Raw genomic sequence first — 70,793 nt, forward strand, 5'->3', positions numbered from 1 at the left:
ACTCGATGGTTTTAAAGGACTTTTCCAACCCCAATGATTCTGTGAGGCCCCGCTCAGTGCCTGTTACTTTGTGCACAAATAGCTTATTTCTCTGATTATAAAAGCTGACAACTTCTATTTAATAACAATTTATATTTAATTAGCATTTTGACATACGTATTTTTAAAACTCAGCAAGAAAGAGAAGAGGTGGCAGTGTGTGTGCACAGAGCTCAGGCTCCTGGCTCTCCCCAGCAGCCTGTCCTACTTTGCAAGGCAGCACATCCCACCCAGCAGAGTTCTCCAGACCCAGGGACGCCAGGCTCTGCCTGGCAGAAGCCTTCACCCCACACAACTGGGACTTTTCCCTGCCTGTTCCCTGCTCCCTGTGGGGAGCCAGGCTGCTGGGGCTCCTGTGCTCCCTGCACAGCCCCGAGGGCAGCAGGGTGCCCTTCCTGCTCCCCCTTGCTTTGCAGGAACAGCTGCATCACTTAATTTGTTTGTAGTCAAACAAATTCCTTGCTGAAGCTACATATAAGGAGCTTGCAGGCCTGGAGCTCTAAATAATCTCTCCAATCACTCTGCTTGGAATGATGCTGCTGTTGTTGCTAATAATAATTCAACCCAATTTATAGGACAATAACATTTATTTTAGAGCATGAGGGATTCCACATTATACAAACCCTTAAATTTATTTTTTGTTTCACTGGTCCATTTCTACAACAAATACATCAGATCTACTATATAATAAAATTATTTACATTTCCAAACAACATGGGGTTCATTTATAAACCCTCTGACTGCTATTCACATACAGTACTTAAACAACAGCACATTACATTATTATAATACCTAAAAATGACAACCCTGTATTCTAAATTGTTTATGAAAAGTGGAAACAAATAAATTTACAATTGTCTTCCCCTCCCCTTCCATTTCATACAAACACATTACCCTAATGTGCTAACCCTGACTTCACTTTGCAAATCCAGGGGGTTTTAGAAGAACCCAGTTTTTATATCTATTTATCTGTTTTATAGAAAAAAAAAAAAATCATTTATCGGGAACAGTATAATATTAAAATGACTTACTGTACAGAATTTTATTTAAAAAAGAAAAATCACAGCTCAAAATTGCTATTGGTAAATTCACACTCATTTACAAGTCTCATGTTTCCATGCAGTAATTTACTTGGATTTTCTTCTTTTTGACTGCATTGCACTGGCACTCGTTTCTGAAATCAAGAGAAGAAAAGAAGCATGGATATGCAGTCGGTAACCATTCCCCAGAGGGGCACAGATTGCCCTGTCATTTTTCCAAACTCACACCAGAGTGGGAACCTCTGGAGAGCAGCATTTCCCCAGCACTGGGACTGACTCCGGAGCAGCCGTGGCAGCCCTGGGCCGTCAGCTCAAGCTGCTCTCCAGACACCAGCAATGGGAGCTGGACATTTATGCAAACCTAACAGAACAGTCTTTGCAAGAAGAGCCTAATACGTGTAATATTTGTAATATTTGTAATATTTGTAGTATTTGTAATATTTGTAATGTCCCCCACGTGCCACAGGAGGAAGCACAGACCCAGGCTGTGCTGTGCAACCACTTGGGGAGGTGTTTTGGAGCCTGCCATGCCAGATAACAACCCAGTTGTCTGAGGTCTTAAAAAGTCATTAGAAAACAAGTCTCTGCAGTGAACACTGAGTCACAGGAACACAGCTGATGCAAAAAGACACAAATGTTAACACCTGCAGGGCCACTGCAACAGCAGATGACATGTTCAGTGCACTTACCAAGGCACTAAGTTTCCATTTCAAAAGAAAAAAATAGTAAGGACCAAGGGCATTTGCATCTCTAGATATTTTTTAAAATGTGATTTTAAACATTGGCAATGTCTCTTTGGCTCTTCATAATGTTTTCCAAAAACTATTGCAGCTGTGTATATTTTAAGAGTCAAAAGGGAAAAAAATTTCCAAGCCCATCTAAAATTAGAACAGCAGCAGTACAACTCCACAGCTGTTACATGTGGAATTAGAAAAAACAATCAACATTCCAAAACTTAACAAACTCAAAGCTACAGTAAATGCTAAAAGCAGCCCTTGCTGGAAAAGTACTCCAAAAAGGGAGAACACCAGTACAGTACCAATTTTCAGAAGTGAAACATCTCCAGAGGCTCAGCTCCAGCCTGGAGCCCTCCAAGCAGCAGGGCTGACTGAAGTAGCTTCAGCTCCAGCTGTTGCTGCCCTTGCTGCTGCTCAAGGCTCCGTGTTTGGGAGGGTTGGGCCAGCAGCACTCAGCCCCTGTCTCCATCCCTTGGGACCATCACCAGCATCCCCCCAAACCCTGCACCCATAATGCACACATGGACAGGGCTGACCCTCCCTGTGTGTTCTTCTCTCACAGTGACCCTGCTGCCTCCTCCTTTCCGAGGTTTAGCAACCAAGTTCCTGCTCCAGCTGGTCAAAATCTCCTTCTCTCTCCCTGCTGATTTTTTTCCCTAATAATGACTTTAAACAGCCTCTATCTCAAGAGATAACTCCTCCCAGCCCCCCACATTCCTTTTGCCATGGATTAGGGGGTTTCTCAGGACACAGATAACATGAGGACAGGAGCAACCAAACCAGAATAATCAAGCTCTGATTCACTAACAAAAATGTACAACAGAGCGGGCACAGGTGGCAAACCAGGTGTCACTTCTGCAGCCACCTCACCAGTGTGCAGCCTGTCCTCTGGCACACAGCACCTGGTTTGGCTCCTTCTCCACAGCTCAGGAGCAGCTCACAGGTACGGCAGCACAGCCAGGTGTCCCCTGCAAACTGCACCCAAGTGTCCAGCAAAGCCCTTGGACACCGTGGCAGCTTCAGATGCATCATTTAAAAACAAGGGTTTTATTTACAGAGGTAAATGAATTACACAGTCAGCACAAACCCCTGTGAAAGTTTTGGTATGATTTAAATTTGATGCACTTTCCCATTCCCACATTTTCAGAATTTGATGTGTCCCTGGTTGTCATCTTTAGGTTTACCCAGTACAGTGTGGGGGCAGGTCACACCCTCCTGATCCCCTCAAACACAGGCAGGGATTTTACACTGGCTTCACATTCTTTAAACCCTTTTTTCACAATCATGAAAGAGAATTTATTTTTACAATACAGACTCAGATTCTTCTGCACAGTCCTGCCACAAGAAGTAAATGTAATTAAGTTCAGCAGTCACAAAAGTGCAGAACATATAGGTCCCCTGTATAATCTTTGGGAGTCATTGCACAATGACATAAAGCTGGAATGCTTGTTTGAAACTCTGAAAACACAATATTCTTACCATCACACTTTAGTACCTCCAGTATGGAAATGGTGGCTGAATTCAACTTGACTTCCTTTTATAATCATTTTATATTAATATCTCTTTGTTCTGTATATTATCTTTAAAATAGTGGTCGAATGTTTTCTCTTGACGGTCTCTCTCTACTCTCTTGCATAACTTTGGTCCATCAGCATTTTTCTGACCCTTAAACACAAGAAGCTGACAGAATTAGCTTCAGCCTGGCACTGGGCCGTGCATATCACACAAATGCTGCATAACTGTTAAAGACTGTAACCTGGGTAGGAGTAAGGTACGTCAGCACCTGCTATTGCCATGGCTTAATAACTTCAGGAGTTCAGATGTTGTTGCGAAGCAGAGCTGAGGCTCTGTGCTAGCACACAGCACTCCCTGATGCTCCTGGCTGCCACTTCTGCAGCCTCTGGAGCGTGCCTGAACCATGGCATTTGACTTGGCAAGAGCTGACAGTGCACTTGGGAAGACTTAAGTCTTGTGTCTTTCAGGCTTCAGGAAAAGTAAAATGTCACTTTTTGATCTGAGTACGGTCCTTCCAACAGTAACACATTTCTGCCAAGAGAATTCAACTAGGCAAGGTGCTGAACACTACGGTGGTGAGTGCTGCAGAAAACAAGTTCCACAGATGTACCAAAGAGGAATTCATACAGGATTTACTGCCAGTGCAGACGTCGGGAAACGCTCCAACACCAACCTGTGGCTAAATCCTTGAAACTAGAGATAAAGCACCCAAGGTGCATGAGCTGCAAACCAGCGTTACGAGGCAGCTAACAGGACAAACACCTGGGGAAGCAGGTTAGGAGCTGCCCTCTCCCCAGGAAGGGTGGCTGTGCATGTTACCTTTAGCTGTGCCGGACGTGGACGCGGGTCGCGAGGATCTCTTGCGCTGCCCGTTTTCTACACTTTCCTGTGAAGCGGCAGAATCCTCTGTTCTTGAATTTCTTCTACTTGGAGTTTTAGACTTTTCACAATTCTCTTTTGTCTCATTACTAATAAAGTGGGACAAAATATTTCTGATGAAGTGTGAGAAGAATTATGTTTTTCTATGCAAGTCAGACAAGCTGGAGGATGGCCTGACACAGGTACCAGTTCCGGACTATTAGCACTGAAGATATGAAACGCTAGAGATACCAGAAGTTCTATCAGATGAAGAATGACCTGAGTAAGCCAGAGTATAGTCCATTTCTATCAAAAATTATCAGAGGATACAGAATTGAGAAGTCCTCAAAGAGAATATTTTCAACATTAGAAGACCAAGAAATTAGATGCATTATAAATTGTCTGCTCTGTTTTCCACAGGTGCCACCATTACTGAAGTCTAGGAAAAGCAAACAGGTTACATTAGAGACTGCTGCAGTATGGGGGTACAGAGTTGAAATTGCAGATGGACATCAGGAGGAATTAAGAACTCTTTGGGGAGTATGCCAACTTTTGGGTTTGCTAAAAAGACTTACTCCATTGATCCAAGTGATTTCTTCACATATTAAAAAAAAAAGGTTTTTTAAAACTTTCTTCAAGTTTTAAAGCTTGAAGTCAAAATCCTTTTTTTTTTTTTTTTAAACAGAAAGCTTTTTCTGCTATAAAATAATAATTTTAGGTACTGTGGAAATCTTTTTCTTGCCACTGAGACAATAAAGGGAGTGCCACATTTTGTAATTAAATTCTTCTTTTATTTTATCACTCTTAGCCCTGTAAACTCATCCTAAGCTTTGCGTGTTTTCTCCTTAATGCATTATTGCCAGACAATTTATAGTGACTAAGCAGTTTCAGAAGTTTAAACTAAACTTCTCTCTTGTGAATTCAAAGATAAGTAATTAACTAAATAAATTGTTCTGCTGCTAATGGAAAAGAAGAAAGCTCATTTCAGGCCCTTTGGGTGACAACTTGCAGGATTTCAGGAAAGTGAACACACAGCACAGGGTGACCTGTGTGTGACACAGGTCTCACTGCAGTGTCACCCTTCACACAAGTCCTGCTTTGAGGGGAAGGACTCAAACCACACAAACTTTAGGGTTAAGTAACAGACACCTGAAATAAAACAGTTTCTCAATGGGAGGAAGGACAAACATTCTCAAGGAAGGACACACAGCAAAGGATATATGGATTGTAGATTATCTCAGATACAAAATAAATACTGAAATCTATTTCCCCAAAAGGGAATATTATCTATAAACTGGATCCCCCAAACAGGTCTCAAAGTGGTGCTCTCCTATGGACCTGGGGCAGCTGAACCAGCAGTCACCCACCTCAGAGGACCCCCAGAGGGAAGCAAACAGGCATCAGCACCCAAAGTACAGGTCATTTTTACAGATTCTAGTGACTAAATCCAGAGCTGGGATTGTCTCATAGGAACCAGCACATCACTTCCCTCCTTTTATAGGAGGAAATTAAGTTACTTCAAGTGAAAATATTCTAGTGGTTTATGGGTTGCAAGGTTCCCCTAAGGCTTTAAAGGTTTTTAATAGCTTTAAATGAGAATAGGTTTAGATTAGATATTAGGTATGGGAACTGACAATGGTCAAATAAGAGATTTTTAGGCTTCAGGCATTAGCTTGAGCCTGTGTGAAACTAAGTCACACAACGTTCTTACTCTGACCTGGGAAATCATAAAGAGGAATCCAAACAATCTTTAGAGAAGGAAAACAACCTCTGCAGGTGTTTGTCACCTTGTTGTTTCCTTGCAAGAAAAGGTCAAGGGGTGGTGTTCCCAACTGTCCAGTGATGGTGATGTGTTGGTTTCATGACCAATGAGAGTTTTACCCTTTGGACCTTCTGGGACCTGTCTATAAAAGAAGATCTGGAAGAATAAAACTTGCTCTCTTGTGCAACCCATCTAGAGAGTCTGTGTTGTATTTTGCCATTCCTAATACAGTGCAACAATTAGGGAGAAATTGGCACAGGATACCCAGAGAAATTGTGGCTGCCCCATCCTTGGATGTGTCCAAGGCCAGACTGGACTGGGCTTGGAGCAAGCTGGGATAGTAGAATGTGACCCTGCCCATAGCAGGAGGTGAAATGAAGGTAAGTTTTAAGGTCCCTTCCCACCCAAACCATCTGTGATTCTATCAAGATATGTATACCATATGTCCTGTATGGTTCAACTCCAGGAGCCCAAAGCTGCCCACTGTATCAGCCATCACCAGACCCAGATTGCCTGCAAACTTTCCTTCCTTTCCAGTCTTGCTCAGAAGAGCATCAATCAGAAAAACCCTGAGAATGCCCTTGTGGTAATCTGATGTTCTGGGTGAGTCTGGAGATGGTCACACAAGGACACTTCATTTGGAGAATCTCCTCAGCTGCCAATGTCCCACCTTCAGCTTTTCAGAAAAATTCTATCCTGAGGAAAACTCACTGTGAAATTTCAGCCTGTCTTTGAAAGATACCAATCCAAATGAAGATAAATATGGTTAAATATTCCATTCAGAGCCATTCCTGATCTGAGGAAATGTACTGCATACCCTGCCTTACAAAGGAAGGCACTGCCTCATCTCCTGAGGAACCCAACAAGGGGCTGTCCCTCTTGCCCTGACCTAGGGGGTCTCTCCACCCATAAGGGCAGTGTCCAAAACCTGACTGGCTGTGCCAGCACCATTAGCCAAACCAAAATCCCTCCCAGGGGCTCTCACTACCAACTGAGAGAGAGCCTGGGGAGTTTAGAATCTTCCAAGTAGATCTTGGAAATTGTATTTTCATCTGACAGAATGCGGCCATTTGAAATATCTTTTAATTACTGAATAACTTAACCAGGACAACATGAAGTTTCTACCTGACCTTCTTATCAAGCTTTGGTGGAGTGTTAACAAGCTAATAGAGGAAAGCAATCCTCAACACAGAAGAACAAACTTTTGAAAGACTTCTTTTCAGAAAACAAAAATTCACACAACAGCTAAGCTGCAGGGTTTTGGGGGGTTAGTTTTGATTTGTTGTGCAACCATCAAGACCCTTCCAGGATATGAAACATCCAGGCCTGAAAGGATGAGAGGAAACATTGCTCAAGCACAGACTAAGGAAAAGGTTACCTTATATTCATTGCATTTCAGCAATGGTTTGGATCATTCAACTGGACTGATTTCTTAGCAGGAAAGAAAGGATATGGCCAAGAAAATGAAAATCAGTAGCAGAGGTTGAGCAATTAAGCAAAGAAAAAGGGACTTCCTCCCACGAAAGCTATATCTACTCTGAATCTATAAACTATCTCCTTACCTTTGACCAGCAACTACTGCAGCATTTGTCTCAAGTTCTACAAAAGAAAAAGATAATTTTAAAGTCTGCTGTAGAGGTACATACCTGCTGACAAGGCATGGCTAGCTTACATTTTTCTATCACATATTAGGTCTCAAGGATAAGCTTCTCTCAAAGCAAAGCAAGCCAAAATACCACATTGGCCAAGTGCTTGGTCTGATTACAGTCTTCAGGACACTGCAGTCAGCGAGGACAGGGAAAAATTAAAGCCCTGCAGAAAAAATCTGTAGAGAAACTCCCTGGCTACACTACACTCTTCTCCCTTTTTAAACTTCCATTTTAGACAGCTTATTTCTACTAAATGTTCTAGGTTTTATTAATTTTTAAACCTTAAAAGTACCCATCTTTTATTGTGCAGGTAAAAATTTGCCTTAACCCAACTGCCTCTCACGGCAATATCTTCTAATGACAAATTTCTGAAGCCAAATTGCACTTGCACAGAATTGGAAAATATCTCAGGGGAGATGATGCAAAGACCTGACCTGTTTTTTCTCTCTCTCAGTGATTTTGTACAAACAGGTCAGGTTTCCTTTGGAGTCTTCACCTCAGTAAAAAGCTCTCCTTTACAGCACATAAAATGTCAAGTCTTTTTACTGTCTGTCTTTTAATTCTCCCCATATGCACCATATCCTTTGTTGAGGGAAGAGCTATACCTAAACACAGGCCCTCTCCTGAGGAACTGGCAGAGATTTAGGGATTACCATTGCAATGCCATGGATGAACTCCCTGTGCTTTTGTCTCATTGTCCAGCCCAATTCCCCCATCAAGCTTGAGGCCAGTGGGACACAAACTGGGGTTTTGCCTTTGTAATTTAGCCCCCAAAGTTTGCTAGAGTGTGCACAATGAACAGAGGCATAAAAAAAAAAAAAGAGAACGGGTAACATCTGTCCTCCTAGGATGAATTTGCAGTGTTGGAACAGCAGCCTCTTCAGTGTAAATGGATATATTTCACATTGTCTGAGAAAAACAGATGTCTTGGGAACAAAGGAACAACAAACTAAGCAATCAAAGGAGTTACCTTTCTTCCCACCCAAAATTTAAACTGGGAGATTATCCAACAGCAAAAAATGGATTGCATCAGTGCTTCCCCCAGAAAGGAACCCCCACTACAGTCACAGCAGCACAGGGCAATGAGTCAGGTGTGAAAAAACAAGGGTATGACCACCTTTGTCTTAGTGGAAATTCAAAGAAAACAATTTCATACCATTTTTACTTTCTGAAAACCCTACTTCTAATCAGATTAGAGATGGAAATGGATGGATAGTATCACTTCCCATAAGTAAGCCCACATCTGTTTTCCCTACTCAGCCTGGAGTAGGGAAACTTCTAAGTTACTTTTTAAAACCCTCCCAGAACTGATGGTGAAACATCACGACAACAGATGGCAACATCATAAAGTCATCTGCCAGGGCTCCATCCTGAAACACTGCTGAGGGGGGCATTAAAAGTTGAACACAAAAATGGATTACAACTCTAAAACACACTCCCAGCATGGCATGAACATATTTCTATATTCAGAAGGGTACAATGAAAGAAACACCCCTCTTGTTAGCTCTGCATAGAACTTCCAAATTCAAATCCAGTGTATTGTTACAAATCCAGTCCCTCCAATTTATCACTATCTAAAACCTTCCTTTTTCATTTTTTTTATTTTTTACTTGACCCCATCCTGAATCTTCTACAAGGCTTTGAAGTCTTCCAAAGCACAGTGTAACTAGCAGAGAAAAACAATCCCAAAAGCACAAATAATAATAAAAAACCCTACCCAACCCCCAAAATACTCGGTGTATTAATGGCCACTGAATATGCATTCAAACAAATATATTTTCAGTTCCAAACATAAAGGATTTAGTTCACCTCTATTCTGCTTTTCCAAAGGAAGATTTACCTGTTCTTTGAACAGTACTTTCTGATGTTGCAACTGAACTTTTTTTCTGTGTTAAATGTTGAGAGGATGCTAGAATAAAAGTGGAGGGAAAAAACATTATTGTCAAAGGGAGTAGAGGAGTTCTTGTTATGTGATCAGGCTGGTACAAAATACTTTCCCAGCTGACTGATTGCCATTTACAGATGTAATGTTTTTAATCTACCCTTCACTTCCCTCCCACCACACACACCTCCCCCTTTTTAAAACAAACTTTGGCAAAACTATCCCAAGCAAGTTTTCTCAAACTAGAATGAGTGATGAAATGAAGTATCATAAACATTTTAAAAGGTAACAATTTTTTCAGCAGACTGTGATGTTAAAGGAAATCCTAAAATTTCAATAGTTTAGTCTCCTTTTTTTAATGTTCATTTCAACAGAGATTCTGGGGGAAAATAGTATATTTTTAATGAACCAATGCCCTCACTCTTTCAATTAAAATACACAATATGCTTCAGAGTTGCCTTTGAAGGCTTTTGGCAATAAGATGATGATTTGACCTTAGTTTGCCAAGTAAAAAAATCAGATGGAAAAATAATTTTTGTTGGGCTAATGCTTTCTCATCTTCTATGTGATAGTGAACTTAGAACAGGAAGACAAAAAGTTTAACATTCCTGCCTAAATAAAGACTATCACTTCCTAGAAAGCCAGAATTCCTTCTGTGAAGCTCAAAGGAAGCTTCCATTTTCCAGTGGCATACAGCTACAGCATCCAACAGCCATCGGGAAAGTCACACTGAAGCTGAAGTTTTCAGTTCCCCTGATTTCTGTGGATTTTATTATCCATGATTTTATCGTTTTGACAAGACCAAAGCAGAACACCAGTGTATCTACCAGTATAAAAGGGACCCTGAGTATTTGTCATTACTGATACATCCACTTTTCCTCCTTGCTTCCAACAGTTACATGAAGTCACCGAATCATATGTTCATGACAAACACCGCACTGAAGCAGTAAATGGAAAGTGAAATAAAACATTTGGAGCTCCAGTCTTGGCGAATACAAGGCTGTGTGTCAGTCAGCTGTTAGAAACAAGAGCAGCTCTCAGCCTCGGCTGCAGTGCCACGAAGAGCAGCTCCTGGCACACCCCGAGCCCCCCTCGTTCCCTCCGTGCCCCGCGCAGCCCCGCACTCACCTGCGCTCTGCAGCAGCTCCGGGGGTGCTGCGGGCTTCTCCTCGGCCCCGGCGCTGCCGCTGGGCTCGGGGCCCCCGCCGGGGCTGCCCGCGGGCTCCGGGGCTGCCGGGGGCGCTGCGGCCGGGGCCGCGCCGGGGCCGGGAGCGCTCGGGGGCGCGCCCGGGGACGCGCAGGACGGAGCGGCCGCCGCGGGGCTGAGGCTCGAGCTGCCGGGCCCAGAAGTGCTCTGTTTTGTAACACTGGGTGCTGAAGGCGTCCCGCTTTTGTTATCGAGTTCTGCTGGTGGTTGCTCTGTTCCCAAACTATTTGGGACCGATGTTTCTAGTCCCTGACCTTCTGTTTCTCCATCCAAAGCATACTGCTCTTCCCCTTTCTCCAGGGAGCCAGTGACCTTCTTGCACGCTTTAGTCAGCAGGAGCTGGCCAATCTTGTCTACCTTTCCCTTTCCCTTGCTGGATGAGACAGGGCTGCGTCTATTCCCAGATCCCGGGCTGCTTGTAAGCAGAGGGGAAACAACAGGTCCCGCCTGGGCTGCTGGTACAGGGCACTGCTCCCCCGACCCCGCTCCTTGGGAAGTCTCCTCGGGGCTGAAGTCCTTGGCTGGCTGAGCAGGAAGCTGTGAAGGAACACTGGAAGGAGTTGGGGTGGAAGAAGAGAGCTGGACAGGAGATGCCAAGGGATTCAGGACGAGTGATCTGCTGGTGGGAATACTGGACACAGAACTGGTGGATGAGGTGCTGGGAGGAGTGGGCCCAGAGGAAAACTTAATATTCTGTGGGATATGCAAAGGACCAACAACTGCGACCGACTGAGGCATCAGGCTCGAGTTAGAAGTCATGGGGGCTGCTGGAATGGTGCTGGACTGAGAGCCCTTCATCACTTGGATGATTGAGGATGAGTTTATAAACACAGGTGTGATGAACTGTGGCCGGGTGTTGGACTGAACTGCCGACTGTCCCTCCGAAACCACCACTTTGCTCCCCACGTTGGGCATGGTGACAACAGTGGACACTAACGCAGATTGCAAGTGGGATGGCAATGGAGCTGATGTATTAGCAGCAGATGTAATAGGGTTTGAAGTCACAAAAACTGTGATCTGGTTGGGGGGTAAAGGACCTGAAATTGAAGAAGAGCTAACAGACCTCTGCATTACTGGAGGAACACTCTGTGCCACGCTTGCATTTACTTCTCCCAGTTCCTGGTGCCCTGGATTTGGACAGGGCTCATTATTTTGAGGCAGGCTAAGTGAGTTAGATGGCTCCTTGCTCAAGGATGAATCCTGCAGTGGAGGAATGACAGCTATCTTCTTTAGCTCCTCACCAGTGGGGACTATTGGTGCCATTTCAAGACCAGTCAGGCCAGGGGGTTTAATGGTCACATTAGGAGCTCCAGAATTGTCAAGAAGTTGACTTAGAGAAGTTGGTGCCTCCCTCATAGCTGGAGATACCACGGCTTTACTTTCCTCCATGACTGGGAGCTTACTGCTGTCTAAGGCTTGTCCATCTTTTTTTGCCTGTTCCTCAGGAACCAGCACTTTCATTTCTGGAGTAAGGACACCTTTCAGTTCCATACTGGGCTGGTCCTTGCTACCTTGGACACCTTGTGCACTTTGACTCTCAGTATCTTGAGGCACACTAAGGCTCTCCTTATTGTCTTCAGGAATGCCAGTCACAGCAGGTACAGAAACTGCAGGATTCTGGTTACTTAGCATGGAGTTATTTTGAAAACTTGTGGTCACAGGTGTCGGCAAAGAAGAGGGACCAGCCATCATATTTCTCTGTAATTCCATGTTCTGCAAGAGAGATGGATTCTGCTGAGTTGTCAATGATAATTTAGCTGCTTTTGAATTCTGTCTGCCAGGGCTTGGTGTAGTTTTCCTACTGGATCCAGGACTGGACCTTCGACTATTGCTTGGGCTTGCTCTCTTTGTTCCTCCAGCGCTGGTTTGTTTGCCCGAATTCATGACCACACCTTCCAACTTGTGTGACTGTGAGGCAGTAAAACTGGACTGATTGTTAATTGTGAGATTTGATGGGGCTTGTCCAATGGCCTTTAAAGTAGTGGGATTCAGACCCTGCTGATCAAACCCTCTATTGAGATTAGGCCTGGGAGGTAAAGGGATATTGATCTGGGGAGGGAACAGACCAGCAATAGAAGCATTGAGCCTCTCTGGAGACAGGCTGATTTCTGAGGGTTCTGTGCTGGGTGGACGGTTGTTAGGAGTCTGAGGGTAATACGGCCTTGGGCTGGCTCTGTTGGGGGTTTTAGGCCTTGAAGTTTGTGATGGGGCAGCAACACTTGGAAAATGGTGTGTAAGAGCAGTAGACAGAGAACTAGACTGCTGCTGGGGACTTGCACCTTGGGCAGCTGAAAGTGGGGATGGTCCAGGCTTGGGTCCTGTCATCATTAACTGGTTCTGTGAAACTACTAAATGAGATGTCGGGTTATTCTGAGCTCCTGACGTCGGAGGGCCCTCAGCTCCACCTCCTTCTGGAAGAGAGGATACTGATGACACCTCTCTGAGGGGAGAGCTGGAAGGATTCTGTACGTTATCTGGATAAACCATTTTTCTTGCGTTATTTCCCAGAGGATTGCCTGGCAGGGCCATCCTCTGCTTGTCAGGAGATGGAGGCACTGGCCCAGGCCCCTGGAGGTTCACCATCACTGGCATGTTCCCGCTCTGCTGCATCGGCATCCGCTGGGCATCTGGGTTCAGGGGTCCCCTGGGGGGGTGAACCCCCTGGGGCACAGGCAGCCTGACTGATTTGGGATCCTGCTGCATCATCAGCATCATCATCATCTGCTGCTGCTGCTGTGGTGTCTGGGGGGGTGCCTGGCCTTGCTGTGGGGCTGCCTGGGGCTGCTGTGGGGGCTGGGGCTGCTGAGTGTGAGGCATGAGCTGAGGTGGCATCTGCTGAAGTGGCCTTTGCTCCACTGGCTGAGATGGATAACCTAAGGCAACAGGATGACAAGTGTTAAAGCCAACCAAAAATCAGAGGAAGAAGAATTTCTGTAACAAAAAGGATTGGATAGAAAGTACAGCCTGGAGCCTGTTTATCTTGGATGAGAGCCACAGTAACAAAACAGGCTTTACAAACAAAGCCAAAGATTTTACTTAATTCATAAAAATAGCTTTACTTAATGTATGACTTGCATGAGATTTAACTGGAGATCTCTTAGTGCACTGTATCAGCTGCTAACCCAGGTTCACACCACCTGACAAGTCTCTGCAACTGCCCATAGGCTTCCTTTCACTGACAAATGCAGAGTTGGACTTTCACTAATTATTACTCCTTAAAACTAAATTCAGAGTTTGACAGCCCCCAAGAGTCATGACCAGCACACCTGCCCCAGACCTGACATTTTCCTCAGTACAAAGTAAATCTGCCATGTGTTACTCAGCCAAAAACATGCTAAGAACCCCTGTGTGGTTTATAATATATATCCTATGGCAGACTTTCAATTTAATCTCCTCTACATGCAAAGGATCATTCCAACTACAACCACTTTTTCTTCTCAAAAATCAGCTATTGTCCAATGCTGAATTTTTAAGACATCAGTCTGTGCTACAGCTAGAAATACAACATTTTTATCAGTTATGTTACTGCTGAATAATGCTACAGTTCTCAGTATGATACATTTAGGATGATAAATGAGAATGGGGTCACCTCTTCATTTTGAGCAAAACCAAAGAAAACACTTAAAGAATGGTACCAATTGCTTACTAGGAGGAAAAAAGGTTTGAACTTGAATGTGTGATAGCATAAATAAAATAGAACTTTCACAAAGATCGTTAAAAGCTCTCCTATAGTTATTACATTCAGACAATCACAGAAAAATCCTACTACCTGGTGGCCTACTTGCAAAATCTGAGAGTTTAGGGCCTGACTTATCTAAATTCATTCCTTGGTCTCCAGACATTGACGACTGATCACTCTCCTCCAGGCCAGCTGGACGTGATTCTGAAGAACTGAAAGAAAAATAATCGCAATTAAGATCCAGCCCCTACATCAGTGTTTGATTTCTGCTTCTATAACTAAGTAGTCAAGTAGTTAATACCTAGCACTCTCCACAGCCCTAGAATAACCCACTGAAATGCCTCTGATGTAACCTGCCAGACTGGAACACACACTCCAGGTCTGTGTATAGTCACTGCCTTAAGTACTACTGTAAAGGAAACAAGTTGCCTGGAGCTCTGTTGATCTTAAAACATTTATTTCTACCATGAATCTGAGCTTTATAACTAAGAGAATGCCAATGGATATTTCAAATTATAGAGGTACATATATTCCAACTAAACTAAACAGGCTTTTCTATGACATCTGTATGGATAAGCAAATGCCATGGGTAAATGCATTTTTAATTTATTTTAATGGTAGAACATTTTCTTCCAGTACTGCACCCAGAAGTGGCTCACTCAGGGTATCCAAAACCTCTGATAACATCACAGCACAACTGCACTGACATGTCAGGCATTGCAGTCACCCTCCAGAGCACAGACCTGTGTAGTACTGGGACTCTGTAAGCGATCACATGCTGGGGTCTGGGTTGGAAGGACCTTAAAGTCCATCTCATTCCATCCCCTGCCAAGTGGCAGGGACACTTTCCACTCTCCCAGGCTGCTCCAAGCCCTGTCCAGCCTGCCCTTGGACATTTCCAGGGATCCAGGGGCAGCCACAGCTTCTCTGGGCACCCTGTGCCAGGGCCTCACCATCCTCACAGGGAAAAATTCCTTCCCAATATCCCAGCTAACCCTGCCCTCTGGCAGTGGGAAGCCATTCCTCCTTGTTCTGTCCCTCCATCCCTTTTCCAAAATCCCTCTCAAGCTCTCTCGGAGCCCCTTTAAGCCCTGGAAGGGGCTCTGAGGTCTCCCTGGAGCCTTCTCTTCTCCAGGTGAGCACCCCCAGCTCTCCCAGCCAGGCTCCAGAGCTGAGGGGCTCCAGCCCTTGGAGCATCTCTGTGGCCTCCTCTGGACTGTGTCCAAAGGAGGGTCCTTCTTGTGCCTCAGGGCTGGAGGCAGCTCTGCAGGTGGGGGTCTCACTTCAGTGGGCAGAGGGGCAGAATCCCCTTGAACCTCCTGCCCACTCTGGGGGATCAGCCCAGGACTCAGTGGGTTCTGGGCTGTGAGTGCACATTGCTGGGTCACATTCAGTTTTTCACCCACCAACACCCCCCCAAGTCCTTCTCCTGAGGAATCTGATGCTCCAGGAGACTCCCTAGGACAATTTAAAATTGTCCAGACTCAATGCCCAATACTTTGACTAAATCAAGAGAACTTTTGCAGACTTAGAAAAACTCCAAGTTTCTATAGTGAACAATATATATGGTCAGAGGATGTAAAACAAAGAGTGAAGAAGAGCAGAGCTAAACTGCTTATCACCTTCATGAATATATGAAGGTTATGGGAACTTCTATGTAAGAAAAGCTTTACGTTAAAATTAAAGACATCAAAAAAAGTACACTGCCAATAAAGAGAGGCAGAATCATGCAGAAATGCCATGGGCAAAAGTAACACTTTCAGCAAAATAAGAATTTGAAATACATAATGGTGGGGAGATTTATCCTACTTCAATTTACTTGAGAGTAACAGTTTCTGGCATCTGTACAGCTGACCCAAAGCTGTAGACACCCATGGAGACACCCTGACCTGTCCTAATGTTCTATCAGCTACCTAATCAACATTCAAAAAGCAGCATATGACTGGAAATCCCTGAATTTTTGTGGGTCAAAACTGGAGAGATCATACACCAAGAGAGAAGAAAGGTGAAAATAGGGCAAACAGAACTGTTCCTGCCACTGCTGCTGAGGGCAAGTACTGGCAAGGAAAGCACCTGGAGTGCAATGCTGTGTCTAATCCAGCACACCACCAATTTTTGTGATGTAGGTGGTGTAGGCTTACATGCCTCCACCAATAAATTTGATGAAAACTGGCATAATGCAGAGATATGCCCCAGAGCATTATATTAACAGCCACAAGTGAACAAAAATTCTGGCAGCAAGATAATCCAGAAGAGCTGCAGCCTTTGGTGCAGGTACCAGCCATGTGAACTGAAAGCAATCTCAGCTTTGTCAATTTTGCTATTTATTCACAATGGTGGGAGATTAAAAATGCTAGTTAAAGTTCAGCTCAAAGCTGATACACAGCATCACTGCACAGACAGCTTTAACCCAGAAAACAAACCTGGTGCACAGTGGATCCTTAGCAAACACCTCCTGCCAGAAGAGTCTGTGCAAATCTGGCAGAAAAGACCCAAGCTTTGTTGGCCAGCAAAAAGCAGCTATGGTAAGAAAGTCTGCTTCTATCATTGCTGGAAAATTTAAACATCAACTGAATCTCAAATGTGGCTGAAATTCACCAGGCATATTTAGCAACAAGCACTTGTGAAAAATAGCCAGAATATGAATAGCAAGATGTTTGTGTGAGGGACAAAATATTCCATATTTATTCTTCTTTTCTATTGCTCTAGTTGTAAAAAAATATATGAGTAAGTGCACACCAGGTACAGTCTGGATTGTCATCAGCAGTACCTCTGCTCTACCAGCTGCACTCTGAAGTACAACCTTCAGATACAAACCCCTCATCAGAGCAGAGAGAGAACTCCAGGAAAACCCAAACCAGCCAAACAAAAGAAGGTGGCAGCTGGGTCACAAGGAGAGCAAACCTCAAATGACAGGTGTGGCAGACCCAGTCCAGCCCAGGAGCAGCAGCTCTGGGGCACAGAGAGGCTCCTCCCCTGCTGCTGAGTGAGGGCACCCCCAGACCTGCACTGAAACCCTTCGAGTCTGCTTGGGGAAAGTCTCTTTGTCCTGCAGTGCTGTCACCACCTGCACTGGATGTGCAGCCTGAATGGCAGCACTGGCAATGACCTCCCACAGTGGATTATTTCTGCTCTCCCAGTGCACAGGATGTTCATGGTCCGTGCACAGGGGAACATTAAAGAACTTGTTTGTGCATGGATTTAATAGAATTAACCAAGCTGTTTTATCCACAATCCCATTTCATCTAGCATCTTGTTCTTTAGTTTACATCCCATTACCCACAGTCTTCAGGTTCAGCACACAGATGCAAACACTTTTAAACAACCCAAATGTCCTGGGTTTCATTCCAATGCAAAGTTGCTCAATTAAGCAAATCCTTGAAACTATTCTAGACTCAGCTGAACTAACTCTTTCAATAGCTCACTTACCCTATTTATGTTCCAACGTCACAGCAATCCATATTACTAATTGTACTTTTGTTATTATCTTATTATTTCTTAGAAATTATTTCTTTTTAGTGTCTTTATCAATTTAGCTGCATTTTTACACAAGGTTTGCTGCTCTGAATTCTAAAATTTCTGAGGAAGAATGACAGAGAGGAAGCTGAGATGAAAAGCATCCTATTTGCCCCTGATGCAAGAAAAAGTGATCCAAATCAGATTACATTCCTGCCAATTCCAAGGCAGGGAAATGCTGAGCTTGCCCAACTACGTGAGGGAAGCTGAGAGTGAGGGAGGCAGGAAGGTGTTACAGCCAGCTTTCACTGCAGTCTCCCTCTTTTTGCTGGAGAACAAACTCAGGAACTTTTGTAAGAACAGCTCCTTTCTCAGTGCTTCTGAAAGGATCAAATACTGATATAGTCCACATAGAACCAAAATGCTCATCCATATCAGAACAACATTCTGGTTCCTTTGTTAATTACACCAAAGTCAGATTCAAAGCCTTATTTAGGAGCTGGAATTGAGGTCATAGCTCATTAGAAAAGCTGTAATTCAGACTTCTTCTACTGTGAAAACTTTAATAAGCAAATAATCTTGTGAGGCTTTGCAAGCTCAGAGGAAGAGCTTTATAGACACATTTATTGATGTTCCCAGGCCACACTGAGGCTGGGTGCTCATCAGTAAGACCAATGAAAACAAAATCATAAGAGTTTTCTTTAATGATTAATGGATTATTTTTTCAGAAGGTGGTGCCAACTCATCTGCTCCCTCTGAATGCTGTCACTTCCACAGCAAGGCACTTGTCCATGAGATTATTAATTTCATCTTCACGAAGGAATCTTGACACTGCAGAATATGCAGGCTGGGGCTACACACAGAATAACCAAGGGAAAAGTTAAAATATTGAACAGATGCTGAGTACTTGATGCCATCTTTGCACTGAACTGAACATGTGTCCCTAGGAAAGGCAGCATAAACTTCAGGTTAAAAACATGATTATTCAAAAGGGCCAGACTGGTGGAATCAGAGCCACACCAGGAGTTTCATTTGCTATGAATGTATATGAATATATATTTGCTATGAATATATATGCTATTTTTGTTTCATTCTAAGAATTTAATTTTGACATTTGGATATTTCTGTGTTATAATTTTCTGTGCAATTTTTTTTTGTTTTTCCCTGATTGAAAACAATCCCCCAAAGTACCATCAGGTGGGTTCCTGTTAATGCCCCATGGGCTCATCTGCAGCATCAGGATAATTAAAGTATTTCTGCTGTCACCATTTGAGGTGAATTATGGCACAGCAGCAGCAGCTACCACCCTGTGCTGGGTGACAGTGAACTGTCAATGGCAAATGCTACAGGACAGCTGGCCAAGAAAGAACATGCTGGCCAAAGAAGGAAGAGATTCTGCAATCTTGTATTTTCACTAATAAGACACATTCATTCATTCATTCATTATCTTTCAATCTTTTCCATTGGCCTCTTCCCTCTCAAGAGCTGTGGGGTTTTTTTCCTTCCTAAACTCTGCTAGGCCAGGAGGACCAGCACTGCTTAGATTTGTTAATCTCATACCCAGAAAGTACCACATTCTTCCCTCTAAATTCTAGCTGCAGCTTCAACTAAGAGATAAGTCCAGCTGAATTCTAGGCAGAAATGTGTCAGGACATGCACATGATTCAGGAAACAATCCCCCAAAATCTGTCCTGCACATGTTATATAGAGGCTTCTAGTTCTTCTGAATGTACTCCCCACCCTTTGATTGTGGCTGTCAGACTGCTTAAAAAAGCCTCTTCCAAGGGCTATGGCACCATGGGCCACTTGCTAAACTTCCTTCACCCAGTAAAGGTAAGGAACAGTGCTGGTAGAATTTGGTTTATAACTGAGTTTGGATATTTGCATGTTAGTTTTAATCTTGAATAAACATTCCAATGACAGACTCTTGAGAGAAACTGCTACAACATGAATAAAATACAAGTCCTTTCTCACCCATTACTTGCTGATAAAATATTGACAAGATGCCTGTGGAGTTTCTTCATGCCCCTTATAAAAAACACTGTAATAGTAAACCTACGTTGTTTGTTCTAGCTGTTGATTATTTTTCTTCTTCCTTGGAGGCTTCTTCTTCTTTGGCTTGTTGGCATTCTGGTTATTCTGTTTGTTGTTCACACCAAAGTGCCCTGCTGAGATATCGCTCTGGAGTAGGTTAACCAAGAGCGGACTTGTGAGCGTCACATCTTTATTGACAGGAAACACAGGGTTCTGCCCACAGGAAACCTGATTCCCATTGGGAGTTCCACTAAACCCTGTACTGAAAGGCAGCCCATGGCCAGAGAAGTGACTTCCTGAAGCACTGCTGTTTCCTTGCATTCCTTGCATATGAGAAGGCACCATGTTTGGCTGCTGCACAGGAACCTCAGGTAACATCTGTGTCAAGTTCCCATCGTTGTTTGTTGTGGTTGCAGTATCCCCAAGTTGCTGAGAGATGTGAGGACCAGGTCCAGTGGGTCTTAAAACCTGCCCTTGAATTCCCATCACCTGAGAAGGATTCCCATTCACGGGGCCTTGCTGTGCCATCATCTGCCCAGTGAACTGCACCATGTTTCCTTGCATGTTTGGGGTTGGTCCTCTCATCAGTTGAGCTGGCCCCGTCATTACATTGGACTGGTTTTGAGTACTAAAAGGCTGCTTATTTCCTTGCATCTGAGTGGTCATCATCTGTTCCATCATTGAGTTCTGCTGTAGCAAGACCTGGCCCTGAGGTCCCATCATCTGATTGTGTGTGGACATCATCTGCTGTCCCTGCTGGGGAATCATCTGTTTGGGTGGGGTCATCCTCTGAGGAGAGGGACCAAGATTTTGGTTTTGAGGTGTCACCATCATTTGGCCTTGTGGCATGAGCTGAGTTCGAGAAAGTATCATCTGGTTTTGAGGGTTCAGTGATCCCTGAGCCTGAATGTTCACCATCTGCCCTTGAGAGGACACTATTTGCTGATGCATCCCCATAAGCTGGGACTGTGGTCCTTGCTGAGGCTGTCCCTGCATGTTGCCCATGTTAACCTGTGGCACCCCACTAGCACCAGCCTGCTGGTTGTTCATATTTCCATGAAGTCCCATTAGATTGGTCTGCATCATATTTGGTGGGCCATGTGCTGCTTGCATCTGAGTTTGAGGAGGTCCAGATCCTTGGCCACCTTAAGAAAATAAGAAGAAAATACCAGTAAGAAACCAATTGAAGTGGTGCAAGAGTTTTCACACCTTTAAATGTTGAGAACTCCAAAACTGCTTTCCTCCCTTTTCCAATAAACCGGTGTATCTCATATATTTGCAGTCCTGGGATGCAGAGTTTGATGCTACAGGTACATGTTAGTTGTCAAAACAGAATATTGTACATCTCAAAATAAACACCTGGACTGGTACTTCTCCTGTGTCCCACTGCAGATGACAGAACAGAAACTTAATTTCAGTTGCTCTCTGCACCTAAGTTTGAAAATCTTCCAAAATGTCACCTGACTCAGCAGAGTAATTCCTAACCAAAATGAGCTTCCCTGAGGTTACTTTATAGTGGGTTAAAGAATAAATGCACACAGAGTACTGATGAAGTTACATCATCAGGGTATCCAGAATCCAGGCAGAAGAGTAATAACTGAGTTGTTAAATGGAGGGAGACATTTGTGAATTAAAGATTTCATTTTCACACTTTAAGGAGACTTCTGAAATTTTTAAAGGAAGTAACAAATAGTCTTTTCAAAGCAGAACATTATTATTTTGCTATTCTGCTTCTAAGATAATTACACTTTTTTTTTTCTAGTCGAGAAGTTCCTTTTGTGTTGTATCTTTATTACCCCTTGCCTCCAAACTTCAATGCTGCCTTCCATTCAGTTTCTCAACAGCTGCTTCTGAAGCCCAGACCCACAGTCCTCATCAATAATAGCACGGTTTTGAGAAACATGAGCAACCTAATGCTTTTCTTTTCCCTATCCAGCACTACACCAGAGTGCTGCTGCAATCCCAGCCAGCAGCTCCCTGTTAATAGCAGGAGTTTTATGGTTTGGGACCCATGTGACACAGGAAAAGGCATCATGTGCTACAAATGGCAAATGGAAAAAGCTGAGGAACGCCCCACTGCAGTCAGACCTGTGTGCTGCACGTTCTGGCTGGTTTGCAGCTGTGGTGCTCCGCTGTTCCCTGGTGTTCCTGGAGCTGTGGAGGGCACCTGACCTTGCAGGAAGTTCTGGTTAGCCTGGCCTGCAGGGAACCCCGGGGGGAGCCGCTTGGGCATTCCTGAACATGAGAATTTTCTGATTAGTTAGTATGGAAAATTGGAAGAATAAAATAGACAAAATCTATAATTGGAGAATACCTTTGAGTCTGTGCTGTCACATGACAGGTTTAGGCAATTGTTTTTTGCCAATATACAAAATTCACTGACGACATTTATAGTTCTTACCTGTGCAATAATTCTAACAAATTACTATGACTAATTTTAAACATAATTTACATACAAAACTTACTACCCAGAGAAGGTGAAAAGTCCACATTTGGCCTTTTAGAAACCAGAAATTAAAAGTAATATGGTTTGCTGCTTTCTGCTCTACCGCATCTCTTAGCACAAGCCCTTAATTTATTTCATGTACACAAACAGAAATAACTGGCATTTTTGTTAGTGATGTTAGTGATATGCTCACCAGCTCTGACACACCAGGCACACACATTCCTTATCACTGCTGCTGTGTGCACACACTCAAAGGTTCTTTTCATCCCAGAGTGTTCTGAGGAACCCCACAGTTCAGTACATCCAGAGGTGCTGCTCATTCAAGTAACTCTGCTATTCCTGCTGCAAGAGCAAGGAATTCTTTGAGATCCTTATGTGACACAACACCCACACTTTGGCACATCCAAACATCACTGCTGCCTTGGGACAGAGAGAAAAGCCTCCTCTCTACCTGCCAACGTGAGCAGCAGCATGGATGGATTTCAGAGTATCCATTTCTTTTTAACTCACTGTCCACACAATGCCTCAGACTTTGAAGCAACCCTGCCCACCACTCCTTTTATTTTCCTGACCCAGTGCCAGAATGTGACTTCAATTCCTTCTGCAGTTACAGCTTTCTTGTACACCTAATTTTACTGCTTGTGCTAATTATCTGGTCTTAGGTTGTATAATATTTCAAGGTAATCAAGTCTATAGGCCAAACACCAAATATATCTGCAAATACAGAAACAGACTTATTGAAACACCACATCACTGGACTCCAGCTTTACTTTTGCTAAACTTTCAGGGAAGTTTTGCACATAGGAATGCTTGAACTGAGAAAAAGGAAAGTGTTAGCTTGGCCTATTCCAAATCTCATATAAATTCTGATTTGCTAAATTGGTTGTGTGAAATGCAAAGTGTTTGAATGCATTCATTTACACCAAACATTTAAATGTAAGGTAGCTTAAAAATGGAAAGATTTATAATGACAAATTAACATATAAATTGCAGCAAAGAATGAACATGCACAGAAGTCAGGCGAAGATCTCAGCAGTGGGAGCAACACAGCTTTGCTGAAAGCAAGGAATCCTATCTCTTAACATCACCTGAGGATCCTATCTTTTAACATCACAGCAGGACTGTTGATTTTATCAATAAAGTCTTCAATAAGACCAAATAACATATTTTGATAGTTTATTTCTGGTGTGACTTTTAACTCAAAAAAGTTGAGGATTGTTTGTAGTAGGTTTAGACCTGTAGTAGGTTTGTAGTAGGTCATGGCTAAGATTTCTGATGGGGACTGAAACTGATAGGGCTGATGAGGCAAAACTGTAGGGAAATGTGACTATAATAAATAATGAATAACTGCTTCCAGATGGAGACAAAATAAGACACACCAAGTATAGGGCACTGGCAGATCCCAAGAGAACCTTGAAAGACAGAAAATTCATCTGAATTCAAACGAGACCCATGGTACAAACAGTGAAAACAAGTTTGTTCACATCAGTAGACCAAGAAACAGGAATTTTTACAGTGTTTAGACAGATTTTGGATGTACAACATGGGAATGCAAAACACTAGAATGTACTTATGTGTGTGTAGGTGCACAAAGAATATGGACCATGTTTTTTAAGTACATAAAGAAATAATTCCAAAGGCTTAAGCAAGAACTGGCATATGGGACCTGAGAACAGCCATCTGAGAGGAAGATGAACAAATGAGTGACCAAAGAGAAGCATGAAAAATCTGCATGAAAATGCAAAGGGGTCAAGGAAAAAACCCACCAAGGACAAAAAAGAGATCCTGGGACTGACAAAAGTAATGCCTTCATTGTTACAGAAGAACTCTACGAGCAGTAGGGAAAAAAATCGAGTGCACTGGTCCAAAGAGAAAACTAAAGACAACACAGCCAAATGAGAAATTAAAACATCCCTTAACCTCTTAATTTTAGGATAGGAAGTACAGGAGCATGGCAACAATAGCTCTTTCCTCTTTATATGGGAAGAAACTGGTGACAAGAAGAAACATCCACAGCTTAGAAAGGAAGATGCAAAACAATGCCTCACTTCTGCAGTAGAAATTGTAAATGGTGATAGAGGAAGCTGAAGAGAGAAAAGAAGTGTTTTCATTACACTCTCACAAAAAATCCTCCCCTTTCCCCTCAGAAGGAATAACTCCAAACCTAAACAAAAATCTCCACACCAGCTTTTAGCATCCTAAGTTTGTTTAAAGGCAACAGAAGAGCTGTCAACAGGATGACTGGCAGAAATAAGGGCAATGTATGCAGAACTCCTCCCTGACCCTTCAGGCATCTGTGTGACACTGCAGGACAGAGACAGAGTAGAAACCAAGTGATGCTGATGCTCTTTCACTAATACCCACCTCATACTCTCTCTGTTCATTGATTCTGCCTCATAAAGGTTCTTTTCAGAACTAACAGCTACATTAGTTCTAGACACTTTATGTTTCTTCTCCTTTTAAAATAAAAGGTCTCAGTACTTCTTACCTCCTAAACCAGGGTGTAAACCTTGTGGACCTTGGTTTTGCTGCTGCATCACCATGAAGTTGGGGGGTACATTCCCCTGTTGCACCATAGGATTACGACTAGGAGAACTGACAGGCTGCTGGAATCCCTGGGGAAGAGTGCTACTCTGGGGAGGCCTTGGTCCCAGCTGCTGCTGCGTCTGGTTAACAGTTGGAGATGAGGCAGGAGAGCCCTGCTGGAAGGAGGAGGGAGAAGAAGCAGGAGACTTGTTGGTCAGGTGGGGTTGTTGTAGTGGTGTAGGAACCCGTGAGGGCCCTCCCTGAAGGCTTTTCATTTGAGGAGCAGTAAACTGGCCAGGATTGCTCATCTGGGGAAAGTTTGAGTGAGCCTGGGAAGCTTGCTGGCTTCCAAAAGGATATGGAGGTGGAGGATGAGTAGGAGTTTGTACTGTTGCTAGAGATGGTCTTGCTTGAAGCTGCTGCTGCATTTGTCCAGGCAAAGGGGCCTTTTTCCAACCCTGGTTTACTGTCAATGTACCCAGTGCTCCCTGGGTTGGAGGAGGCTGAAGTGCTCCAGAAGGAAGCTGGTTCCAGCCAGGGGGAACTGGAACCTGTGCTGGTGAAGAGAATGAAGGTCGAATACCCTGCTGTGGCTGCTGATGTGGCTGGGGAGGCCGATTCTGCAACTGCTGCTGTTGCTGTAGCTGCTGGAAGTTGGCTGAGTTCATCTGCCTGTTTACAGGAACTGACTGCATTGAATGGAGCTGGGGAGCTAAAGATCCAGATGGATGATTTTGTTGCTGTATATTTAGCCCAGATAAGAGTGGGTCCATTGCATCTGATAAAATAGCAAAGAAAAATAATTACAAAAAAACCCCAAAAAACCAACCAACCAACCAACCAAAAAAAAAAAAAAACCAAACAAAAAAAAACCCCAAAAAAACTCTACCAAAAGAAAACCCAAAACAAGCCCAAACCAAAACCAAAAAAACCCACAAATCTTACTGTAGACAAAACCCATCCCAAAACAACAAAGGCTAAATTGCTTGCTTGCATTTTTTTACTCTGCATAAAAATTCATATTCCAGAGAAGCCAGGTCTTACCCATTTATATCCTTTAAAATAAAGCACAACAGCCCCACAATGCTACAGACTGATGTGAGCCTTCTACACACTCAGAACTGCAGAATCACAGAGTATCTCAGCTGAAAGGAGCAGAGTCCAAATCCCTGCTCATGGCAGGATCACCTAAAATTCAACCACAGGACTAAGAGCATCATTCAGGCACTCCCTGAACTGTGTCAGGCTTGGTGCCATGACCACTTCCCTGGGAAACCTGTGAAGAATAAACCCTAAACATTCACACCCACCAGACCCCCAGTCCTTAACCTACCAGTCTATCTTACCCTTCCTGAAAAGAGGAGAGAGCACCAAAATATTCCTGCCTCTTTGAACTAATCCTTCTCTTACCTTCAGCTAAACATAAAGCTCAGTCATGACAGTTCAAGTGCAAAAATACCATTGCTATTTCTCAACACATTTAAACAAAATACCAAGCATGCTAGTGACTTATTAGGCACCCAAATAATTTGAAAAAAATTGACAGATTAAGGGGGAAGGGAGGTTTTCACAGAAAGTGTAGCTCCCAGAAAGGCAGTGAAAATGCCCCAGAACAATTCTGGAGTACCCTCATGAGTACATACTCAAGCCTGTGTGCTGAAGAATAAAAGTTTAAGAACATTTTCAGATCAGTATTATGACTAAATTTTACCACCTGGCTGTGAGGAAGGCCGAGGTGTTCGTGGCTGCAGCTCAGCACTAGCACCACTTGCCACCATAGAGGAGGCCACATTTCCACCCTGGGACATCATGACAGCTGCAGCATTGCTCATTCTTATTAAACCTTAAAAAATAAAAATAGAAATTATCAAGTCTTGCAGTTACATAGAGAAGAATTTTAGAATTTTTCTTTTAACAAGAAAAAGTATATTTGTCAGTAAAACATTTCTTTAGACTTCAAGAATTGTTTATCCAAAATAACCTGGGGACACATCTCTCTTTCTGAAAGCTCAGATTCCCTGGTATCAAACAAACAAGTTCAGGTCATGCTGCAGCTCTTTCTTTAACATCATTTTTTTAAAAAGAGTATAAAAGGAAACATTACTGAGTCATGAATTAAAGGGAGCCTGACCTACCACTGAAAGCACCAAGTGACAAGATTGTACCAAAGCCATACACGTAACTCAGGCTTTTGCAAAATCTGAAACTAGAAAGTAACTGAGGTGTTGCAAGAGATAAAAAAAATTCAATGTTTCACTTCCAGGGGCTGTAATTTTCGAAGATGATTGCTATGGTTGCCACGTTGGTTATATTGCTGTTATGTAGTTGACCTGCAGACAGGAAATGAAAGCTCTGACTGGCCCAGTGGAGAGTAGAGCCCTTCTTTAAATGTTTTAGACTTTGTTAAGGACAAAGATTTCACTACTGTCTAATAAGGTGTCTACAAAGCTGAAATGTTCTTTCCATTCCTTCTCCTCAACAGACACAAATGCATCTTAAATAAACTGACCAAAATGCTCCTGGTTTAATTGCTTTAAATCATATTTAATAAAATATTAGTTATTTATTTTGCCTTATGATTCAGGTACTTTAATAAATTAGATAGTAGATTTCTCTGTAAAAATTCTTCATCAGATTTGAGTTTTGTAGTTAAAAATTCTGTATGAATATAGAATGCTCTAAAATACAGTTAATAAACAACATCTTTCCACAAAAATTCCCTCTTTATGATCAGTTCTCAAAAGTTTACTAGAAAATAAGGAGAGAGTACAATCACAGTGTCCTGCCCATCCCATAATTCTAATGGACTTAATCTAAGTCAGTTTATTGTACACTGAATAAAGACTTATGCACATTTCCATAAAGGGAACCAAACAGAACACTGTGAAAATTTGTGCATATTTCAAAGTGAATTCACTACACTCAACTCATCAGCTTCTATAGACTGTATGGAAAAAGTCCCAAACAAAACAACTAACCAACAAAACCCCAAACCACCACACCCTGGAAATACCTGAAAGCAAACTGATTTGCCCTGCCAAAATCACTCCAATGTTTGTGGGACACAGTGCACCCAACAATTCATTTACATAACACAGGACACAGTTTGACAGCACGGAATAAGAGCAGACATTCATTTATATGGCATTTAGAATTCTGCAAACAATAGTTGCTGTAACCAGTGGAGTTTCATTAGCCCAGTAGTAAATTTTTGAGTGTCTGAAGCACCACAAAGAAGCCCTGAGGGGGTTTACCTTGCCCTCCCTGCATGGGGAATCCCGTGTCCATGCGCATGGCGGTGCTCGCTCCCAGGGGCCCGTTGATCCGAACATCCTGGCTCCTGCTCTGGGCTAAAGCCAAGTTGATAGCACCTTCCCCTAAAGCAAGGCACAGGTTGGGTGAACAGGAGAGACAGAAAAGCAGAACACAGACGTTTGCAAAAGGACACTTAAGAGATGCCAAGGAAGGAAGAACAGGCTTCACCTCCACTGTGCACTTTAGAAGGACACTTACACATCACATCACTCTTCTGGATTTCAGTTTTAAGAAGAACAAATTTCATGACAAGCATTATCTGCCCTTGATTTCATCCTGAGGGTGCTCCTGGACAATGTCCAGAACGGATATGGTAACTGTGGAATCCACTGAAAACTTGTCTTAAAGAAAGCCTCATATGAAACAACAGGGAAAGAAAATCAGCCAACTCTTTTGTAGTCAACACACAGAAAAAAAAATTCAGGAGGGTTTCTGGTGCCTGAAGCATTTCCAGCTTTCATTTTTATAATTAGTAAATTTTATTCTTGAAAGAATAAAAGTCTTGAGCTATCTTTTTCACTAAAGCCAAAGCAATAACTTACAAGTTTTGCAACGCTGAGTACACAAAATTGCTTTTTGAGACTAAGTAAATCTGAGTTTTGGAAGCAGATTCTGTGTGAAATACCTTCAATCTGAACTGAGAGAATGCCCAGGTCTCGGAGCTGTTGGTTGTTGTTCTGAGCCAGGATTCGCAGCCGCTCGGCAGCTTCCCGGGGGATGTTGAAGGTGACACGAACGCTGTTCCAAGGCTCTATCTTCTGCACTTTTAACTTGTTGGATTCTTACAAGAAAAGTAATCCAAGTTAATACAAAGGCAGTTTTTAAACATATCTGATGAAACAACTTGGTTAAAAAACTGAAAAATTAAACTGCATTTGGCTTTGAAAATTGCCAGTGCAATTTTTACAATTTGTACAGGTGTACAGCAACCAATGCTGCCAAATCACATCAGGGATTTTCCAAAAAATTAGCAGTAAAAAAACTACTCAAATGATAGCCAATGCAATAGACAACACTATCACTTGATAGTACTACTCAAAATTTGAAATATTCTGTGGAAAAACTACTTTGGAAGAAAATATCTAATAAAATAGATTTCATACACTTATAGATATTAGGTTTGGGTTGGAAGGGACCTTGAAGTCCATCTCATTCCACCTCCTGCCATGGCAGGGACACCTTCCACTGTCCCAGGCTGCTCCAAACCTCATCCAGCCTGGCCTTGGACACTGCCAGGGATCCAGGGGCAGCCACAGCTGCTCTGGGCACCCTGTGCCAGGGTCTTACCACCCTCACAGGGAAGAATTTCTTCCTAATACCCCATCTAAAATCTAGACTCCTTCATCTCAAGGCCATTGCTCCTTGCCCTGTCCCTCCATCCCTTGTCCAAAGTCCCTCTCCAGCTCTCCTGGAACCCCTTTAAGCACTGGAAAGGACTTTGGGGTCTTCCTGGAACCTTCTGTTCTCCAGGTGAGCTCTCCCAGCCTGGCTCCAGAGCAGAGGGGCTCCAGCCCTGTGATACAGTACATTTGTGAAACAGATGAATGTGGGGAAAAACTGACTACAGGAATGAAATGCATGAAATATTTGCTCTACAAATGCTTGTAACACAGTTTTATTTTTTTTTTTTACAAGACACCAATGCCAACAGACTCTTAGCAATATTTCATTGATTTCTACCTCATTACTTAATTTTCTGGGTATTTTAAATCCACTGCCAAAAAGCATCTCAAAGTCATGCAAAACATTTATTTGTAGGTCTTCTGAAAACCTGTCCTACAAATGAGTATTTCTATATAGATCAGTGGTTCTCAAAGTAACAGCAGGAAGGTTCAGCAGTTATGTTGGATATACATGTTGGATGATTATCCAAAGTGATACCTATCTAAATGATTGCTACAAAATACAGGATAGTTAAAATATATAGCTTTATTTATATACCTAAATATAATTTATATTATTTAAATATTTATATATATTATATATAATATATAAGTAAGTAAATATTACAGATATATTTATATATTATAACTATAACAATATAATATATTTGTATTAAAGAATTATATTATATATTATATATCATTATAATATAATATAATTATATATATTATGTATAACTATATATAATATATATTTCTATTATTTAAATATTTATATAATATATATTATTTAAATTTATGTTAAAAATATAGCTTTATAAATTTCCAGTTTCTATCTTTCTGTAAAGAAAAAGTTCCTCTCAAAACAGAAAGCATTGACCCAAATTTTCATCAGCCAGCTCCTCCACGGTAACCTCAGATTTACTAGACATTTGCTAACTTTTGGAGTATGAAAAACACGTTAGTTAAGAATGCCAACACTCATTCCTATTTAGGAAGCTCTTGTTCACCAAGCCCTTTTTGCTGCTATAATAATGGAATTATTAAACTCATTCTTGTTCTGACTATAAACCTGGTTTTGGCTGGAAACATGGCAGGAGGAATTTTAAAATCCCCTCTTGTGGAGGTTTGAACAATCCCATATTTTCTGTTATTATTGTTCCAATATCTTATGTAGAAAAATTGTATCGTCAGTTTCAGTGTTTCTATGTATTTGTACCCAAGTTCCTAATTTTTCAAACACTGCATCTGTTAGTAAATAACCCCATGTTATTTACTAACTCCATATTCAGGATTATCCTATTTTGCTCTGAATCAGTTTAAATAACTTCTCATATGGATAATTTTCAAATTAACTTGACATTGATTTTAAAAATTAGCTTTCTCAGCTGAGGTCTGAATCATATTTATTAATCCTGGCATTAGTATTTATAACAGACTGAGCATGCAGATGCCTCTATGTAACAAAGATGACTACATGCAGTTATAGACTGAATTTATTTCAAATCAAAACCCACTCTATCTGTGGTATTATACACAACCCTTCACACCAGTAATGGTCTGTTAGTTTACATCTCCTTCCAACTGTTTGTAAGATACAGCTCAAAACTGGTATTTCCTCATAGTGTTTTTGTCTTATCCCAGCTGTCCCAGCACAACAGCAAGAACCCAACAAACTGATGCCAGCTGACCACATGGACAAAATTGAAAGAAAGGACTAAAGTGACAAAAGAATTCAGTCTGGTTATTGAGAAGTAATGTGTGTTTGATACTGTTGAAGGAAACAATTAAGGCTACCATGATGCATACCTGAGCAGCCATCAGTAAGCAGGACAGGACCTTTTGCAACATGCTCAGACAGGGGACAGACAAATGTCTTTTTCCAGATCTAAACATGTTGGTAAGAGATGTCCCTAAAACCTGTTATCATTGACTTGCCCTGGAGCTGTTCCCAGAGCTGGGTGAGCATTCAGAGGTATGTCAGGGCACTACCCATTCCCCAACACAAATCAATCAATCAGTCAATTGATCAGTCAGGTAGGGTAGGTCAGAAAAGGGCAGTAATGTCACAGGTACTGGAAAGTGAACCCATTCTCAGATGAACTGCAGTAGTTTAAATTGGACAGTTTGGGCAGTAAAACACATCTCCTGTGTGAACAAGCCTGTTTTCACTTTTGTATACCACAGCCATGTATAACAGAGGGACATGAAAGAGAATAAAACCACGTAAAAAGTGAAAACAGAAGAGAAATGAATGAACTTGCTAAATAAATCAGTTTTAAACAACAAACAACTGCAGACACTTGTAGTCTGCATTTCTGAGAACAGCTCGCAAATTCACTAAGAATAACCCAAATAAATATCATTACAAACTAAGTAGCTCAAATGCAATATAATCTATATTTTGTGCAAAGTACCCTGACAATGTAAATAAGCATTTTAAGGAAAGTGACAAGAAGATTCATTACCCATGTGTAAAAGGCCAGGCACATTCTCCAGTATGGTATCCAGCTTCTGCTCAAAGTCTCTGTCACTTATATTTCCTTTAAAAGCTACAAAGATTGTGGAATCCCCAGGAGCAGTCTCCTGTTTCAGTTCATCTTCCTCCAGTCCTGAATCAAAATCCACCTCTAAGTCTTCCATAGCTGAGGAGTACAAGGAGGCATATGTATCCTTTAAGTTAGGTAGATCATCCAAAATCATTGTTTCCAACAATGGGAGCCTGTCAGATGTCAAGGTGATGCTTGGAAGGGAAAAAGAGAAATATAATACATACAATAATAATTGTGTAAGGACATTAACAGCTGCTTTCAATGGCACATTTGGTCATTGACAGAAAAACCTACCTGGTGACCCAGTGTTGGGCTCTGTGAGACCAACTGTGTGAGGCTGAAAATGGTGGCCATGGCAGTGTCCAAGCTGTTCCTCCACAAGGACAAACAGAAGGGGGTTCCTGGCAGAACTGTGCTGCACGTGACTTGAGAAGTATTCCAGTTGATCTAAAAGACAGCTAGAAAGGAAGGTAGAGGATAAAAAATCAGAGGGAAATTAATTATATTCATTTCTGTATCACAGAGGGGGAAAGCAAGCACCTGGTACCAATGCTGCAGTGCCTGTCAGGAGACTAAATCTCATAGCAACAGCTGAATTATAGTGATAGGAAGAACCACCAAATTTATTTTAGAGACTGCAGATGCAATAGGTCCAAAGCAGTAGGAAAGCCACAGCACATTTTTACCAGGAGAAATGTAGCATTTGACAAATATTTTACTCACACCCAGCAAAATCTCAGGCATACTATGCCTACTTTCCTAAAGTTTGTAAAGATTTCGGTGTTTTCAGCTTCTTATGCACATAACAACTTGAAATCTGCTCCCCCTGTCACAGCCCACAACTCTCACCATGCCCCCACATCACACTCAGATAAGAATGAATTCAGTAAGTCAAGTCCCACACCTGATGGATTTTGCTTAATAAAATGTCTAAACTTTACAACGAATTTTGACATTATGACATTAATCTAAGCTGTTGCAGAAGCAAATCTGTGATAAAATTATCCCTAAACTTACAGTGAATGCCACCAATGTTAAGATACACTGCTAAAAGATTCAAACCATCTGTAGAAACAGCCAAAAAAGGGATCTGTTTGACCACCATTGTCAAAATCAAATCCATTCACCAGCCAGGACTGTCAAGACCTCGTAACTCCAAAGCCGTGGGTACCTGGGACAACCTGCTCAGGTTTAGCTCAGGACAACACACCCTTGAACAGGATACAGATTAGGGTTTTGGCAGAGGTTCAAGTTCCCAACTCAAATTAAAACCACAACTTTCAGATTCAAGGTGAGTTGCAGACACTGGCCAGAAAGCAGCCTTTTCTAATTAACAAAAAAATCTAACAATGTTAGATAAGCACAGATTCAGCTCTACACTGTTTGCACACTCACACAAGGCTGCTGAAGGGACAATATTACAGAGGAAAAATCAGGGACTTGGAAGTCACAAACTCCCCTCAGCTTTTGGTCACATCTCTATACATACACTCACTATATTTACAAAATACTGGGTTTTTTCTCCCTTGGAACCCTACCCCACACCAGGCAATCCAACAGCACTAAGGAACAATCCCCTATTTTACATGGAATTACTCTCTCATCCTGCAGCACCAGCCTTCATCCTCAAATCTCAGATTAAAAACCAAGCTAATTTTGTCTCATAAGCTCTTCTGCAGTCCTGCATCAGAAAATAAGTTCAATGTTTCACAGGTATTGATCTATTTCCATAGTGCTTTCAAATACCTATTATTCCCATGGAAACTTTCAAGATGGGTAATAGAGAAATAAATTTCAAAAATTCATTACCAGGTGAACACAGAGATAATTAAATCTTTTTTCCTCCCCCTTTAGGATTTGTATCTAAATTACTGCTCTGAGTGTTTGGCACCTCCATTAAGGCAAACTCCTCCATTTCATGTCAAGTGCCCAGATAATGAGAATCACAAGATGTTTTAACTGATTTAACTGTGACAAGATGTTTTAACTGATTTTCACACAATTTCTTGGACAGGTAACTTCCTTACCCAAGCTGGCTTTACACTAACCAGGAGAGCAGTCCTTCTCCTTCTGCATTCCCACATCTTTCATTCCACACCCACTGACTCCAGGGAGAGAGGAGCTGAGAGTCCTACACAAATGGCCTTTTTAATGACCAAACACAGCCATTCTGTGCAAGGAATGAGGCAAGCATCCTGTGAAATATAAGCACTATATTTTGAGGAAAATGACATAGAAAATTATTTATCAGAAAAGTGTGAGTAATTTTTTTAGGGAGAGAAATCTCAGCTCAAAATACAGATGCCTACATGTTGAAAAGGTACACCTACTTGCAGGTGATGGGTTGTTGCACCTGAAGCGAGAAACATGAGTACATCTGACAATCCCTAACACCAAATAAATAAGAATTTACCTACAAGAACACAAACATTTCAAATCTTTTTTTTTTTGAATGGAGATGTCTGAAGGCTCCATCTTCCTTGTTTTAAGAGCAGAAGACCCCCAGATTCCTTAAATCGTGGTTTTTAAACAATCCATAAAAATACTGCAACTTAGACCAAATTTCATCAACCTCATCTGAATCTGCTAAAATCTGACAGGATTTGTTGAAGTTGTGGCCCTTTGCAAACATGATAAAAATTGAGTTTTCTAAATCCTAAAGGACCACAGGCCTTGCTTCACTTGACTCAGAGAGTCACGGGAACGCAGGGATATTGTGGGTGAAGGAAACAAATCAAGACCAAGCTTTACCTCCCAGATCAGCACATGTATCTACAGCTCACTTTTCATTTTTTCTCTACATCATGCTCCTTAAGGATCTCTGCTATATTCATCTGCACTCTTCCCCTCTCAAACACTTGAAATTTAGTCCATTCCTATACTCGGGTATCATTTATCTCAGGTATGACATGAGAAAGTGATGATTTGCAAAATTTTCCTTTTCAGGCAGTGCACAGCACACCATCCATGTCAGAGCAAATGAATCCCAGCTGCAGTGTCCTAACTTCTGTAATCTCATGGTTATAGGGTTGCCTTCCATAAATCCTGAGCAAGCACTTGACCATAATTAGCAGGGTACCTTCCCTCAACATTCTTCCATACAAACACAGAAAGCCTTCAGCATAAGCACAGAGGTAAAACACTGCTCATTCAACAATCCATGTAAACCAGAACTCCCAGCAGGTTGAGAAGAGTAAGAACCACACCTGAACTGATGTGCACAACACAGCACACCAGGAACTCAAGCACCTATGCTCACTGGGCAGTACAAGAAGGTCTCTGACCATCATCATTCCTTCAAAAAGCACATGTGGTCCTGTCCCTGCACCTGCTCCTTTAGAATTTCCAAATTAGTATTTCCCATTGTACAATTGTTTCTGGAAACTCAGAGCAAGTCCAGTGCTGCCACATGGCAACCATTTACCCTCAAACCTGGAACTGGCTGCAGCAGCAAAACAAATGTTATGCCTCTTTATTATAAAGTTTGTCTTATTCAGTACAGTCTAATAAAAATATCTAACTGAAGAGAGGTGGGAATAAACATCCAAATAATAGACAAATAGCCAGAATAGCACCTGCATTGTTGTATGAGGACAGGAAGTGGAAGAGTTTGAGCCATGAAGACCAGAGTGTCCAACCTGAAGGATGCAGGGCACACCCTGGGCTGCTGGAGCCAGGAGCTCCCAGGCACACTCAGCTTATGGATAAAACAACTAAAATGTGCAAAACAGAGACTCTTCAGAGGGAGAATTCCCATGGGATAGAGGATGCCACAGTTGAGACCCGGGATGATGGATAGCTGAGGCACACACACACACCACTTTCTGTTGCATTTTGTTGTGCCCTGTGCTGTCCCCAACAGCCTGATAGGCAGCCTGCACAACAACCCCAGCACCACATGGCTGGACAAGGCTTGGAAAATCCCATCCAGAGCCCAGAAGAGATGGGATTAGAGCAAAATCTGAAACAGACAGTTGTCACTAACTGGGGAGCAGCTGAAAGCCAGCAGGTTCTGGAGTACCTGGAAGTGCTTGTCTCTGGAGTGAAAAAACAACACAAAGGAAAAAAACCCAAACTGATATCTTGGTATTTTTGACCCAAGGTTCACTCAACTAATCCAAACTTATGTCAATTCGACTCTTGAATAGAATTTGAAATTTCTTGCCTTTCTTTCCCCTATCTATTGCACTACACAGAGCACACAAAGCAAACCAAGGCTTTGTCTCACCACCTGCCCCAGATTTTCTGCCCCAGTCTATTGATTTACAAGTTTTTTCATGTATTCAAAATGAACACTTTCACAACTGATGTCACACCAGAACCTGCATTCTCCCAAAACAGATAAAGAGTACTAGAATCATGCTCTACATCTCAACAAGTACTCTTCCAAATTACACAAAAGATTGGGAAGGATAAAAGCAGAAGGAAGGATGGATTGATGCCCTTCACTAGCAGATGGCACAAGCTGGCACTAAGCAGGGTCCTCATCCTCACACTGACTATTATATAAAGCTGCAACAGGGAAGGGAAAGACATGAAGTTACAGCCAAATCCCTTGGGGAAACTAGAATTGGGAGTGAGGAAGAAAAGTCTGAGATAGCAGTAGCTGTGTAATTTCCAAAGGATTTAACTTGCATTTGCTGTCACTGAAAAAATAGCTTTCAAGCAACTTAACAGCAAAAAATATCAGGAATAAAGGATATCTTGGATAATACACTTTAATGTTTTCTTCTTCCTTTGTTTTAGGTGCCAGTGAGAAAGATATGTAGAGATTTTCCTGATGGGAGCAGAGGATGTTCAGCATTGCCAGATTATTCCTGAGAGGAAGGCTTTCTTTTAATCTGTAACATGCACTTGCACACAGTCACGCAGGCTTCACACAGTTTAAAGTGTAACACCTATAAACCCCAGAAATACTGATCACAACACTGTCTCTACTGGAGATTTGTTAACTTCAAATTTGTATCATCCTCCTACAACTGCTCGCTTTGTTGCCCAGCATAGTGATCTTGGAGCTTGTTAAACCTGAGCAATGAATAAACCTAGACACCCACATTCATTCTATGATACAGTGATCAAAATAATAAAATGGTTTTGGAAAGAAAACAACAAACAAACCAAACCAAAAACCCAACAAAAGTTTTAAACAAATTCTAGGCAAGTGTCATATAACAATATAACATAAGGAGATTAAATAAGGCTAAGAATCACTGTTATAACATGAAAGAATACCTAAAAATAAACTTAAACATGCATTAAAATTTCCTCTAAAACAACTTAGCCAGGGTTCCAGTCATTTTGAACTCAGAATGTTGGTGTTAGATGAATGATACCACTAAAGAATCTCAACTGCTCTCCTTGGGAGGAGCAACCACAAACCAGATGGCAAATACCCCTAACCCTGGATGGCTGAGTGGGAAGTCAGCTCTGGAGCCAGCCCAGCTCTGCAAACACACACAGCAGTGAGGACAGGCAAAAGGAGAATGTATAAAAACAAGAGATACCCAGATGCATCATATGCTCATTTTACCTACCAAAACAAATTTCACAACTTCAGTATTTTGGGGTGTGCAACAGGACTTCAGGTAATTCCAGGCTGGCAAACATGGTTAAACAGCAACTCCCAAATATGGAATCCTGAAAGAAAACCATCACATTTCATCAATGATGCAAAATAACAGAAATACTGAACATACTGGTGAATAGCTCCATTTTTAATATGTAGTTTTGAGAGTCAAATGCTCTCCTCAGCAATGCAAAAAGCACACATTACTATATTCAGATTCGAACAGCAAAACCTGAGGAGCTTGAAAAATCAACCTTTCATTACAGGCAGAAAATGGCATCCTTCCTTTAGCTGGAAGTGACATTCTATTCTTCTAAACAGGGCACGTTTTATCTAGAATAATGTATTTATTTAAGTCTTAGGACAAACTCATGTAGATTAAACTAATCTTCAGAACAGAGAAACTGGCACAGCTAGGATGTCCCTCAGCTCATCCTGAGTAGGCACCTAAACTGGCTCAGGATAAGCTCATTGCAGAAGCACATTTGGAACCCACAGGACCACCTCAGACAGACATTGGTGCTGCAGCTATTCCTAGCCCCTGCTCCTGGTCACAGGCTCACCAAGCTGCACTCCAGCTCCTGGCACCATAAAAACATAGCAGTAAAGCTAAATGGCTTCAGGACAACAAAACACCGCCCCTCGAATCAACGGGATTTATAGGCACAGCCCAGGGGTGGTTCTCAAGGAGAATTTCTGCTTACATGCTTGCCTGCTCATCAGTGGGGAAGCAGATTGCCTAAAAACAAACAGGGGAAGCAGAAAATGGAAGACTCAGAAAGAAAAAGCAGAAATTTGTTGTCTTCTATCTAGACAACAAAGCAAAATTGCTTTAAAAGCCTTACTGTGCTGTAGCCTGTGCACTTTGCACCAGCCCAGCAACTCAGAGAAGGAAAGAGGTTTTACATTAAATCACATCCCATATGCTTTGCAGCACTTTTAATGGTCATCTAACACTTTTCAACCTCTCGTACCTTCTTGTATTTCTAAGTAATTGTAACTCAAGAAGTGTAGCACCAAGCTGAAGGCCTGATGACTAAACCACAAGCAGTGACCTGTTTCCAGCTATATGCACCTGCATAAATACCATGACCAGACACCAAGCTGAGGAGCAAAATCAGAATCTGAAATAGGAAATTTTAGTATTGTTGTATAAGCCAAAACTAAAAAAAGTTTTCACATTCTACAGCAGATACTTCATTAGTTCTACTTTTTCCCCCTTTTCATAAAAGCCTAAAGCTGAGTCTTGCAGCAAACTGGCTGGTTACCTCCAAAGCCAGGCCAAGACTTCACAGGAAAGGCCAGGCCTTGGAAAAGCTGTTTTTAAGGAAGCCTCCAATGTGCAGCAGCCAGTCCCCATGTTGAGTTCCTGGGCCTAAGCCCTGCAGGGTGAGGGTGATTTTGGCTAAAGGGTGGGGAAGTGGAGGGAAGAAACAAGAAAAACAAAGGGTTTTTGTTCCTTCTGTTCTCTCTTCTGAGTGTCCCTCATCACGACACCCAGCTGCTCCAAAGGAGGACTGGGAAAGACAGGCTGCCTAGCACTTCTCAGTGAGAAACTGAGGATGGTCAGCCTAGGCTATGGGAAGAAATAAAAAAAATAACTGCTGCTGTCTCCATTCCCATTGTGCACATGGGATGAGACCAAATTTGGTTAAGGAAAATAAGCAATTAACATTGGTTCATTAACTCAAACTTTCACTACAGTAAGTTATCTGACAGACTTGGACACTGAGCACAAACCTTAGCAGACCTCAAGGAATCATAGAAACAGCCCTGTGAAGTGTTCCAGCTACAGAAAGAGTTTTATTTAGAGTTTATACTTTCCCAAACACAAAGAAAACGAACCAAGTTAGTCTCCAGCAAGACAGGCTTTGTTCCCTCACACTGACACAGAACTGGTCACTGCTCCTCACACTGGTCTGCTGCACTCCCGTAGCCCTCAAGTGTAAAACACTAAAACCCAAATGCTTCCGACAAGGAGAAAATTACAGCTTGTTATAACACACATGACTCTTGGCAGTGATATCCTGATGCAGTCTGACAGCAGTTTAATGAAACATCAGTTTGTTAAAGTTTCATGAAGTTTGCTGAAAGCCCACGACTCAGGCCAAGCTGCAATGAACACGCCTCAGCTGAGCCATTCGGTTTTATTCCAACAGAATTTGACTGCTGAGATGCTCAGGACTGCTCTGAAAAGCAGGATGATAACTCCAGAACAAGCAGCTAAGTTAGCCACGTAGAAATCACCCCTTTCAGTAGCTGAGATACAAACCAAGGTATCTGCCAAGCAAAAGGGAAATAGGAATCAGCAATTCTCTTGGAAGCTGCAGTCTACCCAGCACAATATTTGCTCAATCAATTCCCATTAGCTGAGTTACTAATTTCCCATGGTAAGGATATTGTCATTTGGAAGAAGATTGACACTGTGAATACAGACAGAACTTTGCAGTACATAACTTTCCACAAAGATCCACCAACGTAATCAGCAAACAAAATGAGATGCTATTTAAAATCAGGAGCATCTTGACTGTATTTGATCTTGCTTTCTAAAGTTATGAAAAAGGCCTTTTCAAGTAGCAATCTGTGCTCTGTGTTACAACAAGCTTTATATTTAAACCTGAATTTAACTACTACCAGACCTTTCTGGGCTGGCACACCCCACAGGTGCTCCTTTATCACCGAATTCTCACAAGGCTTCCTAAACACCAATACAACCACCCCAGAAATCCATGTGATCATCAGCATTGAACTAAGGTTTGACTGAAAACTGCACCTTCTGCAATATTATTCCTTCTTACATCTAATAAATATTCAGGGAATCTTTTAAAATTCTGAAATTATATAAAGGATGAAGGAAGAAATGAAGCTGAGACAAACAGCTTAAAAGTAATTCTTTGATAGGAGACACTCAGTATCAAGGAGATATCAAGGTTTTCCTTGACCAGAAAACTAATCTTTATATAATAGAAGTAGGTACAGCTTTGGTTAAAATCAAGATTATTCTGAGAGTTTCCTGATTGTATAAAAACTTGTAGTTTATTTTGTGCTGCTCTGGGGTTTTGGAAAAATCAAATTTCAAGTGTTATTTATTGTCACTACTGCCATTAAGAACCACATAAGCAGCTTAGGACCTTCTGGTAAAATGTGGATGCAACAGAACCAGAAAGCAATGCATTCTTGCAGGGATGGGAAGAGCACTCCCAAAAAAACCCTTCAAATAAACACTTCACCATGCATGACAAGGGGTTGGAATGAGGCAGTCTTTAAGGTCTCCCCCCAACCCAAACCATTCTGGAATTCTGTAAATGCAGAGCAGAGGCTTAACCCAGTCTCTGTGAGCACCACACAGAAACCACAATGAGAAACACAGGACCTGCTGCATGGTCCTGGCAGGTAATTTGAGTTTCAAAACAATAAAAATCACAAAATTAAAATGATTTGCATAGGACTTGGAGAACTCAATAGCATGCATTTTTGGATCATATTTGGAGGAATAACTAGATGATGCCCTTTCATTCATCAGACTAAACCTTGAGGTCCCATATATGCAACTGAGCATAAGCAACTTCCTGTCCCAAATTATTGGTTTGAAACCAATATTTAGACATGATACCTTTATTTAGACAAGGTATCATTCATCTCCTGTACTTTTCTATTTTCATACAAATCCAATCCAAAGCCCTAGGTAGGGGTATGCTTCAGGGCACTCATGCCAGCTGGAGAAGCAGGCAACTGGTCTCAGTTCCAAGAAGAGGATGGAACTCACAAGCTGTGGAGTCCCATGTGTCTCCATCCCTCAGCCCAGCTCCCAAACCAACAGCACTGTGACACACACTTGTTGCCTTTCTTTTTCCCCAAATGCATAAAGAAGGGTTATTTACTGAGTGACAGCCTCAAGGCTCTCACATATACATGACCAATTCAGTACTTATTTCTATTTTTGATTACTACAGCTGCAATTTTTGATGTGCCATTCAGCATGCAGATGGGATGCTGTTCCACTGGATGGAAAATTATTGATTGACTGAGAAAAATCCCCAGCTCCTGGACCTCTGGAAAACTTCCACTACCATCCTGCATAATCCAAAGCTTACATTAACTTTAAACTCCAGCAGCATCAGTCTGATTAGCCAGGACACAAGACAATCTAAGTTTTCTTCATCCTCTTGAGCTAAACCTCCAGCTCTCCATGCAGGAACACGCTGACCCCGCGGCTGAAACGCTGTTACCTGCAATTAATGGTTGGCTCCTGCTGAAGAACAGCAGTGACCTGCTCTGGAGGGGACAGCAGAGTCTGTAACAGTGTCAAGACAACCACAAAATATCCTCAGCTCCAGTAAAGCAAAGGTGACTTGTTTGTCTGGCTGGTGGAAATGGAGACAAGCGCCTGGAGATGGAAAGCACCCTTTCAGATGAAGCATCTTCTCTGCTGCCTCAGCTTGGTATCATCTGCAGTTATTTCTCCTTCCACTGCTGGCCCTTACCTTTTCCCAGCCCTACACATTCCTTCTCATTCCTTCTGCTCCAGCTGTGCATTAAGGATAAAGCTTATGCTTGAACGCAGTTTTTCCAGCACTGAGGGTCAAATCCTGCTGCTCAGTGCCCAACATGCCAGCAAGCCTCCTGCTCCCTCACACCATCCCTGCACTGCAGCTTTGCATTTCTCAACAGAGACCACAGGATTTTGAAAGATACCCTCATTATGCCTTCTGCCCTTCAGAGGTTCTCCAGTGACCTATAAAATTTCACCATTACTGTTACAGCCACATTAACTCTTCAATCCCTTCAGCAGCAAACACTTCACCAAATCTATCAGATTTAGTGAGTCTGTGTAATTGGGTTGTAACTCCAGCTTCCATCCGAAAGCAATCGCTATTGTACTGGAAAATCAAAACATACTGCCAATTTAAGGTTTAGTTATCATGCTGAAACACTTAACATCTCCCACAAAGGCAGGAACCTTTGTTGTACTCAGGCAGCACAAGGAGTGGCATTACAGCTCTTCAGCAGAATTTACCTCCACAATCTGTATTTTCAAATATTTAAGCCACTGAAAAACAGAAACACCCAGAGCTCCAGATGCACAAGGACCTGGAACTCTTTGGCTTCTCTACAGTTGTTCTTTATGTTAGAGAAGCACATACTTTTTTACCAGAAAATTGTAAAATCACTCCATCAGCTGGAAACCTGTTGTAAAAACCTCCTTCCTCTGAGTCCTACAGAAGGACAGACCTTGCAGAGAGAACTGGGGGAGAGTGCTGCTGGGAGATTTCCAGCCAAATCCAGTGCCTAACAGAAGACCCTTCATTGTGTTTAAAATACCAAGAAATGTAATTGCTCAACTAAAGTTCGGGTATGCGTGCAGCCCCCCATGTTCTGATCTTTCTTCTCGCAGAAGACTCCAGACACAATGTTTCTGTGAAACATTTCCTTCTGTAGCCAGGTAACTTTCAGAGAAAGCCACAAGGCTCAGTTCTTAGAATCTCTAGCAAACACCTCAGTAGATACTTAGAATCTCTAGCAAACACCTCGGTGTTTGTTTCGTGCAGTCAGTCCCCAGGCTGCAGACCTGGCCATTCTGAACACACGCCTTGAAACCTTTGTTTCTCCCTCCACAAGATACATAGAAAAGCTGGGACCATTTGCTATAACTCGAAAAGAGCTGCCAAATTCAAAAGTTGTGGTTATTACACTTGGTAACCTTTATGGAAAATGCCAGATTTGTTCTTTGTGGTTGTTTTCACATATAGGAAATACTGAAAAGTGCCTTAGCTAAAGAACAAGTCAAAACAACACACAATAATTATAAAACCAACAAGAGACATGGTCCTTCTTCTAAGAGAGGTTTTACTACAGTAAAACCTCTAAGAAAGATTTTACTATAGTTCCCAGTGAGGGGAATGAACAAAAATGTGTCTGTGAGGAGGCTGAGAGGTCATGGAGACACATGAAGGTCCAACCTGCTGCCAGGATGCAGACACACAGAAGAGCTCTGTCCTTCCATTCCCCAAAGCAGCAGGAAGGAATCAGAGCCCTGAGCTTTCTGAGACGGTTTTAAAGTAGCTGAAATTTAGAGAAACGCAGAAATCACACGGAGGGGACGAATGAAGAGCCCTTTTCCAACTGGTTTAAGAGTCACCGAGGACTCGAACAAAAGCGAAACGTCAACGCGCCCCGGCTGACACGGCACAAAGCCGTCACCGCCCGCATGAGGTCAGGGCTGAGGGACCGGGCTCACACACACCGGCCGGACCGCAGGCAGCTCCCGAGTCTGACAGCGCTGCCGGCCCGGCCGCGCTCCCCCCCAGGCCGGCCAGGCCGGGCCGAGCCGCGGCCTGGGAGCGCGGCCGAGGCCGAGCGCGGGCCGGGCAGGGTCGGCTCCGCGCCGGGCGCTGCGGGGACGCAAGGCCGCGAGCGGGCTCTGCGCGCTGACAGGCTCCTGCCGGGCGCTCCGGCACCGCCGAAACGCCGCCGGCGGCCCGGGCCCGCCACCGCTCCGCGCCCCGCCGGGCCCCGCCACCGCTCCGCGCTCCGCCAGGCCCCGCCGCCCCTTCCCCCGCGCCGCGGGCTCGGCCTGCGCCCCGCCCGGCCCCGGCCCCGGCCCCGCCGCTGTTGCCGCCGCCGCCGCGTCCCGACCCCCGCCCCGCCCCCCCCTCACCTGGACCCGCCGCCGCCGCCGGGGGCGCGCGCGGGGCCGCGGGGGCGCGCGGGGCGGGGGTCGCGCGCGGCCCGGGACTCCAGCGCCGCTCCGCCGCCTGCGCCGCGCACGTGACCCGCGCGCGCCTGCGCCCGAGCGCGGGGGCGGGGGGGGCACCGCGACCCCCGGGTCGGCCCCGGGAACACCGCGGAGACACCCCGGAGACACCCCGGAGACACCGCGGGGACACCCCGGAGACACCGCCGGGAACACCCCAGGGACCCCCCGGGCGCTACGCGGCAGCCCCACCGCGCCCCCGCCACAGCGACCCCGCCGCGGCAGAGCTGAGCCCCCGCCGTGAGGGGACCCGCCGTGAGGGGACCCGCCGTGAGGGGACCCGCCGTGAGGGGACCCGCCGTGGCGGCTGCTCCTGGGAATGGAAACAAAGTATCTGCCGGGCGAAGCTGAAGAAAATATAGTAATTGCGGCCTTCGTAGGAAATTTCTGGGAAGTGAAGTTTTTAACTAGGATTAATTTTAATTTAGAACATTTCATCGAAAGGTTTCAGACTCTTTCAATATCACTGAATTATACTTTTGTTTTACCAGTGGGGGGATGGGGAAGAAGCCAGGGAGTGACCTGGTATGGACTCCGCAAAGGCCACAAAGCTGAATTTTAATTAAAATCCATTAATGTGATTAATTAACAGGCTTATGGGCCCAAATTCCCCAGGGGATAATGCTGTATCCCTAAAATGTCCCCCCAGCACACAGGGGCTCCACAGCTGAAGGGACCCTCACAGGGCACACAGCCCCTTGGTTTATCTCTTCCTACATCCTTTATTATTATGAGAAATTATCAATACAAAACCTCTGAGATGTCTGGTTTTCTGCCCATCATTACTGTGGGCAGAAAGCTCTTGCCTGGCACTGGGGAAGAAATGACACACATGGGAATTCCTATTTCAGGGTAGGGAAACAATCAAAAGTCCTTTATGTGAAAAATAAAGACACACGTGTTTCAGTAGCTTGAGATTGAGCAGGTTCAGTGGCTTGAGGAGTGATTTCAGGAGAGTGTGTGCAGCCCCCACAGCCACCCTTGGCTTCATGTGGAATACACTTGGATAAACAACATGAAAAAGAATTTTTTTATTTTTTATTTTGTAAAACCTTTTAAATACAACAAACCCACATCTCATCGGGCACTACAGTTTGCAACATAGAAACCCTTTTTATAGATTCACATATAATTGCATTCCACAAAACCCCACCAAAATAAAATAACTAATGTCATGGTTAGTATAGGACTTACCTTGAGCATTAAATCTGGTTGGTGTGTGCAGAGCTGCAGGCAGATTTCTGCTTTCCTCGGCGTGTGCAGCTCTCGGGCTCCCCGCTGGCAGAGGGTGAGGAATCCTTCAGTCAAGGATTTTTCTTCTCCTGCCTTTTTGTGTCTTCCACAGTTCCTGGGGAGCAATTCCAGCACTTCTCCAGCGTGCTGAGACAAGGGCAAAGCCCCTCAAGCCCCTCCTGGATGCCAGGTCAGAGGAGAAGGGGATCAGTCACAGTGGTGGGAATGAGGAACATTTGATTAATCTGATCATCTCTTGGAGTTTTCTTTTGCCTTCATGTGGATGATTCCCAGTCTTTACCTAGCTCTGCTCCTGGACTTTGGGACTGGCTGGAAACATAAGGAAGCTGAGAGAAAATTTCTTTGGTACCAAGAATTAACCCTTCTTCCCCACATGACTTCATGCTTTCTTTGTTTCATGAGACTCTTCTCAAACCAGCTACACTGAACTTCCTCCTCCAGCCTCATCTTCCCCAAAAGGCATCCCCCCAGCACAGAGACATCAGAGTGCTGCTTCCAAAAGCTTCCAAAAAACTTCCCACTCCTGTTGCTATGCTTGTCATGCCAGATCATCCCTTAGAATTCTCAGCTTGCTTGGTTTTACCTGTATTATGCACATTAGTACCAGGCATATCTTGGATCCCTCAGCAAACAAGAACAAGCCAAATGCTATTTTCCAAAACCCGACTTTTCTCTAAGCACCATACCGAGGTGTCCCACCAAGATCTGCTCAAGCCATCCAAGTGCTGTGACTTTCTGGTCTCAGTTTGAGAGATCCTACACGGACAACTTCCCTGTGCCTAATCACAAAGGGAGTTTGCAAACAAGCCCTCCCTTCCTTAGCAGCCTGAGACCTGTACATCCACCTCACTCTTCAGAGCATACGGCTTCCCATGGCTTCTGATGCTTCTGCTCACTGTTGGGAAAGACCAGAACTGGTTCAGCCTCCACATAATTAAAATTAACCCAAATTCTCTTAAAACAGCCTTGTCACAAAGGTGAGGAAGCAAAGGGAAAGTGGAGCTGAAGGGATACCAGGGTGACAGGACACAACCAGAGACCTTTTTGAGGCATCTCTGCTGGAGACTGGCAGTTGAAGGACCCCCAGGTTGCCTTGGCATCCACTGGCAGTGAGGAAAAGGGAATAATTTGATGTGGGGGTATGAGAGGGAAGAAACACGGGGCAGCTCCAGGCCTGCCACACATCCCTGCAGCAAAGTGTGTTGCAGGATGATCTCCAGAGCTGAGCTTACTACAGAGCCTGGGTGTTCCTGGATCTTGCCCAAGCTCTGTACAGCATAAACAACACAGGAGAAACTGTGACTTCCCCATCCCTGGAAGTGCCCAAGGCCAAGTTGGACAGGGCCTAGAGCAACCTGGGATGGTGGAAGGTGTCCCTGCCCAGGGCAGGGGCTGGAACTGGATCATCTCTAAGGTCCCCTCCAACCCAAACTTCTGTGATTTTTTTTTTGTCATTCTATTTGTGGAACTCATCCAGGAGCAGGCTCTCAGTTTGTTTGGGATGCTGAAGCTTTGCTGCAGAACAATGACACAGAATGATACCACAGTTCCTGCAGGGAAGGAGGGCTGCCTGCAGCAGACAGGTGTTTTGAGCTGCCTCATTGTCCACAACAGAACACAAATGCATTTGATATCATGACAGTCAAAATTGTGGGTTTATTTACGCACATTTTCATATGGCAATATTTTCAAACAACAGGTATTACACAGAAAAATTACTTGAACAAAATAATTTCCCCTCCAACACTGGTACGATGCTCACTTGGAGAGAAGGAAGGGAGATCTGTTGCACTGTAGTCACTATCATCTTGGATCTGGTGTTTTGTTAAAGTGTGAGTGTGGTGAGAGAGAGGTGGGCAATTGGCCACAGATGTAACAGGCAAGGCAGGGTTACACAGGAGTTAACCTCTCCTCCTCCACTCGGAGCACATGGAAAGGTGGAAGCTGCTGGGTGGGGAGTCCTGCCTGTGCCAGGAGCAGTGCTGGTGGGTGAAAGTCCATGGCTGCCCAGGAGCTGCTGTAACACTGGATGCTCCTCACAGGCAGCCAGGGCCAGCTCTGCCAGGACAATCTGCACCTAAAAATGCCCTGACCACTGGAGGGTCCTTCAAGGGCAGCGTGTGTCAGTGCTTTGGTGCTCCTACTCCACCTGCCCTCCACACAAGTGTGCTCCATTTTTAATGGTGTCCTGCGTCTCTGAAACCAGCTCTGCCTGTCAGAGCTTTCCTTCCTTTGGCTAGGTGCCAATTTCCACCGCTGAGGTATGGACGAGCTTTCCAAAACCACTGGGAACACCTGGGTGCTGCAGGAGCTCTTCCTGCTCCATCTGACTCTTTGCAAAGCTTTACCAAGCCCTCAGTGCTTTTGGTGTTCATAAAAGAGATGCAGGTTTCCTCTCAGGGTGTTTACTGAGGCCTGACTCCTCTTTCTCTCCCCGATCAGCCCTGTTGAGCTGGAAGGAGGCTCTGAGATTGTCTGGGGGGAATCTCCAGTGGGTTCCCAGAGAGTGACCCTGCTGGCCAGCACTCAGTGGCACTTTCAGATTGCTGCCCCAGCTCAGGGACACCTCAGGGTGACACTGGCAGAGCTGTGGGATGCTGGACATCACCCCTGGAGACAGAGGACCCAAATCTGGTGCCCCAGCTCTGGCAGCAGCGGCTGCTGAGTTAAGGAAATTAAAGAATTAAGATTTTAACCAAAATAGAAGCAGCTTATGAAAAAATTTGGAGTGGAAGAGATGAAAGGGAATTTGGGATAAAGGCAGTGTAGAACTGGATATGCTTGGTTAGAAGCCGGCCTGTGCAGGTCCTGCTTGCAAAGGGAATACAATGTAGCCAACAATTGCCAAAATCAAATGAATGCTCCACGGAGATAAATATAATCCCGTTTAAGTTGTATTTTTAGAAGGAGACAAGAAGGATGGACTATTGTGGAAGAGAAAGGGACCGTGTCTACACCTGCAGGCAAGGGATCTGAACTGTGTCCAAGAGGAGAGCTGCCAACAGGACACAGTCGAAAAGTTCAAGCCCGAGGAAAAGCAAGATTTAATTAAAAAGACCCCAGACCTATTTTAAAGAAAAACTGAGCATGCCCAGAGTGGCGTGGAGCTCATTACCATACGAGACGAGAGCAGGCGGAATCAGGCAATGAATATGCATAGGTGTATTGTGTAACCCTATGCATATGTAATACTTTGGGAAATAAATCGGGAATAAGGGGCCGTGGAGGACGCGCACGACTTTGGGAGAGGACTCCGGCGCGTCTCCCGGCCGTAATAATAATAAATATATCCTCCCTAACTTTAAATAGTTAGAGAGTCCTTTGATTTTATTGCTTCACTTGCTCTCTGCCCTCCCCTGCCCCCGGTAGTCTCGGCTTCCCCGGGATGGGGCAGGACACGCTGGAGCGCAGGAACAGCTGCTGTGCCCTGGGCTGCTCTTCAGCAGCTCCCACAGCCGTGCCCAGCGGTCCCTTGTCCTGTGCCAGCAGCAGCAGCAGTGTCTGAGCACCCTGAGCACCCCGGAATGCTGCGATCAGGCAGGCTCCAGCCCCTGGCCCTGTCCCACGGGACTGTGATGGGCACAGAACAGCCCAAAGCCCAGAGCATCCTCATCCCCCGCTGCAGGAGGGCAGTGCTGGCTCCTGCCTCGTCTCCCTCTGGCTGCAGCAGTGCCCGGGTGAGCAGCAGTGCCCAAAGCCACCGGGCATTCCGAAACCTGTGCTGGGAGAAACCTGGATCAACTGCTGATACTCAGCAGCAGAGCCTGGCTCCGGCTTGTCCTGATGTGAAACCAGCACACACTGACGGACAGCACTGCAAACCTGGACAGAAACAAGTTGGCCACATTCCAGATCATAATTTGTCACACTTAATAAAGGCAACTTTTTAAAATTTATTTACTTTGTGCTTATTTTGTTCTTTTAAAAATCGTTACTGTTTTTCTCAGCCCCTTTGTATTTTGTGTTCTGAGCTCTTCACTGACACTTCCATGACAATATTTCAGGACAAATTCTGCTTCAGAGCTGTCAGATGCCTGCAAGGGCCAGGCTGAAATCAGCACAGGTACTCTGCACACACACATCTCTGCAATACAGCCCTTTATTTCACAATTTCCATCTCACCTGTACCGAGGGAAACATCAGGTATTTCTTGGTACCTCATGTTAAATTTATCAGATCTTAAATTCATTAGATGTAAAATTCATCAGATCACAACAGATGGGCTCAAAATACCAGAGACACTGGGCCAATTAGCAGATTAAAGGTGTCCATGTTGGGTACATCTGTGATATACTGATGCTGCTTTTGAACAGAAAAAAAATGGGAAATAATTTGGAATACCTTTACTTCTCTTAGCCAAAATCTAGGGGCACAGATCTCATCTTCCAACTATCTTCAATTTTCTCTTTTTTTGCAATGCAGGCCATGATCCAGCAGAACACTTTGGAACATGCTTTATTTTAAGATTCTGGATAGTAACTGTGAAATTGTACTTTGGGATGTAGGAGTGCCCTTTTCAATCAAGACCATCGTCTTTTACTCCCAAACATATACACAGTATCCAGTATCAGAAGTTGGTGAATTCAGTTAATAAGGAGGAATTTAATCTTTCAAAGTGTTTTGTGATATTTCATGCAAAGTCCTGCACTGACTGTGACTCGACCACATATTTTGCAGCTGTCCTTAGAGAACCTCCATGCCTAAGGAACAGATCTGGGCTGGGACAGACCAGAAACCCCCAGATCATCTCCAGAAACACAAAACTGCCTCCTTCCCTTCCCATGGAGCCTGGAGAGGTCTGCTCCAAGACACATTTATGAACTCTCCATCCTTGGGCAGTGACCAACTCTAGTGCTGATGAAAGAGAAATAAATAAACATATTTGGTGTCCCTGTGGTGAAGAAAGTCTCTTCTTGGTGGCACAGAACACGTTGCAGATACAACACTGTGCTTCCCCTGTCCCAGCTGAGGGCATGGATGCACTTGGAACAGGAAATGCTGCTGATGGTGTTGTCAGTGGGAGCTGCTGTGCTCCTCTCATGGGTGGCTGCACTTCAGCAGAGCACGGTAACACCTCTGTTCTCACTCAGCCCAACACGCTTCGCTGGGGTGTTCTGAGATCCACAGCTCTCCAGTGGCAGGAGCAATTAGTCCAATTATCTGCTCTGTGGCCCTGACTACCTCAAAATCAGCCCATGGCATCAAGTGCCAGAAGGTGGCATGAACAGGGTGTCACAGGGTGCCTGGGGAGGAGGGTCAGGGTGAGTGCTGTGATCATCAAATCAAAGAGCAAGACATAAGCAGACATACATATATAATATGTACAGTGGCCATGGGTGCATTTGCACCATGAAGGAAAACATCACATTTTAGACCCCAGAAAATGATCAAACTCCAGATTCTTTTAGTGCCAAGTGTCTCTAACTTGCCAGCAAAAAGAGCAGGAAACATCCAAATGTGGGCTGAATGACCTAGTGCAGATGTCAGCTGGGGCATTCTTCCCTTCTCAATTTCAGACATGAAATGCAAGAGCATTCTTTTATTTTCACTACATGCTGTGGACAGAAAATTATCTCAGTAGTGCTTGGTTTGCTTTTTCTCTCACTCTCTTCAGCTTTCCAATAGATTCACTAGGACTAAAACATGGAGCTAAGGTACAGCCATGAATTCAGTCAGCAGAAATTCCCCAGTCTCTCTGTAGGAATGAGCCAGGCTTGTAGAACAGATTGAGATAAGGCAGTGGAAGGAAAGCTCTGAACCCACCTGAATGGTCTCCACATGGTCTTCAGTGATCTGTGGTTTTTCACAACTCAGTGAAGTACTGCTAAGATATCTCCAAAAAGTGTCTAAGAAAGTTAAACCTGTTACTATAAATCTGAAATTCACCAGTGAGGAGGTTGAACCTCTGTAAGAAAACTACTGGGGGGTGCACAAGTTGTTAGAGGAAGTTGTTAGAGCTGTTGAAAATCATTGGTCTGGTTACAAAATCAGACTGCCAGCGAGTCTGTGTAGCAACTGGATTCAAAATGTTTACTGCCAAAATTCAAGGTACGTAGTGAAGTGAGCAAAGGAACTTCCCTGGGATGCTGCATGCTGGTAAAAATCAGCTGGCCCAGATGGAGTATTAACCCAAATATTCCAGCTGCAGGTACCTACAAACACCACATCAGGCTGTATTAATTACTGGCTTACACTGGAGGCAAAGAAGGAACTTGTGAAAGACAGGGAGATGAGGATAATAATTGTCAATAATAACATCAGCAGCAGCAGCAGGTGTTTTCTCCCTTGCTCATGTTCCTGATCCCTAAAAGTAAGGTGCTGGCTAGAACTGGGCTTTGGAAAGACTGAACTATTAGCAAGACTGCCAAAGGAAAAGTGCTCCTGCTACTCCTGTAACAAGGATGGGGCTGCTTGCAATCCAAATAATTGAAAAATCAAAGGAGAGCTGGATGTTGGTGCTGCCAACTCCTCTGGTGCTGTCAGGGTGGGCAGAGCATCTTCCCAGCAGTGTGTGGGGCTGGAGAAGGGGCCACTTCAGAACATGCACATCACTGGGGTTGTGTGTCAGCCTTGGTCACAGAACACGTTCCCTGGGAGCTGCTACAAGATCGTGGCTCCAGCAGCATCTACACTCCTGGGGTCCTTCAGGCCAATGATGAAACTGTTGGTTCTCCTGGCCCCATGAACCAGGGACACCACTGGGACTTTATCCACCTGATGGCCCCTGGCCACAAGAAATTCAATATCTTCTTCAGGAAACTCACCTGCATGGATTTGAAAAGAGGAGTTGGTAACTAAAACCAGTGCTGCCTTTGATGTGAAGGTCTGTCTAACATTGCTGGGGTCTGCAGGGTGGGGGGAACCTGGCAGAGGGGCCTGCAGCCCATTCAGAAGGTTCCAGCTGGGAAAGCCGAGGGCCAGGGGCCACTGCCTTGTGCTATGGCTATGGGATGATCTACAACACCATTCAACAATGTGGAAGATTGTCCTCTTTGGAAGAAGAGGAAGATATGTGGTTAACACCAATTGTAGTTATTCTTCTTACAGAACATGAGGCAGTGCCCACTTTTAGTTACAAATAAGAGTATTAATGATTATTAGTCAAAATAAGATGCAAGAGACAGTAAAACAAGTTGCCAAATAATAAACTTTGTGCTAAGCCTCCCAACTTCCCCTGCATGTATTTCTTAATCTTCCAGACATATAACTCAGGTTGTTGCTCTTCTGCTTTTATTTGGTTCATTTGATAGTTTGTAATTTCTGTATAAGAGCCCAAGGCCCTGGAGTTGGGGGTGCAGCTGGACAAATGGAATATGGACACAGAAACCACACTGGTATTTAAGCTTTACATGTTGTGTCCTAACACGTATCTTGTTGATGCCAAATGTCCAAACTCCCAAATTAGGACCTTATGAAGTTTTAGATTTAATTCCATTTTAGTTTCCAAGTCTGCAGGGTGCACTGCAGGTCAGAACCTTTTTAGATTTTCCTCTGAAATGGGAAAGCCCAGAAACTTTGGCTATTTGGTGCGGAATGAGAACCAAATTTCACTTAATGGTGCACTGTGGTGAAGTTTGAGGAAGCATGAAAAACACCAAATCGACCAAAACTTACAGTAACAAGGACAAGACCTGACAGACTGCAGAGTGCCAGCAATGATGCTGTGTTTTCAGCACCGTCAAGCTACAGGCCTTGCCTTAAGCCTTGCCTTTTTCCCAGCTGCTGGAATTAAGAGACATGGACTGAAAAGTGAAGGAATATAATTTGTGTCAATGGGAATAAAGTGCAGGAAGCTTTGAGCACATGTCTGGGTGAAGTTGAGGCTGCAATCTTGTTGATTTGGATATTGTCTATGGCATCTGATCTCCAGAAGGATTTAAGGACAGGGCAAGGCCACTACTAGGAAATGAGCTGGGACAGAGGGAGCATTTGGGAGAAGCACCTGAAAGAGCTTGGAGAGCTGGTGCTGGAGGGGTCAGAAAAATTTCAAGGACAAGAGGGAAAGGACATGGCTCAGCAAAGGCTCCAAGCTTTGAAGAAGTTGAATTCTGATTTTTGTCTTCCTCAAAACCCTCCACACCCCTTGGGACCCTAGAAAATCATGACCTGTGATGCTTTCATTGCAGTGTGCTAGGAAAATCCTGCTCTTTTCCTAAACCTGATGGATTTGTAGGCTGCACCCCACCCAGTGTCCATACTCACTGTCAACCTGCAAGGTGTTGGACTGAAGCTCGGGGTGAAGTCGACCAAGTGACAGACTTTCACTCAGATTCTTGTTAAATGTTAAAACATTCAACAAAACCTGCAAGAGAGTAAATTATCCTCAATTATAAAAAAAATTAATGAGACTAGAAGCCAACTTCCTGAGCATCCCCCAAATTAGTGGCTCCAACATCTGCACATGCAGCAAGCAAAGGAGATTTTGAACCATTTACTAAACTGCATGAACTGCTGCAGGGGTGTGCACACACTAAGAGGTCCTTGGAATATGGCCTGGATGTTGTTGCATGTGAAGCAGGACATTTTCAGGATAACGTGGGCTTTTTGTCACATAGTTCCTGCTAAAGTAGCAGAGTTGTGTGTCTGGAACATGACGTAAGCTCTAAAGAAAGGTTACAGCCAAAAGCTCAGCATGTGACTTCTCCAAACAAAGCACTAGGAAGCAGTTCTTGGCTTTGGTTTTTCTCTGAAAAACGCTTTCCAAAAGGTAAGGAAACGGGGAGCTCTTCTCAGGCTTTTCTTTCCAGCAATCCATTACTGCTGTACATGCAATCAAGCTGTTGGCAAGTAATTCACCTCATTACAAATCATAAATTAAGAGGAACTGCCCAATTTATATTCAGTGTTGAGCTGGAAGAATTCAGTTGGGAAGGCCTTAAAAGGAGCTTTTCATGTGGAAAAGGTCTAAGGGCTGCCAGTTTCCTGCAATTCTCTGAATAACAAAATATTCCTTTTTTTCTTCATCATCCTTAAGATGAGTTTTGAACAGGTATTAGAATGACAAAAGCCATTATTGATTTTGCCAAAATGCTTCCCCACTACAATTATGAGCGGTGCCAGCAGAAAAGGTGCAAGGAAAATAAACTGGTAAGCCTTAGAGATTTGAAATAACCAAAGTGTGGAACTGGTGACAGCAAAGATTGAACCAATAACCTGTGGCCACCAGTTTTGACTCAGGCTGGGACAATTAGGAAGGGAAAGAAGGGGACTCTCCTCAGCCTCGCTGCTCTGGGAGGACACAGCACCAACCTGGACGATGCTGCTCAGGGCTCTGTCCCCGTTGTTGGCTCCCAGACACAGGTAGGTGCCACACATCCCCTTGGAGGGCCTCACGATGGTGGGCAGCAGGAAGGACCGCGGCCGCTTCCGAGGCTGAACGAGGTTTTGCTGCAGATGAAGAAAAGTCGCACCAAAAAATGTCAGCAAGCCAGCTCTTCCACAGCAGGAACATGGAGCTCATCACCCTCTTCCACAGAACCACCCCAGCAAAGTGGAGTGGTTTTACAATGCATAAGGCATCACTGGAAGCCACCAGCACAGTCTGCATTTGTTTCTTTCCAAGAGCTGAAGACATTTTTCCTGCTACCTGTTACTTTTTAACCTGCAGAGCAACAATTCATGAAGAGAGTGCTTAATACAAGTCCACACTGTTACAGTGCATCTGGGCTGCAGGGAAAGTAGGTAACAGTGTTGCTTGATAATTCTGGGTTGCAATAATAACTAATGGACATGGAGCCCTCTCTTTTCTCACTTTCAGTGGCTCATATAATGAAAAACAGCAGCTTTCTACAGGCTGTTGTCTCTGTTATTAATAAGGCATTAAATAGTTCCCCTGTTGTGAAGATAAGAATAAAATTGGGAAAAAAAAAGGTAAATAAAGAATTTGTCATGTCATTCATTACCAGCCTGGGAATGGAGTGGTTCATTGTTTTATTTTGCCAGGAGAAGTCCAACATCTGGCTGTTCAGGAGGATTCCAGAGGGTGTTACTATTCCACTGCCAAAGGGACGATTCAAAGAACTGAAAAGAAACACAAAGAAAATTCATAAAAAACATCCCAGTGATTTTTGTATACATTGAGGCTTTCAGGGCTCCAACTCTGTGCCCCACCTTGCCTTGACAGAGATTCTTTGGTGGTTCTCTAGGGCTGCTGAGATTGAGGAGAGACAGTTTCCATGCACTCAGGAGCAGGAGCCACGTATGCCACAGCAGCTCTGTCCCTCCCTGTGTTTGAGGATTCCCTTTGCTGTGGTGGATCTGCCTCCATTAGTCCTACACTTGCCATCACCTCTCCCTCAGGGATCAGATACAGGCCACTCCAGCCATGTTTCATGGCCAGAGCACTCTAAGATTGCACAGGGCAGAGCAGCACCAGCCCACACATCTGAACCCCATCTCTCCCATTCCTGTGCTGCAGGACTGACAGGGACAGAGCAGGTCTGGTCCCATCCTGTCCTGCTGAACCCACTCCCTCCTCCTTGTGAGCTCAGGGTGGAGGAAGAGGCCGATCCTTTACCTCACCACAGCGACGATGAAGTCATCGGGGCCCATGACGAGGACCTGGCTGGTGGCGGTCCCGCTCTCCAGCGGGGACTGAGGCGCGCGGAGGTCGGACGGGAAGGACTGGGAGTCATTGATCAGCTGCCGCAGGGAATTGGCTTCTGATTTGCTTCAGCGAGGAGGGAGGGAGGAAGGAAAGCAAGCCATGAACCTGGGGAGCTGGACATGTCCTGGTGTCTCTGCACAGCTAGGGGAGGGTGTTCCTGAGGAGCTGCATGAGGACAGGGGGCTGTTTCGGTTCACCCCAAGGAAGGAAGGGGTGACAAGGTGGCTCAGTCTGCAGAGAGAGGCACTCAAGTCTGCCATGAACCTCCAAAGGTTCTGTCCACCCCTGTTTGCCCTCAGCAGGAGTAAATCCACCCCCAGTGGCCAAGGTGACAATCCCAGCTGAATGCCAGTCTTCAGCAGGAGGACAAGTCAGGCCCAGCCCAATCACCAGTCATGGCTAAACCTGGCTCTGAGGTGGGAGGCTGGGCCAAAACCCCAGACCTGGCCTCTCCTGCACATCTGGCTGTTCTGCAAGGCTCTGAGCCCCACACTGGGGCAGGGAGAGGCAGAAGTGGAACAGGGATGGCTGTTTGTCTGACCCATTCAGAGGGAATGTTTAGAGGTGTGGGAAAGTGGGAGGAACCCTCAAGGTCAAGCTGGCTCCAAGAAACCTCTGAGTGAAGACATCCCATCCTGAATGACCCAACCCCAGAGCCTCATGGGGGCTCTGATCCTGTGAAAGCCCTGGGAGGACACTCGAGGTCTGACCTTTCCTTCATAAAACAGAGGGAGAAAAAGTTCAGGTACAGCACATCCAGGAATTATATCCAACTCACACATCCTGCAACTGCCACCGTGCCTGTCCTCCTCAGACATACCTCACCATGACTTCTGCTGTGTGAGTGACAGAAACGTCACCAGATGGGTCTCCCAGGTTGCTTGCCAGACTCAGGGCTATTTTTAGTGTCTAAAGAAAAGAAAGGAAAGAAAGGAGAAGAGGAGGAGAGGAAGAGAGTAGGAGAGGAGGAAGAGGAGAGGAAAAGAGAGGAGAGGAAAGGAGAGGGGAGAGGAAAGGAAAAACATTTATGTGGCCCTGGAAATACAATTTCTGATACTCCAAACTAGAAGAGGTATCTGGTGTCCTGGTGTGTTGGCTAAAGCTTATGAAGAAAAATTACCAGAAGTCTGGGTTCTGGGAATACCTCAGTGCAAAGGGCTGCCACATGTGGGTATGGGAACCAAAGAGCCTCAGTCTGGCATGGCAAACTGTGCTGGGGGAGCCAAGTGAATCCAGCAGCATTTGTACAACCACAGAATCACAAAATGGCTGGCATTGGAAAGGACCTTAAAGCTCATCACATTCCACCTCCCTGCCACGGGCAAAGACACCTCCCCATGTTTATCCAACCTGGTATTGAATGCTTCCAGGGATGTGCTAGCCACAGCTTCTCTGGGCAGCCTCTGCTCACCATTCTCACAGGGAAGATTTTCTTCCCTATATCCCATCTAAACCTGGCCTCTGGCAGTGGGAAGCCACAAGAGCAACATCCCTGGCAGGAGCTGATGTCCAGCTCAGTGGTTCAGCTTCACTGCCAGCTGGCAGACAGGGTCTCCAGGATGCCATTTACTTTCTCTTTCCATTCCTGAGTGGTCACCACAACAGCAGATACCAGACTGAATTTCAATGGGACAGGGGCTGCTGGACTTGCTGCTGCCTCTGGATCCCAGCTCTGCTGGCCCAGCACCAGTGCTGAGCAGAAATGAGCTGTTCTGCAGCTGCTGCCCAGCCCCTGGCCATCCAAACCATCCAAAGGGTTTGAACAGAAAGCATCAGTCCCAGCACACATCAGGGAATGATGGTGCAAAAGGAAGAAAAGATCTGGTTTCTCAAACATGCAGAATCCTGCCTGAGGCAGTCCATTGAAAATGGGAAGATGCAATTTCACAGGACACAGTTTATCCAGCCCTGGAACTACAGCATAGCCAGGGCAGAGCCATGAGGAGAGAGAGAGCTACTCCTCAGCCAAGGCAGCCTGTGCCAAGCAGAAACACCCTCAATGTTCAGCTTGCAGGTCGTGCCATGGTCATTCAGCACTCAGAACAGTCCACTCTCCTGCAGGCAGCCAGTGAGATGTGACTGCTGGTCTGGAATGTGCCACCCAGCAACAGCTTCTCCTTGGTTATCAACTGTGTGAAAGTAGAACATGACAAACCTCTGGGGAAGGAGGCATTTCCATGGAGCAATGTCCTGACCACCACACCGAGTTGGGGGGTGCACGGGCTTGGATGTGAGGGAAGAGCTCCATGAAAACACACAGAGCACACCCACCCCAGAGGTTAAGGACATCTTGGTTCTGGTTGTCCCAGGGTTGGACACCTGAAGCTGGCCTAGCACTGAACCTCAGCCACATGTTCAGCTGTGGGACCCAGACAATCAGGGTCACACATCTCCTCAAGTGACTGCCTTGGAGATGGAGGTTGCTGCTCCAGGATACAGGTGAAACTCTTATCAGAGCAGATGGATTCACCCAAAACTTCCTGAAAAGAGCTCAGAAATTACTCAGGTGAGTCAACCTCCTGTGCTTCTGCACAGTGTATAACACCTCCAGTTGCTGCATTATTGCTGAGACACTTCCAAGCACCTGTTGTCCTGTCTGCTACAAGGATGTAGTTAAATCCTCAATTAAAATTCACAGCTCATAAAGCCCAGCTGTGGATCTGTAAATTCTCAACTCATAAAACCCATCTGTGGATCTGTGGAGCATCTAAGAGCACAACTCTGTTTACAGAGCAGGACACAGAGCACTTACTCAACCTCCTGGGAAGCTGCAATGTTTAGGCAATACTGGAAAAATTCTGGACCTCAGAGATCAGGAGGTGGGCAAAAATGTAAACTATTTTTCCAATGTGAAGTATTGGGTCAGTTTTCCTTGTCATCACTGTGTAGAGGCTTTTCTTGCAGCACACCTTGCAGTGGCCAGGGCCACTGGAGCTAAGAGGTGAAGGAACTTGATGGGACCACCCTCAGGTGCTGTGGGGTCATTCTGCAGAGGTGAGCATGCACAAGAAATGGATGAAGCCACAGTTTGTTCTGAAAAAGCTCTTCCTAAGCAGGAAAGATCTTCCTGCTCAGCCTCTGAGACAGCAGCACTGCTCAGTTTTACATCTTAGCAGTGTATTTGCTCATTCTCCTCTGGGAATAACTTACAAACCCACAACCACAAAATAAATAAATCATTCTCTAGCTGCACGAGCAACTCAGCCAAATGTTGAATCTCCTCTTACCTCTGCCACCCAGTGCAAGATATTCCCTCTGGATCCTTGCTTTGTGATGTTAAAGCCCTCCAGGATGTTCAGTGCTGTGATCAGTGCAGGACCTGCATGTGGAGGTGGGGGGGTGAAAACAAGGTGTCCTGTGGAGGGAAGAGAAGGGGAATTAAGCTGCTTTTGTCAGATACCTTCCAGTGAGAGCACTTGTCCATGAGTCAGTGTCCTTGAGAACAGGGAAACCCTTCCAGATTAGAGGGGAAATAATAGACAGCAACATGATTTGAGAAGGGTTTCCCAGAACATCCCTGTTGTATCCTTCTGTTTCCTCATGAAGGATGAAGGAAGCCCAAACAGGGATGCTTTTTTTACCTCTGAAATTCAGTTCTTATTGGTTGGTTGTTGGTTTCTAGACTGCAGTATGGAAGAATGGAGATAGAATCATAGGAAACCAGAGTGGTTTAGGTTGGAAGGGACCTTAGAAATCATCCAGTTCCCACCCCCTGCCATGGGCAGGGACACCTTTCACTATCCCAGGTTGTTCCAAGCCCCATCCAACCTGGCCTTGAACACTTCTAGGGATGGGGCAGCCACAATTTCTCTGGGCAGCCTGTGCCAGGGCCTCACCACACTCACAGGGAGAAATTGCTTTCTGACATCTAATTTAAATATTTTCTCTTTTAGTCTGAAATCATTCCCCTTGTCCTATCACTATCTGCCCACATTAAAAGTCACTTTCTCTCATTTTTATAAACCCGTTTTACATACTGGAAGGCCACCTAGAAAATGGGTTTGCAACATTACAGCTATAAGCAAGGTAAGGCATTGATAGAAAAGAATGACATTTTAGAAACTTCTTGCATAAAGTTAGCTTTTTTCCCTTTGGGAACTGTCTTCAGCTATAAGTGCAACTTCTATTGAGATGCTGCCTCAAGATATGACCATGTTGCATCTTTAGACTTTCAATGGAATAAACATTTCAAAGTGCTGAAAATCTCCTGAGCCACCCATGATGCATCAATGTCAGCAGGGAATAGCAGGAAACTCCCTGGAAGGCTTTTCTGCAGACATTTCAGTGCAGCTTTGGCTTCAACTCTTGTTCAATGCTGTTGCCACCCCTTGTGAAGTGAAGAAAACTTTCCCTGGAGCTGCACAACGGGTGAGGGTGTACCTCGATAGATTGTGTGCACGGGGTCCTCCACAGTGACACTGTAATTGCTGAAATCTTCCTCCACCAAGACTCCTCCATAGTTGTGAACCTGCATGAGAGCAAAGCAGTGCACCCTGAGCAGGCTGAGCCAAGGCTCTCCGTGCTCCTTGTGCTGGCCCAGTGTGTCAAACACACTCCATTGAGATTCCTGAGCCAATGCTAGGGTCCTTAGGATACCTTGGAAATCTGTGCTTTCACAGTCCTGGTGACCTGGCTCACTGTTCAGCATCACAGGAAGGCTCTGCACTCATGTCCAAAAGCTCAGGTGCTCCCAGGACATCCTGTCTGCCCAGGAAGATGGGGATTGGCCCTGTCCTGGCTGGCAAACTGGAGTGTGTTAAGGGGTATTGAATACTGCCAGGATTATGGATCTGGGAGACAAGGAGCCTGGGAGTAGCAGGTGGCCATCACTAGAATTCTCAACTAAAAAAAAATTATCACTGTTCTCACCCTATTTCAAATTATTTCAACTGACAGTGGGTCTGCTGTAGCCTTGGCCTTCCTGCAAGATTCCTGTCAGAGGTTCAATGTGCCTGGGTTGGTAATTTTCATGAACACAGGAAAGATGGGCCATTACCTCTGCTGCAGGTCTTCTGTGTGAGTCATGATGGAGGTGAGGGAGGACCATCAGATGGTGCTGGGGCACTGACCATGCTCCTCAGGGCATGGACATGGCCCCAAGTCTGCCAGAGCTCCAGCAGTGTTTGGACAATGCTCTCAGGGAGAGGGTGGGATTGCTGGGATGTCTGCATGCTCTGATCTCTAACCCAGACAGCTTCTTTGGCAGGAAAACTCTTCTGGCAAAACTGAATGAATCACTGGAGCAGGACAGCTCATGCAGGCCATGCTGTGGGGCCAGAATGTCAAACAACCCCAAACCTGCTGAAGATGTCTTTCCTACTTGGGGATGTCTGTTTCTTTCCTAGAGAAAAGGCTGGTTGAACCCCAGGGCTGTGCTGAGCCAGGACCTGGCTCCCCAGACCCAGCCAGTGGGAAATGGGGCACAAGGAGCAGAAAAAGGGGAAGAAGCCCCAGCCAGCAACACACTGCAGACATCTCAAATTCACCAGAGAGCACTATTTTGCACCTGTGCCTGGAAGCAAAGAGTGGGTGTTATGGAGCTATTCTTGATTTTGCCAGATGGATACCCTCCCTGTGCTGCAACAAGAAACACTTTCTGAAGGCAGCACTTTGCTCTGGAACAAAAGCTGGAATTGTGCACTGGATCCCAGAGCTTGTCAGCGTCTTTGATGTGGGCCTTTCTCCTCCACAGGGAATTTGTGCTTCCCAGAGGCAGCTCCCAGGTCAGGGGAACATGGTGACAAAGCAGGGTTTAGCTGTGGAGATGCTCACAAGCTTGGGAAACTTCCTGCTCCTCATCCTTCACCTCTGCTATAGTTCAGGTGAACTGTGCATTTCTAAACACAGAGCCCACAGATGTCTGAGACTTGAGTGGAATCAACACATTCCAGATTCTTGATGAGCTATTGAACGAGCATCATTTGAACCATGGTGGCTCAATAAAACGGTGCCCTGATCACCCTGAGTGCAGCCACACAGATATTAAAGTTGTCATGGTTTATTGGGAGCTTTTTTCATCAGAATTACTTTTGTCTGTTCTGATATTTTTTTCCAGACCACCTCTAACAGGAGTTAAATTAGGGCAACCCCAAGTGGGACCAAACCTTTCTCATCCTCTGCTCACAAGACTCACAGGTTTTTTTTAACCATCTTCCTGGAGTCTGTATCCTACAGTGCCATTAACCACAACAACTCATTTCTCAACAGTTTCGTTCTTGGGGAAAAGGCTTTGTCACGCAAATGAACAGAGCCCAGAGCCCAAACAGATTTTTTTTTTCCTTCCAGACTGTCCTATTTATAGAGGAAATGCAGGTTTAACTTCTGTAGACTGTGGGAATGGCCTCTGTGTCACTTACACCACTGCAGGGACAGGAAAGGGAAGCATCTGTCCCCATCATTGTGCTGGCACTTGGCTTATCTCCAGTGTGTCACCTTAAGCAGGTGGCAGCCCCAGGCCAGCAGGTGACAGGGGTAGTCCTGGCTCACCTCAGAGATCATCTCTTGGGTCAAGTTTCCTCTGTAGAAGGCTGACACCCCTTCTTCCCCCAGCAGCTGCAGCACGGCCGCAAGGTCCAGGCGCCGGACGAACATTCCAGGCAGCAGGGGCTGCCCATCCGGCAGGAAGATCTCGTGGAATCGCTCAGAGTAGTTCAGGTCCTTCACTTCACTCAGGGCTTTGGCTACAGGTGAGAAGGGGAAGGTTCAGAGAAAGCAGGGGTCAGGAAGGTGCAAAGGACCTGCAGTCACTGTGCACCTGATGGGGATATTGGAGGCCTGCAGCTGCCTCTGGCCCTGTTGTAAACTAAAGGGGGGCTGGATCGTGGGTCCTTTGGAACTGGGAAAGAAACCCAAAGAAACCCCAGCACCCTTCCCTGTCTGGCCCTGGGCACTGTCCAGTGTGACTGCTCTGCCCTGGCTCTGCCCAGCCATGGCACAGGGCTCCTGTTTGGCTGCCACCACGCTGTCCCAGAGCAGACTGTGCCTCACGCATTGCTCAGCTCCCAACACCATCCATCTCCAGCTCCACAAAGCCCTGATTTCCCATGACTAACCCCCTGCATTCCCAGCTGCCCTGCACAGTGAACTGCCCTGGTAGGTACTCACCCAGCTCATGTGTGACATTAAAGCCGTTCTGGGCGACGCCGGCCGTGAGGCCCAGCAGCTCAGACCACGGGAGTCTGCCAGAGGAGAGAGGATAAGAAGAAATGGGCCTTGGAGGGGTGCAGTGGGGCAAGGTGGTGGGGACAGGCACAGGGCTTGGCTCTGCAGTCAGAGGTTCCTGGAAGACCAGGCTGTGGGGCCAGCAGTGGCCAAAAGGAGCAGTGAGCTTTCAGTGCTTGTGTTTCTCCTTAACAAGATCATCTCAGTGCTCCAGGACGTGCCCCAGAGAGGAACGGCAGTGCATGGATGGGGGAAGGGGCGTCTCAGCAGCAAAACCTCAAGCCAGGCTCTGGTCCTGAGCAAGTCATTCACATCTCTCTGTATCCCAACAGAGCACCAAGGACAGGCACACCTCTTAGGATCCAGCTAAAGAGAGAATGAAAATGCACAGACATGCGAGGCAATGTGCTGCATCTCTAACAGAACATTTATTGTACATCTTCTTGGCCAAAATTTCACTTTGCAGAAAATGTGACTTAGCTGATGGGTTTTTTTTGTGCATGAAATAGCAAAAAATAAACATCTCTTTCAACACAAGCCTCCAGGTACCTCTTAGCTAATGGTTTTGACTGGTGGCTGAGAACATGGTCTGATGGCAAGGGCTCGTGTGCTTCCTGCGGGGCCCTCAGGGCACAGCCTTGTGTCTCACCTGCCATGTAACTGGTGTGCCTGGTGCATTCCTTGGATCATGCCTGGCACCCCCACGAGCAGACCTGGCTGTAAAATAGGAAGGACAAAAAAGAAGAGAGAAATCTCCTTTCCATGAGGACATGGGACACAGTCCCCAGTTGGAAGTCAAGGAGGTCCAAGTCACGTTTACTCTGGAATTTTCTCCATAGTTAGGAGAGGGGAAGAGGTCTGTAGCAACAGAATTTACTATGGAATAAAAGGTTTTGGAAGGAGAGAGGCAAATTCAATCTTATTCTCAACCCACTTTGATCAGGAGAGGTAACTCAGCAGAACGACCTGGGATTATGCTCCTTCAGGGGCTCTTGTTCTCCCAGCACCCTGCTGCCACAAAGGTGCCTCCTTACTCCCCAAAGCTCTGCAGGCGTTTTGGGGCTGATAAAGAAGTGTTTTCCCCAGATTCCCCATGTCTGTAGGGCCCAAGATCTCCCATGATGAGAGAGATTGTTTGTTGGTTTTTTAGGCATCTGCCTCTCAGCCTGAACAGTTGGAGGGAGGAGAGCTGGAGACCACAGCCCTGGAGGCAGTGGCTGTGGGATACTGTACTCACCTTGGTGTCCTGCTGCAGGTCCCCTTCCAGTGGGATGCCCAGGGGAGCCACCTCACGGAAGTCGATGACCCAGCTCCTGTTCTTGCGGATGTCGTGGACCAGCATCACCCCGCCCCTGCGGCGAGACAGGGTCAGGGCGCGGCCCGGCTGCTCCTGCAACAGCCGCTGCCGCAGAGCTTGGGTGGCACTGGGGCCACGGCCAGGGTCAGGACACCAGCCCCAGCAGGGCCCCGGGATGGGTGGAAGAGCAGGGAATGCTGCTGGCCTTCCCTAGGGCACACACCAGGACAGCCAGGGCACGGTTGGTGTAGGACACAGGCTGTGCTGAGCCTGGTGAGGCTGGAGCAGTCCCTGCCTGCCTGGCCAGGGAGCCGCTGGCTCTGTTCCCCTGCCAGCTTGGGAGCAGCTGGGATTTTGTTTCTAATCTGAGTAGTTTTGCAACAAAAGAGGGTGTTTGCTTACAGAAGCAATAGGTGGTGCAGCTAGAGCAGTGCTTTGATTTATGTAATGCTCCTGAGCCTTCCTGCAGAGCCAGGAGCACCAGGCTTATGTGGATGCCACCCTGGGTAAGGGCTGGAAGAAGGCCACCTCCCCCCAGCAGCTGCCTGGAGCTGGGCTCAGCCTCAGCCTCAGGAGCAGAGCTTGTGGAAGGCAGGACTCAGGCTCTGAAAGCACTGGGACTGAGCCCAAATTTCCCTGCCTGGGGGTCTCTGTCCTGTGCTGACAGCTGGGGGCACAGGAAAGTCACTGTAGCAGATGTGGACACAAGCACTGCCTGATGTTACAGCCCTGGCACCACACCCTGAGCCTGGCACTGCCACCGAGGCATTTCTCAGCTGCAGAGGGACTTTTGACAAGGCCAGAGAGTGACAGAAAAAGGGGGAATGGCTTTACTCTGACAGAGGGCAGCTTTACATCAGGTATTTGGAAGACATGTTTCTCTGTCTGAGGGGGAGGTGGTGGGGGCACCACCTGGTGCAGGCTGCTCCATCCCTGGAAGAGTCCAAGGCCAGGTTGGACAGGGCTTGGAGCAACCCGGGATAGTGGAAGGTGTCCCTGCCCATGGCAGGGGGTGGAACTGGATGGGCTTTTATGGGAACTGTCAGTGGTCAAATAAGACATTTTTAGGCTTCAGACATGAGCTTGAGCTTGTGTGAAACTAGTTCTCACTCTGGCCTGAGAAATCATAAGGAGGAATCCAAACAATCTTTAGAGAAGGAAAACAACCTCTGCAGGTGTTTGTCACCTTGTTGTTTTCTTGCAAGAAAAGGTCAAGGGGTGGTGTTCCCAACTGTCCAGTGATGGTGATGTGTTGGTTTCATGACCAATGAGAGTTTTACCTTTCGGACCTTCTGGGACCTGTCTATAAAAGAAGATCTGGAAGAATAAAACTTGCTTTCTTGTGCAACCCATCTAGAGAGTCTGTGTTGTGCTTCTGCGGCCGTTCCTAATATACTGTGACAGGCTTTAAGGTGTCTCCAACCCAAACCAGGCTGGGATTCTGTGAAACCACTCACTTGAGGACAGCTGGAGACAAGAGCAGGGGGCGAGTGCCCCACACTTACCCTCCGAGCCCCGAGCTGTGGGGGTTGACGATGCCGGCGCAGAGGGCCGAGGCGATGGCTGCGTCCACCGAGGAGCCGTGCCTGGCCAGCACGTCAGTGCCCAGCGCGGTGCAGCGCGCGGCGTCCGTCACCACAGCCCCGCGGTGGAACAGCTGCCGGACAGGAGAGGCTTGTGCTGGCCACTGCTGCTGCTGCTGCCCAGATCCACACCCACCAATGAGGCACCTGAAGCCTGGGCCAGCGCTGAGGCTGTGGCTGATCCAACAAATGCCAGTGGGAACCGTATGTCCCTTGGCACATCCCCGCTCCAGGGAAGCTGCAGGTAGCCAGGGCCACCAGCTCAGACAGCTTTCCACACTCCATGTCTCCCTCTGCCCCTCACAAGCCCAGAGCTGTCCCTGTGCTGCAGCCAGGCAGTCACTGGGAATGGGGATACAGCTGCAAAAAATGCAGCAGCCTTGTGCCACTGGTGTGCTAATGCATCACATGATATTTTAAAGAGTTGATTTCATCCTTATGGCACAAATTGCAGCCTCACAACAAGAGCCAGGCTGACCTGGGGACATGCAAAGACAGAATGGCCATGGCAGCACATGGAGATCGTGATGGTGACTCCTGGCTGACTGTGACCCTGACAGAGGTTCTGCAGGAGGATCCAACCCTGTGGCCATGCTGCCTTGGATTTGCAATCTAGCACTGGACCATGGGACAGATTAGCAAGAGGTTCACCTCTGTTTTCAGCTATTTCAGCTATTTCCCTGCTTGGTCCCAGATGAATCTTCCAGAGGTGAATCTGGGCATGTATGCCCATAATCCATAAAGCTCTGTCCAAGTGGACAAGATGCCTACTGCTTAACTAAGGATTATTTTCTGAAAGCACTCCAATCTGGCTCAAACCACAGTGGCACAGTGTTTCCCCCCAGCAGCACCCCCAATCCTGCCTGACACAGTCCCCCACACCCTGGCCATGGGGCAAGCTCTGAGAGTCTGGCTCGGCTCTCCAAGTTCAACCTTCAGGTGCAGGAAAAGGCTTTCAAGCCAATTTGGGGTTGAACCAGGCGAGACTGAGCACCCAGGGCCTCACTGACACCAGCCATGGCTCCCCAGTACTCCCCTTGCCAAACTGGTGACCAGGAGGAAAGTCTCGGAGCTCTCCCATCTTTGGAGCCAAAGCCCCACCATAAAGCCACTGTTCTGTCTTACCTGAGGGTCCCCAAAATAGATCTGCATGATGAGGGCCACAGTGACCCCTGTGGCGAAGGTCAGGCAGGCGGTGATGATGACGGTCAGCCCATCCTGCCGGCAGCTGCAGTCTCCTGAGAAGGGATCCTTGCTGGTCTCCTGCAGGGGGGACACGTCCTGGCTTCCCATCTCTGAGGAGGACGAGGGCAGGCGCTGGAGACGTGCAGACTTCAGGAAGGACTCTGGGTCTTTGTGGGCAGCAGGGAGAAAACAAGTGTGAGTTATTGAGCAACTTGGGGCTCTTATTGCAGTGTTTACTCAGCACTAACATTACACTGAGCCCCTTCAAGCATGGCTATCAGCTTCCCTATTGATCCCAGCTGCCAGGAGCCTTTCTGGCTCAGATACTGCTTTGAGTCATTTTACTGATCCTTTTCTTTAGCTCTGGTTATTCCAAACTGACTTCCCTGGAGATTAAGAGAGACAAAAACCCCTTGAATTTTACTCCATTTCAGTCCATTCATCAGTCTTCAGGGATAGGCCCACTCCTATGCTCCATTTGGAGGGGTTCTTAAGACAGCAAACAGGTCTCAGAAATGTAGTGGGACTGAAGAAGAGGAAATTAAGATACTAAAAAAGATGCAGCAGCTTTACTTGGAGTTGTGATTGAGCTAAAGCACCTGAGTAAAACAGAAGTAAAGCAAAACATTTGGCTAGGGCACAGAAAATACCTCTAGGGAAGCGAGGGCAGAGAGGAGCAAACCTGCAAACCAGAGGCCTTGGAACATCCACTCGCTCCGCTGCAGGAAGGACTCTGCTTTAATTCCTTGCTTCCTCTGGCAGATGAGGCCCACTGTGAAATGAAGCCACACACTGGACACCCAGCTCCAAGATGGCAAAGCAGCAGGGCAGAGGTTTGCTGGGCCTCAGCAGGATGAAAAAGTCTCTTTTTTGCTCTGAAAGATGCCTTGAATCTCTGTGAGTCTCAGCTGCTGCCCTTGTGGTGGGAGGAGACCAGCTAAAGATGCCCTGCCCGTCCCCTTGCTGCCAGGCACACGGAGCTGCTGGGGCAGCTGTGAGGTTGTGCCCATCCCTCACAGGCTCTGAAGGGGACCAAGTAGCTCAAGGCATCATCCAGGGCTCCTAGAAGAATTTTTTCAGGGGCTGCAGTGCTCTGTGCATCCACAGTGGAAAAAGAGGGGCACCAAGTGGAAAAGACAAGATGAGAAAGCTTGTTCCTCCGTAGAGATGTTTCCTGAGTTTGGAAAAGGAGGGGGGAGTGAGCAGGAAAGCCCATATCCCCCATCAGCTGCCTGTCTGCCAGCCCAGTCCTTGTCATGGCATTCACATGACCTGGCTGCAGCTCTCCTGAGGCCAGGGAGGAAAGGAGTTTTAATTTCAGTGATGCTGCAACCAGGACTAAACTCCCACAGCCAGGGAATCCCCTCTGGGTGAATTTAATCTTGTTTGTGCTGTGGTGGTTTAGGAGTGGGACTGGGAAAGGCTCAGCTTTTCCAGGCTGAGCCTCTGAGCAGACACTGAGCCCTGCATGGGCTTGTCTGGTCTGAGTGAGCTGGACTGAGTGGGAGGAGTGGGTGGTGGCCTTGGTGGGGTACCACAGCTGGCCTGGCAGTGGCTGCAACTGGGCTGGGCTGTCACATACAGCCCCTGGCACACCTGAGTGAGGCCCCAGCCCCATCTGCAGGGAAACAGCGAGGACTGAACTGGACCATCTGCCCAATCCCTCCAGGACACCACCCCTCTGCTCTGCTGACAGGCCAGCCCAGCACAAGGGGACATGAATACCTAGGAAGCAACTGTGGAAGAGGGCAGACCCCAGCCCTCCCACCAAGAAGTACCTCCATTCTCTGCCAGACATGCTATTTTTAGTCTCTGACCACCGGTGTCGCATAGGGACAGCAGAGCTGTGGTGTGGGGATGGGAGCAGCTGGAAGGGGTCACTCGGGAGCAGTGGGAGCCAGAAGCTGCCTGCACAGCCAGTGTACAGCTGCCCATCCCACCACCAATGTACATGCTTTGAAAGAGAAGACACCAAATCCCTCTTAGCTTCCATGGGGCCATGAAGGAGACATGGCTTTATTGGGGAGCTAATGCTTTGGAGAACCAGGGCCACCTTGGGTCTGGAGCTGCTGCAGAGGAGACAGCAGAGACTGGAGCTGTTGGTGGGCTCTGTAGGTGCTCCAGCAACAAGTATCAGAAGCAGGAGCTCTCTTCTCCAGCTCCCCCACTTGCAGGCATTGGCACTGCTAAAACTGCACCAGATTCTGGGTGTGTGACGAGAGGCCTCGTGTTCCCAGGAAAGTTGTTCCCACACCCCTGCAGGCAGCAGCTTTGCCTCAACAGTCAGGAGAGCACAGGGTGGGAACGGGCAATGGGAGCTTCACCCATGGGCACGGTGGGACAGGGCAGAGGGCAAGGGGAGCCTGGGGCTGTGCAAACATGGGCCTGGGGGCTGACAGGCACCCAGACTGAGAGCCCAAGAGGGGAAGGGCAACACTGCTTGAAGAAACATGACATAGGGGAGAAACAGCATTTCTCTCAACTATGGAGGAGGAAGAAATCAGTTAAAAATAGGCAAAGGATTTTCTTGCAGATCAAATGATCACCTGACTTTATTCCAGCTGAGCACCAGAGGGATGGAGCATCCCAGACTGAGGGATATGCAAGGAGCACCCCAGGGTGAGAGGGACGCTCAAGGAGCATCCCAGGTGGAGAGATGCTCAAGGAGCATGCAAGGAGGCCATGCACAAATGGTCCGGGCTGGAAGGCCAAGCTGGCTGTGGGAGAGCACATTCCAGGCTTTCCTGGGAGGCTCTGTGCTGAACCCCTGGATCTGTGGCTCAGGGTGAAGGCGGGGCCGGGGCCCAGGGACGGCCGGGGAGCCCGGGGAGCCCGGGGAGCCCCGCTCCGGGCGCGGGGCCGAGGGCCGGGGGTGCGGGGGGCCGCGGGCGGGCTCTGCCGCCGCCCCTCACCCGTGTCCTGCTCGCCCAGGAACGCGTCCTCCTCCTTGCGGGCGCGGAGGCCGCTCTCGGCCGCGCCGCTCGGCTCCTCCTCGGGCAGCCTCGGGAAGCTGGTGATGCTCATGTAGTCCACGGGCGAGCCGGCGGCCAGGGCCCGCTGCCGGCCCGGCACCGCCTCCGCCGCCGCCGGCACCGCCATCGCCGAGTCACCCCGAGCGGGGTCACCCCGAGCCGGGTCACCCCGAGCCGAGTCACCCCGAGCCGGGTCACCCCGAGCCGAGTCACCCCGAGCCGGGTCACCCCGAGCCGAGTCACCCCGAGCCGGGCCCCACAGCCGGGCCGGGCCGGGCCCAGCGCTCCCGGTCAAACGGAGCCGCCCCGCGCCGCGCCGGGCGGAGCCGCCGGAAGG

The 70,793-nt window shown here is 45.8% G+C and overlaps 2 protein-coding genes across 9 annotated transcripts; both read right to left on the reverse strand.

Annotated features, from left to right (window-relative positions):
- Positions 1–651: 651 nt before the first annotated feature.
- NCOA6 (nuclear receptor coactivator 6) lies at positions 652–45,202 on the reverse strand. 7 transcript variants are annotated; one of them, XM_058850270.1, is made up of 16 exons: positions 44,303–45,202; positions 37,613–37,715; positions 32,373–32,536; positions 31,995–32,269; positions 28,770–28,925; positions 28,084–28,206; positions 26,544–26,672; positions 24,792–25,607; positions 21,946–22,092; positions 19,883–21,002; positions 14,458–14,579; positions 10,610–13,561; positions 9,440–9,508; positions 7,513–7,549; positions 4,150–4,298; positions 652–3,480 (listed from the first exon to the last, which is right to left on the reverse strand). In XM_058850270.1, exons 4-16 carry the CDS (start codon positions 32,227–32,229, stop codon positions 3,464–3,466), a joined length of 6,072 nt encoding a protein of 2,023 aa, XP_058706253.1. In that variant the 5' UTR covers positions 32,230–32,269; positions 32,373–32,536; positions 37,613–37,715; positions 44,303–45,202; the 3' UTR covers positions 652–3,463. The 7 variants fall into 7 exon arrangements, 6 of the variants coding, with proteins under 6 accessions (XP_058706253.1, XP_058706252.1, XP_058706254.1 ...); XM_058850269.1 differs by having other exon boundaries at positions 652–1,212; positions 44,303–45,198; XR_009278802.1 differs by having other exon boundaries at positions 1,056–1,212; positions 3,295–4,298; positions 44,303–45,201.
- Positions 45,203–49,536: 4,334 nt separating this feature from the next.
- GGT7 (gamma-glutamyltransferase 7) lies at positions 49,537–70,678 on the reverse strand. Of its 2 annotated transcripts, XM_058850732.1 has the most exons (16): positions 70,397–70,678; positions 68,167–68,256; positions 67,425–67,651; positions 66,222–66,373; positions 64,657–64,771; positions 64,069–64,136; positions 63,363–63,436; positions 62,745–62,938; positions 60,639–60,726; positions 59,486–59,613; positions 57,079–57,167; positions 56,169–56,321; positions 55,555–55,672; positions 54,902–55,039; positions 53,855–53,954; positions 49,537–52,416 (listed from the first exon to the last, which is right to left on the reverse strand). In XM_058850732.1, the coding sequence occupies exons 1-16, from the start codon at positions 70,581–70,583 to the stop codon at positions 52,253–52,255; spliced, it is 2,085 nt and encodes a 694-aa protein (XP_058706715.1). In that variant the 5' UTR covers positions 70,584–70,678; the 3' UTR covers positions 49,537–52,252. The 2 variants fall into 2 exon arrangements, with proteins under 2 accessions (XP_058706715.1, XP_058706716.1); XM_058850733.1 differs by lacking the exon at positions 68,167–68,256 and having other exon boundaries at positions 49,538–52,416.
- Positions 70,679–70,793: the final 115 nt, after the last annotated feature.

The sequence above is a fragment of the Poecile atricapillus genome, chromosome 15 (genome assembly GCF_030490865.1).
Source record: "Poecile atricapillus isolate bPoeAtr1 chromosome 15, bPoeAtr1.hap1, whole genome shotgun sequence".
Lineage (NCBI taxonomy): Eukaryota > Metazoa > Chordata > Aves > Passeriformes > Paridae > Poecile > Poecile atricapillus.

What these genes read in the sequence shown, in the direction of transcription:
- NCOA6 (XM_058850269.1), bottom strand. Translation starts at nt 32,229, where the DNA reads ATGATTTTGGATGATCTACCTAACTTAAAGGATACATATGCCTCCTTG. An exon ending in CAACAGCTAGAACAAACAAC is followed by an intron (nt 14,580 to 19,882) that starts GTAGGTTTACTA and finishes TTTTTCTTTCAG; the next exon opens with TTCTTCAGAATCACGTCCAG. An exon ending in TTTTGCAAGTAGGCCACCAG is followed by an intron (nt 13,562 to 14,457) that starts GTAGTAGGATTT and finishes CTGTTGCCTTAG; the next exon opens with GTTATCCATCTCAGCCAGTG.
- GGT7 (XM_058850732.1), bottom strand. Translation starts at nt 70,583, where the DNA reads ATGGCGGTGCCGGCGGCGGCGGAGGCGGTGCCGGGCCGGCAGCGGGCC. An exon ending in CCAAGGCCTCTGGTTTGCAG is followed by an intron (nt 67,652 to 68,166) that starts GTTTGCTCCTCT and finishes CTGCCCACAAAG; the next exon opens with ACCCAGAGTCCTTCCTGAAG. An exon ending in ACCACTCCATTCCCAGGCTG is followed by an intron (nt 55,040 to 55,554) that starts GTAATGAATGAC and finishes CTTCATCTGCAG; the next exon opens with CAAAACCTCGTTCAGCCTCG.